The sequence below is a fragment of the Alligator mississippiensis genome, chromosome 3 (assembly GCF_030867095.1).
Source record: "Alligator mississippiensis isolate rAllMis1 chromosome 3, rAllMis1, whole genome shotgun sequence".
Taxonomy (NCBI): Eukaryota; Metazoa; Chordata; order Crocodylia; family Alligatoridae; genus Alligator; species Alligator mississippiensis.
The window spans coordinates 148326123-148397814 of NC_081826.1; the positions used below are offsets into that span (position 1 = coordinate 148326123).

Here is a 71692-nt window from a genome sequence, read left to right on the forward strand (position 1 = left end):
ACCAAAAGTCAGTTAAGACTCCCGGAGAGTTGGGTTTTGCACATTTTTAGTTTCGCAATTAGCTCCTTCAAAAATAATCGTCTATGTTGAACTCTTAGTATTATAGATCGTACATCCCACAAGGGCTGGAATTGTCCTACAGATACGATAATTACGGTGCCCCTTGCAACACCAGACCTGTGCTTGCGTGCCCCCGGGGGGTCACCTACGCCAGCCAGGCTCAAGCCGCCTTCCCTACACCCGACCCCCAGACCGGACCAGACCGCCCCACCCGGGACCACAAAGCTCAACGGCTGCGAACGCGCGGCCACTTTCCACTTGTTTTGGACAGGCACGGCCAATCAGCGGCCGACGTATTGATAAACCCTAGTGGCACCGCGGAGTTATCAGTAAGCGGCCGCGTGACTGGCTAGGCGAGTCCCCCCGGGCTCCAAGGGCCGCGAATCGCGGCCTGTGATTGGCCGGGACGCCCGTCTCCCGGGTGGGCTCGGACGCTTCCCTCCCCCCACCCCGCCTCGCTCTCCCTGGAGTGGCCGGGACACGATGGCGTCATTTCCGGCTGCCGGCGAGGCCGCCGCAGAGTAGGAGCTGGAGGGGGAGGGGGGAGGAGAGCGGCGCGCGCCGGAGACGGAGCTGCCCGGGCGGGCCCACAACAACGGCCGCCGCCGGCCGCCGCCAGCCCCTGGCCTAGGCCCCTCCCGCCGGGAGAGCGCGAGCCGCGGGGGGAGGGGCTGCGCTGCGCAGGTGAGGCGAGGCGAGGCGAGGCGACGCGGGGGGCGGGGGAGCGCGCGTGTAGGACAAGGAGGCGGCGGCGGCGGGCGGCGAGCAAGCCCCGCGGCGTCCGGGCGGCGCGAGTGCGCGTGCGCGCGGCGCGAGGCAGACGGCGGGCGAGTCCCCTTGCTGCGGTTGTCTGCGTGAGGCGGGCTCGTGCGCATGCGCCGGGAGCGCGGCGGGTGCGAGGCCGCGGGGCGTGCTGGTGACAGGCGCGAGACGGGGTGGGGTCGTGGTCCCCCTCCCCCACTCCCGCCGGCGGCGCGCGGCATGGGCCGGTGAGTGACGGGGCCTTGGGCCCTCCGTGACAGGCGCCCCCGGGGCCTTGGGCAGGCCCCGTCCTGTGGCCCCCCCCACAGCCTCCGCAGCGGCTCCTTGTGCCCCCTCCCCTCCTGTATGCCCCCGGGCCTTTGTAACTTGAAATTGAGTGAAAACGGGGAGGGGGTGGACTTATTGCTCCTGCAGGCTGGCTTTCCTGCTCCAAGCACTTGTTAGTTTGCTTGGAGTCCTGCTCTCCACTTGTCCCCCACCAACAACTGTTGATGCCCGGTTCCTGACTGCCCTCCCCCAACGTCGTTGGGAACCATCCCTGCAAAAAAAACTTTTCCAGGCTTTAGTTTGGCTTTTCAAGTGGTGCATCTGGAAGCAACATCAAAAAATAGTTAACAGGGTAGATCTTGTGGCACTAAGGTGAAAGGTCCTGGTAAAGGGTGGTGGTTGCTTGTGTGAGGACGGGGCACTCAGGGTCTAGTCTTTGAATGCTCCTGGGTGAGTGGTGGTCACATGCAGTAGCTGTTGTCAAGAATACAAAACTGTAGTGAGCTCATATTTAAAACCATTGCTAAATAATAGTGTCATTCCCACCCAAGCAGGAAGAGTTTTATTATACTCATCTGAGCCTTTGTGCTCACATTTCAAAGATTTCTGTCTTGCCAGATTGAAGTTTTTGTCAGCTCAGACAAATCTGTCACTTTCAAAGCATCAGTCTTGCCATAGACTTCAAAGCTAGCTCATAATGAAATATCTCAAGACAGTATTTGACATGTTGCAGACTGCTGAAATTGATGGTGGAGTTTCGTCTCTGCTGTAGGACTCCGAGACACTTTTAAAAAAAATATGTGATGCTAAGCAAGTCAAGCGTTAAAAGCATGTAGCAAAATAATGTGAGACATTGCATTCAAAACAATCTACTGCAAGATAGTTGCTTTCTTTTGGGAGGCTGTCAGATAGATAGGATTAGTAAAATGTAATGCTGAATATTGAGAGAGAGTTTCAGGTACTACTTACAATTTTATGGAGTCAGGATAGTCTTTACCCTGGTAATGAACTGTTCGAGGCAGTGCAAAGCAAATCTTGTGTTCTGCCTGATACTACTAGTTAGCCTGTCTCTGTGCAACTCTGAGCACAGTAGGAAACAACTGTTTTCTTCTCTCCCCTCAAATTCTGCTTTGATTATTTGGGATTTCAGTGAGCATAAAAAATAACTTTGGGTGACTTTTCTAGAAAGGTTACTAGCTAATATTTATAATGTATATTGAATTGTTCATAATGTGATAGAAGATAATACTTCACAAATGCAGTGCAGTACATTACAGAACAAGCTGTCATTGCACAAACGTTCTGTAGGCAGTCTGCTAACTGTATAAAGTTGGTTTGTTAACTGCATGTGGCATTTACCTCACTGACATAATTAGACTTAGCCTTTCTTATACATTTGTATTAACAAGGACAAGCTTTGCAAAGGTCATTACCCATGTAGCTTCCCTATTCCATACTGCTGGTTTTCTGATTTTTTTTCAAGTTAGATCATCTATTAGTAGCCACTTTTTTTCCTCCACTGGTAGTTTTAATTTATCAGTTAAATCCCTTTTTCAGAGATTATAACAGAGTTTGTTTCTAACTTTTTCCTATAAATAAAAATAATGTAGACAAAAGTTGATTGCTTGCACTTTTGATGTTTTGAACTTTTTTCCCTTAAAACTGATGCATGAGATCTTGCAAGAGTCAAGAGGTGCAGTGTTAGGGTAGTTCAACAAAAATGTCATTCAGTACATGCTACAATGTCTAAATGTGCTGTAGATTTATATACAATTTTATAATGTACACACTTTGCTAGGAGTGGTGGTTCAAATGACACTCCCATCAGCAGATACTTTCTTGAAATATTTTTTAATACAAATGGTTTTGGGGTGAACAGAAGCTGACACATGACAAATCTCATTTAAAGTTCAGCATTGATCCATTGGATCAATTTGTGGATAAAATGATGTGCTTTGGAAGTTAAAATAATGTAAAAAGGCTGTATCATGTATAGTGAAGGTGGCATAATTGTTATCTGACGCTTTGATATGGGCTCTCTTTTCAATTATAAGTGTACTTCATACAGAGTTGAACTAAATAATCACTGGTTGGATAAGACTAGGATTAAGAAACAGCAGGCAAAGGCTGCTTCAAAATCAGCAAGGGATGAGAGAAGAGTCATTAGAGTTCTTGAACTTCCATTAAGTAGGAAATATAGAGGTTGAAGGTATTGTGCTGAGAGGTATCTGTGGCTGGTCTTTTTCCTTGGATGCCGATGTGTAGCTCTTTGGCTCCCCATGGTATGTATGATTGGATTCATGGATAGGGAGTTTTTTGAGTTGGATTCCTTTCTCCTTTGGGCAGATGGTCAGCAGCAGAGATGCCATCCTAGGCCATGAACAGGTGTTCATTTCTACCAGTAGCAGTTTCTTAGACATTTTCACTAGTAGAAATCTTTCTGGGAGAGGGAGCATAAAGGCGTTCACTATACAGCTGCCCCTTCTCCTGTGCTTTCACCAAATTGGGGTGATCCTGGTCTGGGGAAGGCATGGGGAGTAGTGGCTACTCATCGGCTTAACTTTACTCCCCACCCAGACCAGTCAGGGAGGGGACTGTAGCAGCCACTGAAGCCCTGCTCCTTCACCCTCCTCCTGTTCCAGACAAGAAGAGGAACATGTTCTTTGTTGCCAGAGATTCTCTTGCAAGGGAGATCTTCCAGGTTGATACCCAAAAGATCTTTCTCCTTCTGGGTGCGTGTTTTCCCCCAGGAGAAATTGAATGAATGCTGGTATGCTACTCTCCTAGTAGAAACTAAGAGCAACTCTGCTGGTAGAAACATAACAACTAGGAGCAACTCTGTAAATCTGTTTGCTTTTCAGATCGATATGAAAACTGAACATATGGTTATGTTAAAGTGTAGCAGTACTGATATTATAGTTAAAGTTTTGATGGGATTGTTATTAAGTCTTAATTTTAAAAAAGGGATGTGAAAGTGACAAAATATAAGAATTAAAAACTGATAAATCATTGGAAGTTTCCTTGTTTGGTGTAGATCAAACTGATACACTTGACATAATATCTTGGAATGAGAAGACAATAATGACCATTTAATACTTGTGAATAAGATATCCTACCATTTATCCTTTTTTTGTTAAAATATATGTTCCTTGGACAATATTTTTACATAACATTACCTTACATCTGCTAAATAGGACAATACCACTCAGAATCATAGAAGTAGGGTCAGAAGGGACCTTGTAGATCTTCAAGTCTGACCCCCTGCCTGAGGAGGAGGAAAACTGGGCTCAAATGACCCCAGCCAGGGAGGCATCAAGTCTCTTCTTAAAGACCCCCAGGGTAGGAGCCAGCACCACTTCTCTTGGAAGTTGGTTCCAGGTCCTAGCTGCCCTAACTGTGAAGTAGTTCTTACGGATGTCTAATCTAAATCTACTCTCCAACAACTTGTGGCCATTATTCCTTGTTATCCCGGGGGGCGCTAGGGGAAACAAGGTCTCCCCCAAACCTTTCTGGTCCCACCTAGTGAATTTATAGACGGTCACCAGGTCCCCCCTCAGCCTTCTCTTGTGATGGCTGAACAGGCTCTGGTCCCGTAGCCTCTGCTCGTAGGGCCTGCCTTGCTGCCCCCTGATCATGCAGGTGGCCCTCCTCTGGACCCTCTCAATGTTGTCCACATCCCTCTTGAAGTGGGGTGCCCAGAACTGGACACAGTACTCCAGCTGCGGCCTGACCAGTGTTGCGTAGAGGGGGAGGATCACCTCCTTGGCCCTACTTGAGATGCACCTGTGGATGCACGATAAGGTCCAGTTAGTCCTGCCGACTGTGACCTCGCATTGTCGGCCCATGTTCATCTTGGAGTCACTGATGACTCCAAGATCCCTTTCTGCCTCCGTGCTTTCAAGAAGGGTGTTTCCCATCTTATAAGTATGCTGCTGCACCCTGCACTTGTCCGTATTGAAACGCATCCTGTTTTTGTTAGCCCACCCCTGTAACCTATCCAGGTCTTGCTGCAGTCTTTCCCTCCCTCCCAGCGTGCCCACCTCCCCCCAAATTTTGGTATCATCAGCAAATTTAAACAGGTTGCTTTTCACCCCATCATCCAAATCGCTGATAAAGAAATTGAATGGTGTGGGCCCAAGGACCAAGCCCTGGGGGACTCCGCTGCCCACTTCCCCCCAAGTCGAATATGACCCGTCCACCACCACCCTCTGAGTACGACCCTTCAGCCAATTTGTAATCCACCTGACTGTGTAGGCATCAATGCCACAGTCGCCTAGTTTTTTAATGAGGCTGGGGTAGGAGACAGTGTTAAAGGCCTTGCTGAAATCCAAAAAGACTACATCCACGGTGACGCCTGCATCCAATGCTTTTGTGACCTGATCGTAAAAGGCAATCAGGTTGATCTGACATGACCTGCCCCTAATGAAACCGTGCTGGTTGCCCTTGAGCATCATCCCTGATGCCGGCCCATCACAGATGTGCTCTTTGATCTTCTCAAAGAGTTTCCCCAGGATTGAGGTAAAACTGACAGGCTTATAGTTGCCTGGGTCCTTCCTCCTCCTTTTTTTTAAGGTGGGGACCACATTGGCTATCTTCCAATCTTCTGGCACCTGGCCCGAGCACCACGAGCGCTTGTAAAGCCGTGCCAAGGGCCCTGCAATAACCACTATTAGCTCCCTCACCCTGGGATGGAGAGCATCTGGACCTGCTGACTTGAACACGTCCGGACCCTCCAGAAGCGCTCTAACCTGGTCCTCCTCAACCTTAGGTCTGGAGGCATTCCCCTCAAGTCTGTCTTGAATCATGGTGGAGGAGTCCCGGTCCCTTCACAAGAAAACGGAGGTGAAGAATTTGTCAAAGAGGTCTGCTTTCTCTTCTGGCGCAACCACCAGATTGCCCAGCGTATCTTGCAGGGGCCCCACGTTTCCCGGTGCCGCCTTCATCCTCCCTATGTATTTGAAAAAGGATTTTTTATTATCTTAGAGCTAGGACTAGCGTCCAAGATCAATGTCCGCCTTAGCTTTCCTAACAGCCCCCCTACAGACCCGAGCAGTGGAGGTATACTCCTCTTTGGAGATAGCCGCCCCTTTCGACCGGATGTACACCACCTTTTGGCAACCAGGCATTCCTGGATGTCGTTGGTGAGCCAGGGGGGCTTTTGGGCACTCTTGTCCCCCTTGCTTCTTGTTGGGATCATCACCCCTTGGGCCCTGAGTATCATCTCCTTGAGGAACGACCACTCATCTTGGGCAATGAGTTCCCCTGCCCTCGAACCCCAGCACCTCTCCCACCAATCTCCTCAACTCCTTGAAGTTGGCCCTCTTGAAGTCTAGGGCTACCGCCTTGCTGCAGGCCCTTGATACCCTGCGCTGGATGATGAATTCCAGCAAGTGATGATCACTATCACCCAGGTGGTCAAGGATCTGGAGCTCCCTTACCAGATCATCGCCTGTGGCCAGGACTAGGTCCAACAGGGCATTTCCTCTGGTGGGACCGTGCGCCTCCTGGGTTAAGTGGAGGTCCTGTATCTCGGCCAGGAACCTCCTGGAACGGTCCAACCTGGCTGACTCTCCTCCCAGCAGATGTCAGGGTCGTTTTAGATCACCCATGACAACTACATCCCTTGCCTTAAGTGCCTCTGCAAGCTGGCCCGAAAATTCCCGGTCCAGATCCTCCCCTTGGTTGCGGGGGGGGGCTGTAGTAGACCCCCACCGTTAAATCCCTCTCCCCACAACCCCCTTGTATCTTGACCCAGAGCGCTTCAGCTTACTCCTCCTCTGACCCCATTTTGCTGGCAGAGGATGTGTATTGCTCTTTGACATAGAGCGCCACACCCCCTCCCTTCCTTCCTTCTCTATGCTGCCTGTAGAGCCTATAGCCCCCAGTGCTAACTGCCCAGTCATGCCCTACCATGTCTGGGTTTGAACTGGCTATTCTGAGGGCGAGTTCCTCCTGTTTGTTCCCCATACTACAAGCATTGGTATATAGGCATTTAAGGCCTTGCATAGCTGCGTGTACCACCCCCCGATTAGGAAGACTATCTGGACCCCTGTTTCTTACCTGGGCATGTCACCTGTCTTGCTCGGGTGGTGTCTCCTACTGTCTCAGCAGGAGGTATTTCATTTTAGTTTCCTTTTTTATGCCAATTTGATTGCTTACTGGTTCTTTTGTACTGCAGAAAGTAGGATAGATTTGCACTTTGCATCTCTGGTTTAGTTGGATAACATCCTGAGGTCCCTCCCAACCCTAATTTTCTATGATTCTACAATTATGTAGACTAGTCTGACCAAAGCAGGACCATTCCCAAATAGATCATCCCAGCCAAGACTCTGTCTACCCAGGTCTTAAAAAAACCTCTAAGGATGGAGATTCCTCAACTTCTCTGGGTAGCCTGTTTGAGTGCTTTACTACCCTCCTAGTGAGAGAGTTTTTCCTAATATCTAATCTAAACTTCCCTTGCTGCATCTTGAGACCATTTCCACGTGTGCTGTTATTTGCCACCACTGAGAACAGTTTAGCTCTGTTTTCTTGTTAACTCGCCTTCATGTAGTTGAAGGCTGTAATTTTAAATCCCCCCTCAGCCTTCTCTTCCCCTTCTCCAGACTAAGTAAGCCCAGTTCCCTCAGCCTCTCCTCATAAGTCATGTTCTCCAGCTTTCTAACCATTTTTGTTGCCCTCTGCTGGACTCTCTCCAATTTGTCCACATCATTTCTGGACCTCCCACTACAGAACTATACTCCAGATGTGACCTCACCAGTACCGAATAGAGGGGAAGAATTACTTCCCTCAATCTGATGGCAACAATCCTACTAATGCAGCCCAATATGCTGTTAGCCTTCTTCTCAACAAAGAAATGCTGTTCACTCATGTCCAGCTTATTACCCACTATAACACCCAGGTCCGTTTCTTGAAAGCTGCTGCTTAGCCAGTCAGTCACCAGTTTGTGTTCAGGATTGTTCCATCTTAAGTGTAGGGCTTTACACTTGTCCTTATTGAACTTCATAAGATTTCATTTGGCCCAAACCTCCAATTTGTCAAGGTCTCTGTGAATCCTAGACCTACTCTCCAGCATATCATCTACTCCACCCAGCTTGGTGTCATCTGCAGACTTGCTAATGGTGCACTCCATCCTATCTTCCAGATAATTGATGAAGATATTGAACAAAAACTGACCCCTGGGTTACTCCGCTTGATACTGGCTGCCAGCTAGACAGAGTCATTGATTACTACCCTTTGAAGCTGAAGATCCAGCCAGTTTTTCTCCCTATCCACCTTACAGTCCATTCATCCAACCCATATTTCCATAGCTTGATTGTGAGCATGTGGTGGGAGACTATATTAAAAATCTTGCTGAATTCACAGTATATTGTGTCCACTGCTCTCCCCACATGCACAGAGCCAGTTATCTCATCACAGAAGGCAAACAGATTAGTCAGACATGACTTGCCCATGGTGAATCCATGCTGACTGTTCCTAATCACCTGCTTCTTCAATGCTTAAAAATGGATTCCTAGAGGACCTGCTCCCTGGTTTATAACTGAGATGAGGCTGACTGGCCTGTAGTTCTCTGGATCCTCCTTCTTCCCTTTTTTAAAGATGGGCTCTATATTTGAATTTTTCCAATCATCCAAGACCTCTCCCAATTGCCACAAGTTTTCAAGGATAATTGTTGGTGGCTCTGCAGCCACATCAGCCAATTCCCTCAGGCACCGTAGGGTGCATCATGTCCAGGCCCATGGCCTTTTATATATCCAGCTTTTCTAAATAGGCCCTGACCTGTTCTGTCACCACTGTCTGCTGCTCACCTCCTCCCCAAACTGTGCTGTCAGGTGCAGTAGTCTGGAAGCTGACCTTGCCTGTGAAGTCTGAGGTAAAAAAAGGCATTGAGTACTTCAGCCTTTTCTGCGTCCTCTGATACTAGGTTGCCTCCCTCATTCAGTAAGGAACCCACACTTTCCTAACCTTCCTCTTGTTGCCGACATGCTTATAGAAACCCTTCTGGTTACCCTTCATGTCCCTTGCCAGGTGCAACTCCAATAGTGCTTTGGCCTTCCCAGTTTCATACTTGCATCCCTGAACAATACTCTTATACTTAAGGTAACCATATGTCCTGGTTTGGCTGGGATGCTCCCTTGTTCTGTAGGCCGGTCCCAGCCAGTTGGTCAAAAGTCCCAGGCTGGAGTCTGGTGGGGATGCGAAGCAGGATGGTGCATCAGGCAGGCAGCTGGGCAGATGCCTGTGCTGCTGTGCAGGAGCAAGGACGTGTCACATGCAGGTGGGGTGGTGCCTGCTCCAGTCAGCTTGCCTTCTTCCCACATAGTAACAGCAGTGCCTGCCTGGCACGGCACACCACGCCACTTTATCCCTCTGCCAGACTTTGGCACACAACTTTTGAACAACCGGCCAGGACTGGCTTATGGAATCTGGGGGTGTCCCAGCCAAGATGGGTATATGGTCACCCTACTTGTACTCCTCCCCAGTCGTTTGTCCAAGTTTCCACTTCTTATAAGCTTCCTTTTTGTGCTTCAGCTCATTGAAGAGTTCCCTGCTAAGTTAAGCTGGTCCTCTGCTGTACTTGCTAGCCTTCCTGCACCCTTAGTAAGGTTTCTTTGAAGTAAAAGCTTTTGTAAGCATCAGCTCACTTCATTAGGGCAATACCAGTTAGCAGTAGGTATTTCTTTTCAGCCTCCTTTCTTTATGCCGATATGATTGTATACTGGTTCGTTTATACTTCAGAAGGTGGGGTAAATTACACCTTGTAGACTACCCTGCATTCTGCCTGGCTAGAAACAACTACCACTCTTGTTACTAGTAAAGACCAGGATTAAGTCTATAAGGCAATCCAGCATGAACTGCCACCCTGACTGCTCCCATTATAAATAAAAGTAATTAAACAAGGTTATGTCAGCCATATTACTGGAGATCCAGGTCCCCCTCATGTAGCCCATATCATATCTTCTGGACCATTGGTTCTCAACTGGGGGCTCCACGAGCAGGTTTCAGGGGATCTGCTTGGCCCAGCCTGATGGGGGAGAAGCCACCGTGGCCCCCCAGGGCTGAGGTGAGTCCTGAGGAGGGGATGAGGGCAGGCCTGCCCCACCTGGTGCACAGCTTCCATTTTGCAGGTGGTGCTGCAGGTGTGGGGGTGAAGCTCTGTGGTGCTGCTGCTGCTCATGTGAGTGGACCTCTGGGCCTCCTCGTTGCTGAGTTTTGCCTACTGCACCCAGGGCCATTGTGGGGTGGTGAGGAGGCTGGGGATCCAGACCAGTCCTCAGGAAGAAAAAGGTTGTGAACCCCTGCTATGGACTATGCTGCCTTTCATATTTGTCTGTTCTTTATGTGGGGGTTGTTTATTTTCTCTCTAACAAATGTGAAACTGCCTCATTTTTGGATTCAGAATTCAGTAAACTGATAGAAACTGGTACGTACTTTCTTAGCAAAAAATAACAGTTTTAGCAGATTTATATACTTTGCCATGATGCACTAAAATATGGGTGTTTTACATTTTAGTTGTATGCTGGAGACATGGTCAGTAGCTAGAGCATCGCAGTAGGATTTGATATAATATCGATGAGCAGTAACATGGGAAAGTCAAGGCCACGGGTATTGCACTAGACCAGATGTAGATAGTTGCTTTCTTCGGAAGTACTAATAGTAATTAAAGGTAAAAGTTGCAGTAACTCAATGCTTTTATCTTCTGATGAGAAGAATTGAAACATGTAGCTAGTTAGAATCCTATTAAAATGAGAATGTGTTCTTGTTAAATGAATATAGAATGGCAGCAATATATAATCACTTTTTGCATCTAATTATATGAGCTTAGGCTCACAAAAGCTAATGCTATGAATCTCTGATTTAGTTGGTCTATAACGTGCAAATCTACCCTGCCTTCTAATGACTTTTATGCCAGCCTTGGCCATTTTAAGGAGGCTATGTTAGGCTATAGAAGTGTGGTTGAAGCAGAAAGCCCCAAAAGCCTGTTTCTGAGTGACCTCGGAGTAAACCTTTGTGGACATGATCTTTGGTAAGAACGGGAAAGCAAGCAGTTATTGGGCACTTTTACATTTGCTCCGGGGTGGGAGGAGCCGCTCTAATTTAAAATGCCACCACATCTCCTGTATCAGCATCCCACGTTCGAGTGAGCTTTAGTTCAAGCATCCCCCACTGCCGCTTTGAAGCACAGGAATGCTGATACACAAGACGCAGGAGGCTGCTGGAGCGCAGGAATTCCAGTGCGTTGGGGCAGACTCTGCACTCGTGTGTAGGTGCCCAATGCGTCCAGCTAAGCCAGCTCAAATTAAGCAGACCAAAAGTCCTGAAAGACATAAAAAGGCCTTAAAATAGTTAATCCAAATACACTGCATCAGAACTTTAGTTTGAAACTGTTAGTACTAGCCATTGATTTAAGCGAATTTATCAGATGTAGTTTTGCTATAATAGAGATTCTGTGTTAAGTTTCTTAGACAAGTTATAAAAACAAAGCAGCCCTAGCAGTGAAGACTATAAACGGTGAAAAAAAACAACAAATGGGAAGTTGGGGAAACAGTATTCCATGAGAAGGAAGGAGAGAAGAATTCTTCCCTTCAGAATTGTAACTTTCATAAGGACATAAATCGTAGCTGCTTGATATTAACTGGGAAGGTAAGAAAACTGGTTGAGTCCAGTTCCCAAAGTGACAGTGAAGTAAAGGGGTTTAATTAACCAATTGGATAATGTTTATTAGAATATTATAACAAGCCATCTATAAATATAGGGTACGGTTGTCCAACTTCTTAGCATCCAGGGGCCTTGTGTTGTGCAGGGGCTGTACCAGCATGCAGGTGGACAACCCCCCGTCCTCCCAGCCAATGCATGTGTATATAGGCAGTTCCCCACCTCTTTGAGTGTGGACTGTCCTGCTGCACTGTGCTACTGTCTTCCCCAGCACTACAGGATGTGCTGAACCATGCTGATCTGACCTGCCCTGCCCCCTGGGGCAGGGGCAGAAAATGAAGGTCAGACAGGTGGAGAAGCCTGGAGACCCTGGCTAGAGCAGTGAGGCCAGTGGCAGCCAGGTGAGCCTGGGGGCCTTAGATTAACCCTTTTTCAGGTGTTCAGTAGGACAGCACTAATATAAGCTATAGACTGAAAGGGAAATGAGAGAACTGCACACATTCAAAAAGACCTGGTGATAGTGTGTTACCTACTTCTCTCCTGATTCTCCCCAAGTGATATATGTGTGAACCTATGTTGTACTGTCCTGGGTAGCTAGAAGAGCATTGAAATAAGTGGGTTTTTTGTATGTTTGTGGGCCTTGGCCCACACTTGTGGGGTTGAATAATAAAAAGGTCAGGCTGCAGATCTGTTCTTTTTTCTGATCAGGAGGATGATAATTTAAGGAATTGTAACTATTTTAAGTTTTTGTTTAAAGGAGGATTAAGGGAACTTTAGCTGTATCTCAGTTCTGTACCTTATGTTGTCAAAAGATCCTGATCATAGATGGACTATAGTTTTTTTTCTCCCTAAAGGACAAACAATCCAGAGGGGTTTTTTGGTAAGTCATGTGATATATTTTACATTTTAGGTATTGTATTTTGACATTTATCAGGGGTAGAGATTGGGATGGAAGCTTGTAATCTGTGGTGACAGATGCCTTTTGTTGATTCAGATCTCCAGAAGTGGGCAAGGAATATTGCATATTTTGGAAGCAAGTGTTACTAGACTCCTTCACAGTATTTCACAGTGGTTGATAGACCTTGCCATTTTTGCTAGTTAGTTGGTTGTTCTTTCTTATAGTGGGTTGGAACATTTGCTTTGAGTAATGTTTAGATGGTGGTGAAGTGTTGTAAACAAAAACTCTGATTCAGGTGGCAGCCGTCTTTGCTCTCTTGAAGGTTTGATGCAAACAGAAGTTTGGGCATGTAAGTTTATCCCTTTGATTTCCAAGCTAAACGCAGCTCACCTTCCTTATCCTAGGGAAGCTGATTTGAGGTATACCAAGAGATGGGGGGGTGAGAGAGAGATGGGTAAAATGCATGCCTTCATGGAGTGTATAGTCATATTATAGGCAATATGATAGTGTCAAAGAATACAAAGACTTTCCATGTTTTTAAGGTTTGGGCATGGGTTATGGGCTTTTTTTAGTAACTGCTATGCTAAAAGTAAGTTCAGTAAGAGTGAATTCTGATGTATTTTGTAAAATACAATTTATTAGCTTAAGTTCTTGAATGTAATTTTGGCACTTTTTCAGGTAGTAGTTAATCTGCCAAAGATTCCTACAGACTTGGCATCCAGAATATCAAGTATGTTTTAAAAGTGGGTGGATGTGGAGACAGAAATCCAAGTAGTAAACTCCACTACCAGCTTACTGGGAGGCTAGAAGTGAACAAATAGTAATACTCGTTCCAACTTATGGGTTAAATTTAGCTGTATGCTTAGTTCCATTTTATAGCTTTCCACTTAACAGTGGCATATTTGAGATGGTTGAGAACATTTTCCCCTTCCCCTTTCATGCAGACACATTGTATTGTACATGTTAGTAACCTAAGTGAAAGTATGTTTGTTTGTTTTTGTTGTTGATGTTTATTTTCCGGGGATTCCAGGTTCTCTTTGTAACTTGTTTTGGAATAAGGCATTGTGATCCCTACAGTTTGATCAGATAGCTGTTTTATAGGAGCTTGGAGTGTTTTAATTTTTGCATTGGCTTCATACAGTTTGTAATTGTAGTCTGTTCTTTTTGCCCCACAATTTGGTCCTAATAGGTCTTGACAGCATAAATTCCTAATCCAAAATTACTTTTTTCTGCTGTTAAAATTGTGATCTTAGACACTGATCCTGCAGTGACTTACTGGTGTGGGCATACATACCATTACATGTGAATTTAGTTTCTGCTCCTGCATGACTTGAGGCTGTTATGACTGAAATGTATATTTCCCTGGTGGTGTTGATATACATTGTTTAGTGAATATTTAAATCATTCTTTAGAAAAGTGTAAATATTAACATTTCTAGTATAATAGTTTCAAGGAGTTTTTAAAACTTTATTATGACTCGAAGCATATAAGCAACTTGAATTAGAGCATGTTATTTTCAATCTTGTAAGAAACAACAATAAAGTCTAATCCTCTCCCCACCTCCCCCCCCCCCACCTGCCCCCAAAAAATCCAAGCCCTCCCACTTGTAGTTGTTATAGTTGCAAAGAACGGATTTTTTTTTTTTTTTAATGAAAGCTTAACATCTCTGAAATTGATGGCTTATCTTGATTGATTTTTTTTTTTTTTTTTTTTTAACTGGGTAAAAAATCTTACCACTTGCCTCTGGCGGGTAGGTGCATTAATCTTTCAAACCCTTGCTAAACATATCGTATAGAAAAGTTCTGATTTAATATTATGAATATAATCAAAATAAGTAGAAAGGGAAATTTTGATAGACTTACTAGATGGCTTGAGAGTTTCAAGAGCGAATTAACTGGATAATTTTCTTTAGAAAAGAACTGGGTTTATGAGTCTCCTTTGAAGATTATAACTGACTGTAAAAGTGAGTGTTAGAATTAATATATCTGTGACTAAAAGAACTGCACTAAGGAATAAGTGACATACACAAAAATAAACATGCAAATTATTTGGCTGACAAATACTTTCGCTGTATAATTGCACAGATTGCTATGTTAAATCATTTCCATTTCTTATGCTTGTCAACAGACTGTTGAACTCCTTTGTTTGTATTATGATCAGCTTGCTGAACACCCCCCCCCCCCCCGATGAAATCATTGAGAGAGTGAATGCACAAAAATTAGATAATGCTGAATTTAACAGTTTGTATACCAGCATTGACTTGGCCACCTTGGAGATGTAAAATAGTTAAATGTGGAGTAATATATGGGATACAATACGTAGAAGAGGGATGGAGGTGGCATATGGGTGTCCCAAACAAACCCGCTGAATTTTTAACCATTTCATGTGTTGAGATTTCAAACTTTTATCTAAGATAGCTTTGCATCACACTAGGACTCACTTGCCTGTTTTGCTGACCACCCCTTGCTGCTCAGGGATCATGATGAGGTGGCATCACCATCCCCTTGTTACTGCTGACATGCATCTAGGATTCATAGTTGTAGGGTCGGAAGGGACCTTGACAGATCAGCAAGTCCGACCCCCTGCCATGGCAGGAAAGTGTACTGGGTCAAACGACCCCAGCAAGGTGTTCATCTAGCCTCCTCTTAAAGACCCCCAGGGTAGGAGCCAGCACCACTTCTCTTGGAAGTTGGTTCCAGATCCTAGCTGCCCTGACAGTGAAATAGCGCCTCCTGATATCTAGTCTAAATCTACCCTCTGCCAGCTTGTAAGAGTTATTTCTTGTCACTCCTGGGAGTGCTCGGGGGAATAGGGACTCCCCCAGTGCCTGCTGGTCCCTTCTGACTAGTTTGTAAATGGCCACTAGGTCCCCTCTCAGTCTTCTCTTGCAGAGGCTGAACAGGTTCATGTCCCTTAGCCTCTCCTCGTAGGGCCTGCCCTGCTGCCCCCTGATCATGTGAGTGGGCCCTCCTCTGGACCCTCTCCATGTTGTCCACATCCCTCCTGAAGTGTGGCGCCCAGAACTGGATGCAGTACTCGAACTGCAGCCTGACCAGTGTCACACAGAGGGGAAGGCTCACCTTGGACCTGCTTGAGATGCATCTGTGGATGCATGACAAGGTGCAGTTGGCCTTCCTAACCGTGTCCCCACACTGTCAGCCCATGTTCATTTTGGCATCAATAATGACTCCTAGATCCTTTTTCTGCCTCTGCACTGACAAGAAGGGAGTTCCTCAGACTGTAGGTATGCTGCTGGTTCTTTGTCCCCAGGTGCAGTACCTTGCACTTGTTCGTATTGAAACCCATCCTGTTCTCATCTGCCCACCCCTGTAACCTGTCTAGGTCTGATTGCAGCCTATTCCTCCCTTCTAGCGTGCCCACTTCCCCCCACATCTTGGTGTCATCTGCGAATTTGAACAGGGTGCTTTTTACCCCCTCGTCCAAGTCACTGATGAAGACGTTGAACAGCACGGGTACAAGGACCGAGCCCTGGGGGACCGCACTGCCCACATCCCTCCAGGTCGAAAATGGCCCATCCACCACCACTCTCTGGGTGCAGCCCTCCAGGCAGTTAGTGACCCATTTGACTGTGTAGGTGTCGATGCCACAGTCCCCTAGTTTTTTAATGAGAATGGGGTGAGAGACCGTGTTGAAGGCCTTCCTAAAGTCCAGAAAGACTATGTCCACTGCTACACCTGCGTCTGAGGATTTTTGTGACCTGGTCATAGAAGGCCACCAGGTTGGTCTGACAGGACCTGTCTCTAATGAACCCGTGTTGGTTGCCCCTAAGCATAATCTCCCCTGCTGGCCCCTCATGGACATGTGCGATGATAATTCTCTCAAAAAGCTTACCCAGGATCGAGGTAAGACTAACTGACCTATGGTTTCCTGGGTCCTCCTTCCTCATTTTTTTGAAAATGGGAACCACGTTGGCCCTTTTCCAGTCCTCCGGCACCACACCAGAGCACCACGAGTACTCGTAAAGCCGTGCCAGGGGTCCCGCAGTGACCTCTGCTAATTCCTTCAGCACTCTGGGGTGGAGATCATCAGGACCAGCCGATTTTAAATATGTTCAGTCCCTCCAGAAATTCCCGGACTAGATTCTCACTGACCCTAGGTCTGGGTGCGCCTCCCCTGGGGCCTACGGAGGTCCCGGTGCAAGGGGTGACCTGGTCCCTGCTCAGGAAAATGGAGGCAAAGAAATTGTTAAATAGGTTAGCCTTGTCATCTGGTGTGACGACCAGCTTTCCTAGCGTGTCTTGCAGAGGCCCCACATTACCCGGTACCTTCTTTTTACCCCCTATGTATTTAAAGGTTCATTTGCAGTTTCATGCTCCTGGATTTGGATACCTCAGCATTATGTCACTGTTGTTACATCAGCCCTACCTTTTGCAGCAATATAGAGGTTCTGGATTGCCTTTCCATTTGGAAAGAGGTGATGGTGTGGGCCTGCTTCAAGAGCCACTACAAGAAGCAGATAAATGATGACCTACCCTAGTAAATGGCCGAGAGCAGTGGTGCTCAACCTCCAGCCCGTGGGCCAGATCTGGCCTGTGAGGCTCCCCACTGATCTAGGAATTTGGTGTCAGGGCAGCAGTGGCAATTAACAGTGCAAACAGTTCCTCCCCACCCACCCAACGGATTTCCAAGCCCTGTGTACCAAATGACATGATCCTATGTATGGGGCTGGGGCTGTGGGTATGATTTAGTGTGGGGCTGAAGCTGGGCTCATGGACTGGGGCCAGCCTAGTGTGCCAGATCAGACCCATGGGCTTGACCGGTTGGGCACACTGGCCAAGAGGGATTGTTCCTAGGATGCTGCAGTAAGGACAAGCAGTTCAGACAGGCATGTAAGAAAGCAAAGAACAAAAAAGGGGTTTCTTGTGTTCTAGCTACCTGCTCTTACAATGAGGAACCGGTACTTTTTCTGGGAAGTGATACCAAACCTCAGTTTGTGGCACATAACAGTGAAGGTGCTGATGAGGCTGCCAACTAGGGCGGGGGGTGGATGAAATACAATTTGCGGGCTGGATCTGGCTTACTAGCAGATCTAGCCTGCCCTGTGGGTGGATGGCCACAGAGTCATTGGATCTGGCTGATAGCTTCAGGTGGTTGGCAGCTCTGGCTACTACATGGTTCCAGGCAAGCAGGTGGGACTGCTTCTGCCCAGTAGCACCAGGCATCAATTGTGGGCATGGGCAGTGGCATCAGCTCTGGACATCACACACAGGTTTAGGAGCCTAGATGCAAAACCTGCTGCCCTCCTGGCTCTGAAAGCTCTGACCAAGAACCTGACCCTTTAACAAAAGATCTCCCTCTGGCTCTAGTTCGATAGACCAGAGAATTAGTCTATGCAAGACCAGAAATAGAAACTAACGGAAACCAAAGAGGTATGGTTTTCGGGAGGGTACTTCAGCTAGTAAATTTTGTGGAAAGCTTTATAAAAATGCACATTTCTATAAACAAACAACAGTGCCTTTTTCTAAGAAATCTTTGACAAAGTGTTTCCAAATCACCTGCAAATTGATGCACAAATTAATGAGACCCTGCCAGAAAACAACAAAATCTCATTACAGTATTACCAGCCGATTGCTACAAGGTATCTCAGTCCCTGTTGCCATTATAATTATCAGTTTGGAGAAAGCCTCTCAATATTTTGATGTCCTGAAACTGCACCTTTGTCTCTTCCCTGAGAGTCTCTTTTTCTGTTGCATCCGGTGCAAACTACAGAGAACAGTTATAAAGAGACATGTATTGCTTGTTCAGTAGCCTCTGCCCTTATTAATAGTTGTCTGTACTCTGCTTTGTCTTCCAAGAACATTCTTTATTGTTAGTGAGTAGTTACTTAGGGCATAACTGAGCAGGTCCTTTATCCTATCCATGAGTTCTGTAAAAGGATTTAGAAGCCAAGGATGCAGAGCATATTTTGAGTCTCCCAGAATGACAGGACAGCCTTCATGCTACTATTCCCCATGACCATCCTGAGAGCCAAAGTTCCTTTTTTCAGTAAAGAAAAGGTGAAGAGTTTCTAAAGATCATAGCACCGTGGACGTTTCCACACTCCCCATGCATTAATGGTGATCTGCGGTACCTGGAGGTGCTACAGGAAACGAATGACAACACTTTTTCCCTGAAGCTTTGTGTGGAAGGCAAAGGCTACTATTGATGGTTCCTCCAGTACAGTTTGTGAAGTTTGAGTGTGCAGACCTACGATTAACCTTCTATCTATTGCAAAGCCTTATAAAGTGTGCCTTTAACATCTTTTCCACAGCTGCATGCACCTCTCTGATAGTCATCCCAAGCAGTTGATCTGCCACTGTCAAATGGATTACCTGCTGACACGTAGCAATGGGAAGTTGCAGGCTTATAGGTGATCATGGTCCTATGATTCCCTGTGCTGGGGGGGACTTTCACTGGTGTGTTGCTGCTGCTACATCTATGTTGTAAGGTCTGTACAGATGCCTAAGAAGGTAGCTTTTATTGTCCTGAAAAGCCCACATGTTGATTTAACAAATTCTGTACTTAATGCAAAATTACTGTCTTCCCAATGTTCATTTCAATGCCCACTGTAGTATGAGAGTATCTTATTGTTAACACAGTTCTCTTCACAACACGTCTAGTGAATTAAGGACCAATATTTTATCAAGTGTCCATTAGTTCTGATTGGCTGACTTGTGATCCTAACTTTTTCAAAGATATTTGTATTTGTACAGCAGTCTAGGTTCAAAGCACAATTCCCATTTACTTAAGCTGTAGTTGGGAATGCACAGCATTTTTTCAAATCCGACCACAGGAATCTTAGATTGGGCCCTCATAAAATGAGGAGCATACAATCAGTGATTGAGTTGGGAACATTTGGATTTATGCAAAATATCTAGCATCACAACAGAATTCTGTGGCAGAGACGGATAGAATTCAGGGTGGCATTTCACATCCTGAACCCTAAGATAATTGTTTCTCTTCCTGTATTTTGCATTTGTAGTTTTGCAGTGTGAAGTAGTGCTCTTGAAGAAATTAGCTTTGTTTACTATACAGCTCTTTATTCTCAGAGCACTATTCATTCTGCACACTGAAAGAGCTGGTGGTCCTGTGATTAAAAGATATTATATGCCCATTGTAATTGAAAACTGTACAAAACTATATAACACACAAGGAGGCAGAATTAAGTTATAGGCAGCCTACCTTCTGGCATTTCCTAAACTTTTACATTCTTGACTTTTTTCAGTCTTTATGTTGATTACTTTGGCAATAAGTAATATCCTATCTTTAAAAATTATTCTCTTCCCTCACCCCCAATTTGTCACATAGAGTTATTACCAGTAGTAGGTTTTGGACATCCAGATTCACAGTACAGTCCTCAACTCCTTGAGCTATGGAGAAACTGGAAATACTAATATGCAGTTATCCCTGCTGAAAGAAATAACTAAATATTAGTTTCGATCCCAGGTTTTGTATGGAAATATTACTAGTCAATCCTTCCTGTGGCTAGGATCCACCTCTGTTCCTGTCTCCCCTACCATGCTTGCTTTTCTCTCTTCTTCCACCTCCTTGCTTTCTGCAGTCCCCTCTCCTCCTCCTCCTCACTATTATAGCTTCCCTCTTCTTCCTTCATACTTCCTGACTGCAGGAGAAGGGCCTTTGAAAACACAGGTGAGAGAGATTGCCTGTTCTCTTGCTCAGTCCAAGACTAGTCAACTATAGGGGGAGTAGCTTCAGGGATAACCATTCTCAATCAAAATGAATAGTTAGTTTGTCAAAGTTTATTTTCATAATGGGAAGGGAACCTTAATGATGAGTATCTCTGCCAGATCTGTCTATAACATATTTAATTCTGGGCTGGGAACTTTTAGATCCAGTGGCAAATAAAATAAATCCAGCCAGTCTAGTTTTCTGCATTATACTGGCAAAGGTGTGATATCAGTGTAGTACTGATTAATTAAATCAGTTGCTGTTATTAGTTTATCTTTTAACCACCTTCCTTCAAATATTAACCAGTGACTCACTGCAATCTCAATACATCTTTAAGTATTTATTTTTGTCTTTTTTTATTTTGTAGGATCATGGATTTCCCAGGACACTTTGAACAGATCTTTCAGCAGCTAAACTACCAGCGTCTTCATGGCCAACTTTGTGACTGTGTCATTGTGGTGGGGAACAGGCATTTCAAAGCCCATCGCTCAGTTTTGGCAGCATGCAGCACTCATTTCCGAGCTCTCTTTACTGTAGCAGAAGGAGATCAGACCATGAACATGATCCAGCTGGACAGTGAGGTGGTGACAGCAGAGGCTTTTGCTGCTCTGATTGACATGATGTATACTTCCACACTCATGCTTGGGGAGAGCAATGTTATGGATGTCTTGCTAGCAGCCTCCCATTTGCATTTGAACTCTGTTGTGAAAGCCTGTAAACACTATCTTACTACAAGGACACTACCAATGTCTCCGCCTAGTGAGAGAGTTCAAGAGCAGAATGCTCGCATGCAACGCTCCTTTATGCTCCAACAACTTGGGCTGAGTATAGTGAGCTCTGCATTGAATTCTACCCAGAACACAGAAGAACAGCAAAATACTATGAGCTCATCAATCAGAAGTAACATAGAGCAGCGCACTACTTTTCCGATGCGGCGTCTCCACAAGCGGAAACAGTCTTCTGAAGACCGAGCCAGACAACGAATCAGGCCTACCTTAGATGAATCCATTTCAGATGTAACTCCAGAGAGTGCGCAGTCAGTAGTTCATTCGCGAGAAGAATTCTTTTCACCAGATTCGCTAAAGATTGTGGACAATTCTAAAGCTGATGCTGTTACTGATAACCAAGAAGATAATGCAATCATCTTTGATCAGTCTTTCAGTGCCCAAGAAGATGCTCAAGTGCCCAGTCAATCTGACAACAGTGGAGGGAACATTTCACAAACATCCATGGCATCTCAGGCAACACAAGTAGAAACCAGCTTTGACCAAGAGGCTACTTCTGAGAAGAATAGCTTTCAGTGTGAAAATCCAGATGTTAGTCTAAATGAGAAAGAACACATGAGGGTAGTAGTGAAATCTGAGCCCTTGAGTTCTCCAGAGCCTCAAGATGAAGTGAGTGATGTCACTTCTCAAGCAGAAGGCAGTGAGTCTGTTGAAGTGGAAGGAGGAGTGGTGACTGCAGAAAAGATAGAACTGAGTCCTGAAAGTAGTGACCGTAGCTTTTCTGATCCCCAGTCTAGTACTGATAGGGTGGGAGACATCCATATTATGGAGGTGTCAAATAATCTGGAACACAAGTCCACTTTCAGCATCTCAAATTTTCTGAATAAGAGCAGAGGGGGCAATTTTGTTGCTAATCAGAACAATGATGATAACATTCCAAATACCACTAGTGACTGCAGAATGGAGGGAGATGCCTCTTATTTAATGAGCCCAGAGTCTGGGCCCAGTAATGGTCATTCCTCTGCTACTGTCTCTCATATAGAGAATCCATTCAGTGAACCTGCAGATTCCCATTTTGTTAGGCCTATGCAAGATGTAATGGGTCTTCCATGCGTACAGACTTCTGGTTACCGAGCTGCTGAACAGTTTGGGATGGATTTCCCAAGGTCTGGTTTGGGGCTACACTCTTTATCAAGGGCAGTGATAGGCTCTGCCAGAGGTGGAGCTAGTAGTTTTCCTGGCTATCGTCGCATAGCCCCCAAAATGCCTATTGTGACCTCTGTCAGGAGTTCCCAGATGCAAGATAGTGCATCAAATTCCCAGTTGATAATGAATGGGACCACTTCCTCTTTTGAAAATGGGCATCCTTCACAGCCTGGTCCACCCCAGTTGACCCGGGCATCTGCTGACGTTCTTTCAAAATGCAAGAAGGCCTTATCTGAGCACAATGTCTTGGTTGTGGAAGGTGCTCGCAAATATGCTTGTAAAATCTGCTGCAAGACTTTCTTGACCTTAACAGACTGCAAGAAGCACATCCGTGTGCACACGGGGGAGAAGCCTTATGCCTGTTTAAAATGTGGCAAGCGGTTTAGCCAGTCCAGCCACTTGTACAAACATTCCAAAACCACATGTCTGCGGTGGCAGAGCAGCAACCTACCCAGCACTTTGCTTTAGCCCTTCCCCATCACCCCTCCAAACGCACCAGGGTGGACTGTAGGAACCAGAACCGAAACGCTTCTGGCATACTAACGTTATTTTGTTCTAGGCTTCAGGTTAGGAAGCTGTTCTTGAAGACTAGTGAATACTTAAGTGTGATTGTGCCACACACACAAAAGTCTTGGCTCTGTAAAATGGGGGTAATACCTTAACCTACCTCACAGGGGTGTTGTGAGGCTTAAATAAGAGTTTGTGAAGCGCTTTGAGATCCTCAGAAGGAGTGACTGTAACAATATTCAGCATTATTATTATGTAAATGCAGGCCTTGGGCTTACAGGGATACAATCCCTAAAATTGAGTAGTTCCTTTGTTGGGGGCGGGAGTGGGGAAGAAGGGGTGTGAGCTTGAACATAGTTAGCTCCTGAGGATGTTAAAGTAGCACGTTTTGAGAATGAGAAACTGAAGTGCAAATTTTTTTAGGATTTTTTTTTTTAATTGTAACAGCATTTAATTAAATTACCTAGAAAAGAAATTGATATCATGCATATGAACCGTAATGCAAAAAGCTCTTTAGTGCAGATTATGTATCTTCAGAAGAAAAAATGACTTTGGATGCACCCATCTGCCATAAAATGCTTTAAAGTATGTTAATTATGAAAATAGTTTTAGGGGTTCTGAATGTATTTTTGGCTGTTTTGCAGTAACGGACACTGTGTAATGAAGGTGCTTACACTGAGTCCAAGATGAGTAACTTTTGGACTGTTAGATGTATATATACTTTGAATACAGCAAAATCTTCTAGGTGTTTCACCAAGTTTTTTCTGTAAAAACTTGTATTGCGTGATAAGTGAAGTACTGTTTCTGTATGTGCTACTCTTAGCGGTATTTTAACCAACTTGTATTTCATATGTTAAGATTCCATATACATAGAAGTCTGAAAAGAGTTTGTCTTTGTCTGCTCTGTTATTTTAAATGGGAGATATGATTTTGTGGTGGCTTCTTTTACTGTGTACCCTTTCCAGATTCTGACAGTCATTCTGATCCAAATTCATTGTATAAGCAGACTATCCTTTTCTGATGCACTTATCTTCAGGCTTTAATTTCCCTCTCCATATACTTAGTGTTCTTCCAACCATGAAGCTTTCCTGAGATCACAGTAGTCAGGAATGAGCTCATCTTGCCATATTCTTATGCATCTCTGTGTAAAATGTAGCAAGCAATTTTAATTCTCCAGTTTAGAGGAATATCATAAATATACTTTACCGAGTAAGTAACACTCCAGGCCAAATCTAACTGAAAAAACAGTATTGTAAACTTTGTAAAACGGAGTTCAGTAATCTTTATTCTTCAAGTGAGTCGCATAGATCTTGTTTTAATTTCCTCCTTTTTGATACCACGGTAACTAATACTGTTTGAAGACCTTTAAGATGTACATGAACTTAACTACTTGGTTTCAACATTGGTTTAAAAAAAAACTTTTTAAAAACCTTTTTGGAACACTTCTACTGATGGATCAGTGTTTCAGCATCTCTGTCAAACTCAGAAGAAAATGGATCATTAGCATCTTTAGCTAACTCACAGAAACTTGGGGTTTTTTAATATAAAAAATCATTTTGCAGACGTTCGAACCTTCCACTTTGTGTGGTGTTAGTAGTATCTGATTTATTTTCTTCTGCTATTTAACAGGGGTGTTGGCCTTAAATTTAGGTGACCTGAAAATAAAATCCTTATTCCACAGTTCAGCCTTGATGAGTGATCAAGATAGCAGGAGTGTGGGAACTTAGACTGTGATTGTCAGACAAAAAGAAACATGGAATCCTACTTGTGGTCTATGTGAAACAGTAGTCGGTTAATAAGGAAATGCAGCTTACTTTCTTCTCCCACTAAAGCTTGTAATGAAGAGAAAATCCTGCCTCTTTTTCTCTTAACACTTGCTTTCCTACTTGAGCATCCAAAGTTAATGGGAGAATGGACCTATGGCAAATAACACAAAATAATTTTTAAAAAATGTGGAAGCTCAATGAGAGTTATTTTGATGGTCATATTTCTGACTGTTGGCTTTCAAGGCCCTAAAGAAATAGGTCATATATAAATAACAGTAGAAAATACTGTGTTTGATTTGGAAATCATATTGATTTTAAGCAACTAACAAGGTTGAATATTATTAAGCATTCTTACTAGAACACCAATATAGTTCTGCGCACCCTCCCCTAAGTCACCATCTGGGGCTGCTGCCTCTGTTGCCCCACCGTAGTTATGCTACTGATGGTGAGTTGCCTTATTAGTAAAGTTTTGCCTATTTTTTTTTTTTTTTTTTCATCTTCCTTTCCTGTTCAGGATTCTGTTCAAAAGCTAAATTCTTTTTCTATTCTTAGCTGTTTCTTGTATCAAGTATGTGCATCTGAAACTACCATTCAGAGGAAGAAAAGTTGAGATGGGGCAGGAAGATGGAATTGCAATTAAAATTAAGAAGAATATGATTGTGGAAATATTTAACTGTACTTTGGCATGAGCTTTTAAAATAAAAACTTCATGGCTTTGGAAAAGGCCAGAGAGTAATGGAGGAATATTCCCTAAACCAAATAAAATATAATAAACTTAAAGTTTGGTTATCTTTTGGATGCAGTAAACTTTATTTTCATAATTCATTAAATTCTGGTATTTATAGGGGAACACACTACTCATTCAGTAAGTCTCATCGGATTGCTGTTGCTTTCTTGGCCTTTTATGAAGTAATATCAATGATATTACTACCTAGTTGACCAACGTCATGCAATGACTAACATGTAATTTCCAAGCCTGATAATTATCATAAAAATGTCTCATCCCACTTCTGTTCAAGACTTACTAGCTGAGCCTGATGGTTAGATCTCATGTGAAGATGTCAATATGTTTAGTGTTATGAAAAAAGTCTGAAAAATAAATACTACATTTTTGTGCTGGTGTGTCTGATTTGATTTACTTTTTGATTTAATTCTGATTTTTATGTTAGAGTCCACCAGTCAGTGTATTGGGATCTGCATTAGCTGCCTCTGTTCTTGGAGTGGAGTTGAAGGTGTTAAGCATAACCTAAAACATCCCAAATGATGTAGCTGGCCCACCTGAAATTGTCTCTGTGCTGGACTACAGCCATAACTGGTGCCTGAGCTTAGCTCTTCCTCATAACAAAGCAGGATGACTTTAGAGTGTTTCCTCTCAGGGCAGCATGTTTCTAGAAGTTCCTTCCCTCCTTGGCCCAATATATTTCAAATGTGGTGACCTGGGTATGCTGCAAAAGAGAAGTTTTAAAATGTTTTTGGAGAAGACTAAGGGTGTCTTAAAAATGAAAGGGCAGAAAATTGTAGATGGGCTGTATTCCCCTTATTTTAATACTGCCGTGATTGAATAGCATGGTTAGTGGTACATTACTGTATCTCAGGCCTTTTTAGTTGCCTCTAAAAATAAAGCAAAGTACCATAGTAGTACCTACCCACTTATAATTTAAATTATCTTGCTTTTCTTGGAAGGCAGACCCCGAATGGCCAACTCCCTTGTTTAAGGAAGTATGCTGTATCAGAAAAGAAACAAGGTTGAAGTATTGGAATAAGAATTAGTCATAGAAGAAAATGACTCTGAATTTAAAATGTCACTGGGTGGAAGTTGTATGAACATTCCACATATGCAAAGTTCAAATTTTGCAGGGAAGTTTGCTTCATTAAGCATTTGAGCTTCCTTATGTCAATTTTAATTGTTTCCAAAACTAGCTATCTTCAAAAGATTGCTACTGAAAATTGGGAAATATTTACAAGTTAGAACATTTGCTTCTGTTCCCTTCCGGTCGGCATTTAACACATACACCACTGCATGTTGCTTTGGTTTAACTGCCTGTACTTTGTCTAAAGCAGGGGTCAGCAAGGTTTTTCTGGTGTGACAGAGGAGGAGTTGGAGGGATCCGTAAAGACCAAATTGTACCGCTGCTGCTTCCTGCTGTGAAAGGCCCCATTTGCTAAAGCCCTGCCCCCAACTGCAGCGTAGCATAGGCAGAGCTACCCTCTGCTGGAGCCCCCAATGGCTGACTGTGGGGTACACAGGAAGAACGCCCCTGTGACTGAAAACATGGGTCCGTGGGCTAGATCCAAAGGCTCTGTGAGCTGTGTAGGTTTCCAACACCTAGTTTAAAGCAAAATCGGGAAAGTTTTATTGAGATGTCTCTAGTCACTAGAGTCCAGTGGCATTACTAACTCCTGATGTCACCTTGGCGTAGAAGGCAACAGAGGTTTCCTCTTGTTGCTTTTATCTATGAAGTCCCAGCCAAGATGTTAAGTGTAAGCAATGAGCATTCAAATACCTATATATCTTTTGGTGTAGTTTAAGAGCTATGTAGCCACAATGGTCCAGAAATGATAGAATAATAGAAAATGAGGGTTGGAAGGGTCCTCAACCCTCTGCTCAAAGTAGGACCCTCCCCAACTAGATCATCCCAGCCAAGACTGTCTACTGGAGTCTTAAAAATTTCTTAGGATGGAGAGTCTACCACCTCTCTGGGTAACCTATTCCAGTGCTTTACTACCTTTCTTGTGACAGATTTTCCTAGTATCCAACCTAAACTTCCCTTGCTGTAGCTTGAAACCATTGTTCCTTGTTCTGTCATCTTCCACCACTGATAAGTCCAGCTCCATACTCTTTAAAACTACCTTTCAGGTAGTTGAAGGCTGCTATTAAATCTTGTTTTCTCTTTTCCAGACTAAATAAGATCAGTTCCCTCAGCCTTTCCTCATAAGTCATGTGTCCCAGCCCCCTCACCATTTTTGTTGCCCTCTGCTGGACTCTCTCCAACTTGTCCACATCCTTTTCATAGTTGGGGGCCCAAAACTGAACACAGTACTCCAGAAGTGGCCTTACAAGTGCCAGATAGAAGGGAGGAATCACTTCCTCAATCTGCTGGCAATGCTTCTGCTAAGTGTTAATGCAGCCCAGTATGCCATTAGCCTTCTTTGCAACAAAAGCATCTTGTTGGCTCATATTCAGCTTGTCCACCGTAACCCCCAGGTCCTTTTTTTGCAGAAAATGGTATTAAATGGGAGTCCAAGTCCTGAAAGTTCTTGGATTGTCAAAGAATGTCTTGCATTTGAGCACTTGTCTAATTTAATTCCAACTATATAGTTGGTCTAATAAAAAATATCACCCTAAGAAATCTTTGCTTCTTGCAAAGATAGCTTTTAAATATTTGCCTGCTATGGATGTGATACTACCACTTACTGGTCAACTACCCCCTGATGGCCATCTGTCTATCATCTCATGAAACACTGGGATTAACCAGCCATTGGGGTTTTTTTCAGTCAGGAGCTGAAGTGAGCACAGTATAAATATAAATTTTGCTTGGGCCAATGGAACTAAGAGCTTTGCTTATTGCTAAACAACACTGATTTCTTTTGTGCATACCTGGCTGTGTGGCAAGGTAACTGTGCTGTATCCCAAACTCTGTTAAGATGTTTCAAATAGGTATTTCTGAAGTATGTAGCTATATATTATTGTGCAAAAATAGTTCTGCTTGAATCATCCATTGGCTGTGATCTAAAAGTCATTGTAAAATAGATCTGTTCCTTTTATACATCAGGAGATGGATCTGTTCATGTAAGGTTTCTTTTGTGTGCTTATTTCTACTATGATCCGACTACCTCTGAAAAAGAAGTTGAAGATGAAAGCATAGTGCTTTGTAAATTGATTTAGGATCAACAGATGAAAAAGGACCATGGATGAGCTAAATAGTTATAATTATGTAGCTAATGAGAAAATTATCAGTAAAGAAAATTATACCATGGTAGCAAAAGCAAAGAACCAACTCCTACACATTCAGATTAACAGAACTAGTGAAACTATCTGCTGAGTTTCAATAATGTCTTTTTTGTGCTAGCTTTGCTTTACACAGATGAGAGTGCCAAAGATACTGTGCTACCTTGTGCATTAACAAAATGGTCATGAGATCAGCTACACTTCTATTGCTATTCTGGCAGCAGTGGTATTAAACAAGTATGGCTCAGGGCATTATGTGGCAAGAGAGGTAGCTGAGTTGTGTGTCAGCATAATATGGCCTCTTCTCTTTGTGGGGGACAGTGTATGTCTGCAGCAGAGAAAGAGGTAAAGTGCCTGGGCGGTATTTGTTTCTTTGATGTGAGAGTCTGGGCTGTATTTGTTGGACTGGCACTTTTGAAGCAAGTCTTTTTACTTATAGCTGTTCCAAACACTGCTTGAACATAATAGAGAAGCAAAATCTTCACACTGGCAGACAGTGGCTAGCACATTTTTTGTATTCTATCATCATGTGTGCTCTGGCCAGGATTTTCCTATGTAGTATAACTATATGTTTTGAATCCTAATTTGGGGTCTCTGTATAATAATTTTTAAAAGAGGCGTTTGGAGTGTTGGTGCTCTACACTTTCTGAGCGTTAAGCTCTTCTTAGGGAGTTAATGTCAGAAACCCAAATTACCAGATATTCCTGATAACAGACTTAGGATAAGCCATGGTTTCTGGTGTAGATGTCAGCCCTCCTGTGTATGCTTAGCAACCCCTTTCAGCTCACTGCTTTAACCATACACTGCAGCATGACATCTTGGGTCAGGAACCACTTTAAAATCATCAACATCTTCCTTGCTATCAAGGACCTTATTATGACTAGGCTGAATAATTAGTCACATTTCATTAGCACCATCACCATCCTGGGCTGTCACCCAGACTTTCTGCTGATTTAGAACATGCTGGGTGACTACAGGGTGATTCTTTTTTTTTTCTGCTGTGCCTTAATGGTTAGTTTGTGTGTAGTATTTAAGTTTACACCACGGAAGGATGGTATTTCTTTTGGTATCAAAGTTGATTCTCCTCTCTGCAGAGAGATATCTCTCACATTTTTGTTGGAAGTGATTCACACTGGAATTTAAATTTATGAGGGTGCAATTAGACTTATTTGCACTCTGGGAAGGAATCCCACAGCAGTTCATTTCCTGCATGAATAAGGGGTCTGTATCCCTCAATGTGGCTCTTTGTTGCACATTCTGTTCCACATTTGGATCTTGGCAGGTTTGACTTTGTCTCTTTCGGATTTCCAAGGAAGTGGCTGAGAGCTGTGGAATGATAATTGCTGCCCCGAGGAACCAAACACAAAGTGGGAGGTGGCTGTTGTGAAAACTACATGGGGAGGTGGGAGTGGAAATTAGCTTGTTGGTTTGGACTGAAAAGTTTCTTCCTATATTGTGGGGGGAGCATTTTTTTTTAAAGAAGAAAATGCCTTTTAAATCGAACTGAAGGCTGTCAGGATTTCTGAGTGCTCTTTCTGCTGGAGTTTGAAGGGTCCTGCCTGTTTCATTGGGACCAAAAGTACTGGGAAACCCTTTGGAGCTTGCAATGAATGTAACTTGCACCTCTTTGCAGCTGCTGCCCTCTGTGGCCCCCCCCCCGGTAAATAGGCATTTATCGTAGAACATGGCATGTAGTTCAGTTTCTCAGGCAGAGTTGGGAGATCAACTGTGAGGAAGGCAGAGAAAGAAAGGAAGGGGGTAGCTGAGGAATTGATCTCAGAAGTACTTGAATCCTCAGGGAGCAACTGGGTTGTGGGGAGAATCTTTCTCCATTTTTCAAATGCTTTTCCCAGGCCAAGCAATTGTGTCTAAAGTGATCTTAAATTCTGCATGATGGGGTTAGATAAACAAACAGAGCTCAGGCACCTAAATCCAAATCTAGATCCTCAAAATCCCTGACAAACCCTGCTGACTCCTAAATGTCTGTCTTGCACCCATGTTCTGACAGTGAGCTGAGCAGCTTTGCATGCATCTTCTGGCTAAGCTTAAGCAGGATTCATAAAGTGGGCATAACTTTCTCTATCTGCCACGGCCAAATCTGGTGGATATCTTGTGAGTATACCTAACCTCACAGAACGTTACAGATAACCTATCCTTGTGGGTAGAGGTGAGGGTTATAGCTTCAAGAAAGCTTCAAGCTTTCTCTCCCTCAGATAGAAAAGCGTTTTCACCCTTGACTGGGGGATGATGTCCCGTGAAGGAGGAATGATGGAAAGAGGCTGCTTCACTCTCACTAGAAAAGGGGAAGAGCAAAGCTATGTCTTAAGTGGCGTCATAGAGACTCAGTAGGACAAGTCACAGGCCTGGAGTATTGGAAGAAGAAGGTACAAAGTTTTGGGAAGGACAGTCAGGGAAATAGAGGTGTTGCCTCATATTTCAAGTATTGTAGGATCATAGGAAAGCAGGGATGGAAGGGACCTCATGAAGTCATCTAGTTCAAGCCAGGATTGTTCCTTACCAAACCACCCCAACCACGTGTCTGTCCAATTTTTTCTTGGAAACTGCCAAGGATGGAGATTCCACAGAATTGCTGGTAGCCTGTTCTAATGCTCAATCGCCCTGGTAGTCAGAAAGATCCTCTTGATCCTAATATCCGACCTAAATTCTCTCTGATGCAGCTTGTTCTGAGGCGTGCAGAATGTTTTCTCGGTCGTATCGGGTTGCTGTTACTTTTGATATACAGGTTTTTGAAGCCTGTATGTTCTGAAAAGCCAACACTAGCAAGCCATCTTCCAGATCCTGAAGGCAATGAGAAAATGCAACTCGAATATATGTTTGGTGGCAAAAGCTCAGAAAGGTTTATTTTTGTTGTATAGCCCACCAGTTGATTTGATTAACAATTGGTCCAACTTAGTGAAGCTTGCTCTGGACAGGTAGAGACGCCATACTTTATCCACACTCCTCTGGGTTTCTGTGAAAGACATCTGTCAGCTTCTGTATTTATACTTGCATACCCCCATGTCTTGTGCCCACTCTTATCTCCCTCTCTGTCGAGATGTTCATATTTATTTGTTTCGTTTGCCAAGTTCACGCACTTGTACTCTCATTAGAAAGTTCTAACCTTTACTTTTGTAGCTGCTGTTTTCATATTCTCTTTAATGTCTTTCTGCTCATGAATGTGTTTTTATGTTTTTTAATATTTTACTGGGTCATCCAGCAGTCAGGAGGCCCCTTTCTCCCATACTGCTTTCCGGCATTGTAGCTTAGCATAGCTTAGCACAGGCATGTCCAACATGCGGCCTGCCAAGCCATTTTATCTGGCCCACGGTGGCGACGTGGCAGCGGGGCAGCGGTGAGGTGGGCAGAGCCAGCCCGCAGGCCCCAGCCAGCAGTGAGGGAAGGGGAGCTGCTTACCCCCACAGGGCCCGGCTCATCAGTGAGCTGGGTCCTGCCGCAGCTGCTCCTGCCACGCCCGATTGGATGAGCCGGGGATGAGCTCCACCCCTGGCCCCCAGCACATGGCCAGGGGAGCTGCAGCATAGCCCATGCCCTGCCCACATGCATGGTGGACGGAGGCATGAGGTAAGTTCCCATGCAAAGCTGGGGGCGCCTCAGGGGCAGACGGAGGCACAGGGTAAGTTCCTGTGCAGAGCTGGGGGCGCCTTGGGGCCAGGCCGGGGTGGACGGAGGCACAGGGTAAGTTCCCGTGCAGAGCTGGGGGTGCCTCGGGGCCGGGTTGGGGCTGTGTGTGTGTGCGTGCATGCATGCATGTGCATGTGTGTGTGCTTCCTAGCACATCCCAATAGCTGCTTTGGCTCTGTCTGCTGCAACACACGTGTGCTTGGAAGCACACACACATGCACATTCATGCACGTACGTGCACGCGCACACACACACACACACACACACACACAGCCCCAAACCCCCAGCTCCCAGATTCCCACCAATTTGGTACTTCTGCTTAAATTTTCTCCAGTGGCTGGGACACTGAGACAGCCTATAAAATCTGGGACTGTCTCAGCCAATCCAGGATATATGGTCACCCTACGTATAAATAGTATAGATTATTTTTGTTGATTTTTTTTTTTTTAAATGATACACTAATTCAGGCTTGTCTAACATACGGCCTGCGGGCTGCCATGCAGCCTGCCAAGCCATTTTATCTGGCTGATATCTTTTCCACATTTGACTTGCATTATGCTCCTTTCATTCATTGAGAAGTGAGTAGAAGCGAAAGTGTTTATTTTTGTCAAGTGTTTGGTATTATTTCATTCTTGCTTTTACATTGTTTTTGTTTTGGATTTTAAACCACATTTCCAGACCCATTTCATTGTCACTTCCTGCAACTTCATTGGTGTCAAAGGTCATGTGACATCACTTCTTGATGTGATGTCACTTCCTGTGAGGTCTTTGACTATGGCTTGCCGGCCCACTGGGTGATAAGAAGTTTGTGATCCAGCCCCACAGTCAAAAAGGTTGGACACCCCTGGCTTAGCATGACTGGAATTCTTAGCTTGAGGCCGTTTCTCTAGTCCTGTCTCTCATAGCCACAGAAAAGTCAATCTTCTTCTCTCTATAATCACCCTTTGGGTATTTGAAGACTTATCAAATCCCTCCTCAGTCTTCTCTGCTTCAGACTAAATGACCTTAGTTCTTCCAGCCTCTCCTCATAAATCTTGATTCCCAGGCTCCTAATCATTCTTGTCACTTCACATTGGGCTTTGGACAATCTGTCCACATCTTTCTTAAAGTTTGCGGCCCAAAACTGGACACAGTACTCTAGGCAAGGCCTTACTAGTGCTGAATAGAGTGGCTTTTTTTGCAACAAGAGCTTACCATTAGCTCATGTTCAGTTTCTGGTCTATTGTAACCCCAAGGTCATCCAACTCATGCTACACCCTAGCCAGTCATTCTTTTGTCTGTATTTGTGCCTGCAATTATTTTGTTCCAAATGCAGAACTTCACACGTGTCCTTGTTGAATTCTACCTGGTTGATTGTGGACCAGTTCTCCAGTCCATCCAGGGGACAGATCCTAGCCCAGAGCAGCTGTAACCCCACTCGACTTCTTGTCATCTACAAATTTGCTAAGCATGCATTCAATCCCATCTTCCAATTCATTAATGAAGATGTTGAACAATACCAGACCTAGGACAGACTGCTAGGGAACTTCACTTGTTACCACCTCACAACTAAACATTCAGCCATTGATGGCTACTAGTTGAGTGCAATGATCCAACAGCCAGTTAGGTACCCACCTTATTATACTTTCATTTAGTATGCATTTTCTTAACATGTTAATGACAATGCTATGGGAGATGGTGTCAAAAGCCTTGCTAAAATCACAGTATATCACATTCACTGCACCCTACCCTGCCCCCCACAATCCACAGAGCCTGTCATCTGATCATAGAAGGCAATCAGGTTGGTGAGACATGACTTGCTTTTGATAAATCCATGCCGACTGTTCCTCATCACCTTGTTCTCCTCTAGGCACTTGACGGCAGATTCTTTGAGGATCTGCTCCATGATCTTTCCAGGTATTGAGGTCAGGCCGATTGGTCTATAATTCCCTAGATTGTTCTTCTTTTTCTTAAAGATGGTCACTATACTTGCCCTTCCGCAATTATCTGTGACCTCACCACACTTTCATGAGATCTCAAAGAGGATAACTAATGGTTCTGTAATTACCTCACCCTATTCCTCATACCTTGAGAGAAGTATTCCCAGCCCCTGTGCTTGCTGGCCAGGGCTGGGGCCAGTGCTGGGCTGTAGGTGGGAGTGCAGTGCGGCTTGCTCCAGGCAGGAGCAGGTGGGGCTCAGCTCCATGCTGAGCACCATGGGGACTGCCACAGGCCAGATACAATCAATTGGCAGAACATATTTTACCCACCCCTGGCTTAAATTGTTTCCTTATCTCCACTGCTACTGCAACCAGCACACCCTCCACAACAAAACCTTCAGAATCCATAGATCCTACGTATGCCTTTCCCAAAATGTAATATATCTGATCCAATGTACCAAAGAACTGGATGGCATAAAGTGACAGACTGAAAAATGTTTGCAAAGGAAAACAGATGAGAAAATCTTCTGACTAGAGGACCTTGGGTGGAGAAAGGAAAAGGATGTTGTAAGTCTTTTTTGGCAAAACTGAGGAAAAGAAGGAAGGATCTGAAAGCTGTTAGAGCCAAAAATGAATCTGAATAGAAGAGAGGGGAGAGGGTGAAGGTGTTGGAAGTGGCGGTGGGGTTTTATAAAGAGGTGTACAAAAGAAGAGGAGTGGATGAAAGAAAAATGAAGGTGTTCTTGAAGGGATAAAGATAGGAAAAGAAGATGGAAAGGAACAAAAATTTGGAGGAGAAGTTAAGTATGAGATGGGTGGAGGACTGCTTAACAGCTTGCAAGAGAGGGAAAGCACTGGGAAGGGAGAGACTTCCAGTGGAATTCTATGAAAAATGTTGGCAACGGCTGGGGACAGATATAATAAAGTCATACCAGGAAATAGTGGAGGGTGGGGAAATAGGGGAGAATTTTGCAGAGGGTGTGGTCATTTTGATACTCAAGAAGGGAAAGAAAGACAAGTTAGGCAACTGGAGGCCAATAACCTTTTTAAATGTAGACTGCAAATTGATAGCAAACATACTGGCCAAAAGAATCTTTAACAGATGTAATATAAGAAGAACAAACATGTGCCATTCCTGAGAGGAAGATATACCAGACCCTAGGGTCAATGAGAAATGACATATTGGATGTGCAGGAGAGAGAAAGAAATATGGTAATAATTAATTTAGACCTAGAAAAAGCTTATGATAGGGTTGAACATGATTTCATGTTTGAAATATTGTGGAGGATGGGGTTTCTGGCGAAGATGATCGGATGATCAAAGTGCTATACAGTAAAGCAGGGGTGTAGGTTGTAGCTGTGTTTGTCTAAGGACATAGTCAGACAAGATTCCTTGGGTGAATTTGATATCTTTTATTAGACCAACCCAAATAGTTGGATAATAGTTATTAAGCAAGCTTTCGGGTTCAAAAACAACTGCTGAAACTTCCTTAGCCTGACGAAGGGTTTTTGGACTCGAAAGCTTGCTTAATAACTATTCTCCAACTATTTGGGTTGGTCTAATAAAAGATATCAAATTCACCCAAGGAACCTTGTCTGCATACAGTAAAGCAGGAAGTCGAGTACTGGTAAATGGTTATTTGAGCAAAGCATTCCCCATACAAATAGGGATGCCAGCTGTCCCCCCTATCTCTTTGTGTGTATGATGGAGCCATTGGCACAGAGAATGTGTGATGATAAGCTGATAAGTGGTGTGAAGAAACCAGAAGGAGAAGTTAAATGTACGTTATACATGGATGATGTGAACATAGTGGCTCAGGACAACATATCAATCAAGAGGGTATTGAAGCATATTGAGGACTACAGCGAAGTGTCAGGGGTAAAATTAAGTAAGATTAAAAGTACATTAATGGATGTAAGGAATTGGGAAAATGTACATAAGTTCAGGCTGTGGGTGGTAGAGGGGGTAATCAAGATCTTGGGAATCCCAATGGACACCAAAGAGAAAGGAACAAAGGTGTGGGAGAAATTAGAGATAAGAGTGAGACAGATCTTGGCATTGTGAAGCGGTAGTACGTTATCTTTCAAGGGTAAAGTGGCTGCAGTGAAAACAGTACTCTTGCTGATCATCCTTTACATGGGAGTGGTGTATCCACCATCATGGCAAGACATAAGAAGGGTACAGAGGCAGATACTCATTTTGGGGGGAGAAGTAAAAGAGAAAGTGTAGAGAGAATGGAGCTATACAAAACCAGGGAATTAGGAGGATAGGGAATGCCAGATTTGGAAAACTTTGTGTATACTTACTTTGTTACTATGTTCTGTAAAGAGATAACAGAAGGGGTGGGAAAGACTGTATGTATCTGCCATTACCTGGCAGGAAAAACATTAAGAAGATGGGGCATGTATGGGAGAGAATGGACGAAGCTGCGAGTGTGGCACCCACTGACCCATTATCCAAAGATAGAGAGCTTTGCGTGGGTAAATAAACTTGAGGAAGTGTGATTAGAGTTTTTTTACCTTCCTGCTGGCCGTCTGACACCTCCAGGGAAGGAGTTCTACCTGATCAACACATCAAAGAGCTACTCAACACAGCTCACAAAGACACTCTCATGGACCCAGAGGGACAGCCTTCCATCTTCAGCTCCCTCTGTGCAAAAATGAAGTTTATTTCCTAACTATGGGGACTTTTTACCATCTTGTACCATCTATACTTTTCCCAGAACCTGATGAAGGGACTTTGATCCCTAAAGCTTGCAGAAAAGGACAATTTTCTTGCCATTTTCTAGTTGGTCTAATAAAAGGTATAATTTTTGAACCAAGAGTTCTAGTTTTTTGTATGAAAGACCATAAGAAGGTGATTAATATAATAAGAAAAAAAGATAAGATAACAGTAGTTGGGGATCTGATGGTCTGAGCAAGGAGCCTGAGGCCAGAAGCCCAAAGGGCAGCTCCTGGAACCAAGTAGGGGCGTGAACTCGCTCCCAGCCATGGTGGCGACTTATTGTGCCTAAGGCTTCCTGGCATCACCGAGATCTCCACCCAGACAGAGCCCATGGCTCTGGCACCAACCCAGACAGAGCCCCTGGTCTCAGGCTGTGGGGGGCTGCTTGGCATGGCTGCTGGCAGCTGGGCTTGCAGGGACCCCCATTGTGGGGTGTGCTCCCTAGTGGAGTCTCTGGAGGGCCGCCGGGTGCGGGAGCTTGAGGAGGAGGTACTCCAGCTACGCACCATCAGGGCCCACAAAGACTTCATCGATGGCTACTGCCAGGCCCTTCTCCAGAAGAAGGAAGAAGAGAAGGAGACAGAGATGATGGCCAACAAGAAGGCTAACCAAAAAGACCCACACGGAGCTACCTGGACAACAGTCACCTCATGCTCCAGGAAACACAGGACCAGGGCTGCCCCTCTCTTGGCATTGCACAGCAGGTATGCTCCCCTCCCCACACATGAGTAGGCTCCAGTGGTGACACCAGAGGAGAAGGAAGATAAGCAGCATGCTGCCACCCCCAAGAGGAGATGCAAGGTGGTGGTGGTGGTGGGGGGACTCCCTCCTGCAGGGCACTGAGGGACCCCCTAGCCCATGAGATCTGCTGCCTCCCTTGGGCTTGCATCTGAGATGTTACAGGGAGGATCCCTAGGCTCGTCTGGCCCTCTGACTACTACCCCGTGCTCTTTATCTATGTGGGAACAAATGGCATGGCCAGGAGTAATCCGGATTGGGTCATGAGCGACTACAGGTCTCTGGGGGCTGGTCTTAAGAAGCCGGGGGCTCAGGTAGTCTTTTCTTTTGTGCTCCCAATTGCATGCTTTGGTTCTAGGAGGGAAGGATGTATTGAGGAAGTCATCCGACAACTCCAATGGTGGAGGGAAGACGACTTACTGGTGAGTTTAAGGTGGTTGAGGAGTCCAATCTGTGCTATGCAAGTTTTTCCACAGATACGACAAGTGGTGCTTTGTGGCGGGGGGGAGGAAGGGCACAACTGTTGGCCAGGATACTGTGTGCTTTCCTTCCTTCTCTGCCATTTCTTTGGCTTCCTGAGCAAGATGGTTCTCTTTGAAGTAGGCTGTAGCTTGATGTATAGTACAGTGCCATTGAGACCTGTTACCAGCCATCACTTTCCAATTTTAAGAGTTAGTGCCACCCTTCTTAACGTATGCTTTCAGGGTGTCCTTGTAGTGCTTCCTATGTCCTCTGTGGGTCCTCCTCTTACCATGACTAAGTTGAGGGAAGAGTACTTGCTTCAGGAGACAAGTGTCAGCCAACTGCACACAGTGACCAGCCCAGCAGAGTTGATGTTTCATGATCTTTGCTTCAATGCTGCTTATGATAGGTGCAGAGAGGATGATGGCATTGGTGCAGTGGTCTTCCCATCTAATGCAAAGGATCTTCCTGAGGCAACGCTGATGGAACCATGCTAGGTATTTAAGATGGCTTTGATTTATCACCCACATCTCACACCCGTAGAGGAGCATGGGGATAACCACTGCATTGTAGACCAGGATCTTAATTTCCATCTTCAGATCTCAGTCAGCAAAGACATGGTGAAGCAACTTTCCAAAGGATACACTGGCACAGCAAATTCTATGTTCGGTTTCTATATCTAGACTGACTGACTGGGAGAGGTGACTGCCAAGGCATGGGAAATGCTCAGTGCTTTCCAGGGGTTCTCCACCAAAGGTAATTTGTGAGGGGAGGGGGGCAGCTTGTTTTGGGGCAGGCTGATGGAGTACCTTCATCTTCCCAATGTTAAAGGATTTCATAGATTTCTAGGGTTGGAAGGGACCTATTAGATCACTGAGTCTGACCCCCTGCTCTGGGCAGGAAACAGCGCTAGGATCAAGTAACCCCAGGTGTTTGTCTAATCTCCTTTTGAGCACTTCCAAGATAGGGGAAAGCACCACCGCCTTTGGAAGCCCATTCCATATTTTGGCAACCCTCACCCATAAAGAATTTCTTCCCGATGTCCAATCTAAATCTACTCTCCTTCAGTTTATGGCCAGTATTTCTAGTAACCCCAAGGGGTGCCCTGGTAAACAGAGTATCCCCTATTCCCTGCTGACCCCCACCAATGGGTTTGTAGACACCCACAGGATCACCTCTCACTCTTCCCTTGTGGAGGCTAAAGAGATTCAGGTCCCTCAGTCTGTCTTCATAGGATCTTACCTGCAGGCCCTCAACCATATGAGTAGCCCTCCTCCAAACCCTTTTCAGTTTATCCAAATCCTTCTTGAAGTGCAGCACCCAAAACTGGACACAGTACTCTAGTTGTGGCCTCATCAATGCCGCATAGACAGGAAGTATCACCTCCCTGGACCTGCTTGTGTTGCACCTGCTAATGAAAGACAGTTTTAGACAGCTCATTCAAACTGTTAACAAATAGAATAAAATAAGAGTCGCTAAGAGATGTGTGAGAAGGGGATAAAGTTTTCACTAGAACAGAACCCAGTGGAAAGAAACCATCAATAATTGACTTTGTGTTTGTATTGAAATATAGATAAGGAAGAAAGAAAACATACATGTGATTTTTAGTGATCACTGAATGCTGAAGGTAGAAATGAGTCTTAGTAAGAGCCTCATGAAAGGGAAGGGACTGTGGAAGTAAACTGTATGGTTGTTACAAGATGAAGAGATGTGTCAAGCATACATGAGAGAGTATGAGCAGTGGTGAAAACTGTTAGAAAAAATATTTCAGGAGCATTGGAGAATGGTAGGTTATGAATGCCGCATGCCCCTGGCAGCTGGGGGTGGCATGATGAGCTCCGGCAGGCAGCGGTGGTGCTGGCAGCGGTGGGAGCATGGCAGCGGTAAGTATGGAGCTCCCACAGGCAGCCACGGTGCTGGCAGCAGTTGGGGGGGTGGGAATGGCGAGTGCCGACCAGTGGTTGGCAATCACCTGCAGACACCGATGGCAGCAGTGGCGGTGGCCAGCAGTGATCGCAGACCACCCACAGACGCCGCCAGCAGTGTCAGCAGTGCCTTTTCATAGGGGGTGCACCGCCACACTCAGGGGGTGCACATGTACCTACATGCACCCCCTACGCATTGCCAATGTGGTAGATGATGGTGTAGAAGAGGATGGGGGAATTCTTTAGGAAGGATGTTCAAAGAACCATAGGGAAAGGAATGAAAGAGCTAAGAGAGCTGCATAGAAAGATGCAGGGGCTGCTGACGGAAGAAAGGTATGAGAAGAGCTAGAATGAACAAGGCAAGAGTTAGAAACCTGGTTTAAAAGAAAGATGAGAGAGCAAATGTTCTTAGCACAAACACCCTGGGTGGGAGAAAACAAAGAGTGCTCCCAATACTTTTTGGCCAGAGTGAAGGAGACGAAAGGGAGCTTAAAGCAGTGCGGGAAGAAGGTGGTTACGAGACGGAAAAACAGAAGGAGGTGTTGGAGGTGACGAGAAGATTTTATGAAGAGGAAGAAGGAAACAGACAGGAAGAAGATGAAGGATCAGCAAACTGAAGAGACTGAAGAGAAAGTAGAGGAGGAGGAAACAAAGAGGATGGAAGAAAAGATCAGTTTAAAGGAAGTGGAGGAATGTTTAAAAACCTTTAGAAGGGAAATCACAGGAGCAGACAGATTGCCTATGGAATTTTAAAAGAAGTTTTGGGCATGCATAGGGAGGGATATAGTGGAAGTGTTTGAGGAAATAGTAGAACCAGGAGAGGCAGGGAAATATTTTACAAGAGGTGTGATCTTACCCTTCAAGAAAGGGGAGACAGAACTCCTGAAAGAATAGAGACCAGTTACATTCCTTAATATGGACTATAACTTAATGGGCAAGACTGCTGGCTTTGAGGATGAGAAAAAAGTTCCAGAAGATAATACATGAAGAGCAAGTGTGTGCAGTACCAGGTAGAAGGGTCTCTGTGGGCCCATCTACACAAGACCCGGACTGTGCAGTAGCCGAAGTTACTGTGCAGTAGCACCAGCAAATGCCTGTTAAGTGACGCTACTTCACAGCAGCATATTAGCACTGTCCATGCTGTGATGCACTGTTGCGCAGAATTATTAGGTTACTGGACAGTCAATGTTTTGTGTAGATGCGCCCTGTTTCAGGTAATGATAACAGATGGGTGTGTAATCGTCAGCCTTCCCACAGAATCATGCATTGTACATAAAAAACTGTGGTTTATAAATATACCATACAGACTATCAGCAACATTAATCATACAAAAAGAGATTTTCCATGGAACTTCCATGACTCCACAGCGGTAGCCACAATAGACCAGAGGGATGCTTGGGTTTAGAGGGCTGATCCCTGGACCCTCTCCGAGCCCCTCATGTGTCCCTGTACCAGCTCCAGGAACTGGCAGTCCTGAACCACAGGAGTCTGCTAGAGTTCTCAGCAGCTCCCTAATCAGTCCTTCTGGTGTCCATGGGCAGAAAGCCAGCTCTCAGTGGTGGTGGCTCAGCATACAGTAGACTCAATGAGGTCCTCCAGCATTTGACTGCAGAGGTTCTGCCATTTGCAGCTATGTGACATCCTCTGAGTGGGAGTGTTGTGTTGTGGTTATAGGGGTCTTTGAGCTTGCAGGTGATGTCCCTGAAAGATATGCCCTCCTGCTTCTGTGAGCTTTCATGTCTGCCCAGGTTTTGGAGTCATGGAAGGGAACTACTTATGATGGCTCTCCACTAAGGCTGGCAATTCTATGGAACACATGTGAGGCTCTGGAAAGCTTCTTTCACCTGCATTACAGCTTCCTAGCTCTGCCAGACTTCCTAGCAGTAAAAGCAATGATTAACCATGCTCTGCACTAAAATTGCCCAACTCTCCTCCATGCAGCAAGCATCTTCCCCTCCTGCAAGCTCTCCCCTGAAGAATGATGCCCCATCCTGTGCCCTGCCTGAATGCTCTGAGCCTGCAGTTGTTGTGAGCCCAAGCTGAGAGGGGCACCTGGGATCCTAAAAGGCAACACCTTTAAATACCAGTGGTGAGGGTTTCTGCATCCCTGTGCTGAGGGAGGTGGTTCTTGTCCCAAAAGATCACACTCTGAAAGATGACAGCATCTCCTGGCATGTGTCCAGGTGAGGACAGATCCCAAAACAGTAGTGTATGGAACTGCCACTGGCCATACCAACAGTGCTTTTGCAGGGGTGGGAATCTGGGGTCTCAGATGTGAGTACATAAAATCAAATACCTTTGATTGCAAATGTTTATATTTTTGTATGTTTACATCCCAAAAAGGTGTTCCATGGGTTGGACCCAGCCAGGCAGGTGGGAGCTCTACTGAATCAGCTCCTAGGCACTGGCATGTGCAATTCACCTGGCAGTAAACTGGGGACAGTGGCCCCCTGAAACCCACTGATGCACCCAACATGCATGGGACATCCACAGAGGAAGGGGCTGGGAAGGGCAGGCTAAGAGCGGCTACTGCTAGGAAGGCCATTTGGCAGATGGGGCATGAGGCAGGCCATGAGTGGCCATTGCTACATGGGGTGGTCGGGGGATGGGCAAGCGGATGGGATTTCCACCTTGCACTTTACAGGAACTAATCAATCCACTAATCAACCTTTGAATAAGCCATTGAACACCCTGTCCCAACCATTGAGTACCTTAACTGGCCTGTCACCTATAAGTGAGCCATTGAATCATGTACAATTGCCATGGCCCAGGCATAGGTATGCTGCCAATTAACACCTCCTCTGTATGGTGCAGAACCCAGTGTCTCCACCCTTCTTATTAATTGCAGGGATTGGTGGGGAGGGTGGCACAATCTGCAGCTGGACCACAACCAGAGCCTTGAGTCACCCCCAAGCCATGAGCCACCCTCAGAGCCCCAGACCCCTGAACACACCACCGTCAGTCACCCTTCTTCCCCCTGCCCCATCCCGAGTTGCTACAACTTACCAGCAGTTGGTGCTGGGTTGTCTGGTTTTACTTGTTTAATGTGAGTCTTGTCCGAGCTGTCCCTACTTCATACATCTGGTGCCTAGATTTGGGACAGGGTCAGGGCCAGGCTGGGGAACAGGTCCATGGAACAGGCATCTGTGTGTTCCTCCATGACCATTTCAATAGCAGGTGGCAGAGAGGTGAGTCCATCATTGTTTTCAACATAACTGTCATCGTCGCTGCCATCATCATTATCATTGTGCTGCACTGGGCCCATAAGTGTGCTGGGAGTGATGGCTTGGTTTGACTTGAAGATCCTCAACAGCTCCTTGCAGTAGGAGCCCAGTCCTCACAGTGCCCAAGACCTTGTTGGCATCCCTGCCCTGAACATACTGTGACTTCAGGCACTTGATTTTAGTGCAGATCTGTAACCAGTTTCATTAGTTGTCCCAAGCCACCACCTAGGTGCAAAGTGTTTATAGACTTCTTGATTTTGTTTGTTACCCTGTATGCCCTTGGCAGTGGTGACAATGGTTCTGTCTTTTCCCCAGATTGGGATGAGGCCCAGCATCTCACCATGAGTCCATGTCGAGGCCTACCTGATGGAGCTGTTGGAGGATATGCTCTTGTTTGTTTGGGTTCACAAAGCTAGGTGATTACTGTTTGTTTACACTGGAGAGCTCGAGCAGAAGTGGTGAACCATGAACATGCTTGGGGTGGTGCAATATGGACCAAGGTCACACCCAACCTGAAAGGGGATTTGATAATAGTCTTCAAATATAAATAGGATTGTTATTAGGAGGATGGTGATCTCTAGTCTATGGCAGATATTCCATTCTCCCTTGATTAATGTGTTAATTATGTGATAAATTGTAACATGCCACCCATTCAAGCAATTTATCACCCAATAATGTGCTGCAAAAATGGCTGTCTAGTATCAAAGATGTTATTTATAAAATGTAGAATATCTTTGCAGTGCATTTGTAACATGCTTTCATTTGAAATGTGACTTGTTAATTAGGGTGATAGTGCTTGGGCCTGGCAGCATCCCAAGTGGACTGTTCCTTCCCCCTCTTTCTGCAAGAGGATGGCCTGTGACTTGTGATGACCTTTGCTGCTCCATGGCACAACAGCAAGAGATGTCCTGACTCTCCACCCCCTCCTCTCTTTTTCCTACCAGCCTTCAAGGCTGTCTCTTTAAGAAGGCATTTAGCACCTCTCTGTATCTGCAAGCAGGACAACCTCTGCACCCCTCCATTTATACAAGGTGCAGACAGAATTGCAGCTCCCTGATCTAACTCATGGCACTTCACAGAAAGTACCATGCGTTAGACTGATCCTCCTGACCCAACAGACATTTAGCTGTTGGGTTGGGAGGGTGGAGGATTGAGCTTCCATTTGGAGGCAATCCAGAGAGAGAGCCTGCTTCTTTACAGCCTCTTTTCCTAGCCCTACCCCACTTTCCTGGCTCTCTGTGCTGTCTTAGGATGGGAGGGGAAGGAGGCAGAGGAGAGAGGTCCATTCTGGGGTTTCCCCAACCTATGCTGGGGGGTGTGGGGGGGGGGAGCTCCAATCCACCTGCTCCACCCTCCAACAGTGGCTTGGTATCCCCCAGAATGAGCTCGCTCTCCTCCTTTCCCTGCCTCCTATTCTGAAGACAGTACCAGGAGCAGGGCTCGGCTGTCAGCTCAGCCCTGCTCCCGGCACACGCAGATGCAAGTTAATGAAGGCACTGCACTTAGGAGTGCCTTTATCAGAACCTTCAAGTAACAAGGGTTCACATTGTTGTGGGACTGGGGCTTTTTAAAGCACTCTGTGGCTGCGCACTTGTGTTTGGTCACTGCTGTAGAGCACTTTCGGGGGCCAGATAGAAGTGACAATTTTCACCCTATCTGCACCTACATGGATAGAGGGAGCAGCTCCTTCACCAAGGGGGAGCCAGATGACTTCCTAGCACCACTGAATGCAGGGATGACAGTCCCTGCCAGCAGCTCTCCAGCTCCCCTTGCTAGCAACGACTGGCAAAGCGAATTCCCAAGGTGCTTTTCCCCCCTCTGGACAGCCTGCCCTGTGAATGGGAAGTAGGTCACATGGCATGATATTTCCATCAAGTGATATTACCTGTTGGTTAGTGGAAATGTCTGCCAGGGACCTCAATGTCCACAGGAAACAGGTCAAGGAGTGATGATCTACAATTACAATCAAAGAGATTTAGATTGGGTATTAGGAAGGCATATAAGGATGCCTAAGCACAGGAACAGGTACCTTGGGGACATTGTGAAACTTCCACCGTTGGAAGTTCTTGAATGGTTTACACAGGGTTGATCCTACCTTGAGCAAGGGCTGGATTAGATGCAACTTCCTGAGGTCCCTTCTCACCCTGTTTTTTAATGATTTCATTATTGTTCAACTAAACCAAAGACTGTGAACTCAAAGCAGAAGCCACTGGGTGAAATGTTGTGAGCCTGTGCTATGCAGGAGGTCAGATTCAATGATCCAGTGAAAATGCTATGTAATACAAGCAACTATGATAGGAGAGGTGGCAGCTTCTTGCCACAAAAGAGGTACAAAGCTATCGCATCTTGGTCTTCCAGTGATTATTTTTCTGCTGGAAAAATTAAATGAGAAACTAACACATTCTACAAGCTCAGCTCAGCAAGTCTGGCACCAATTTTCATCCAAGTTATCAAAAAAAAAGAAATCCCCAGGTTTTATTAAGAAAAAAAAATAACTTGGCACAAAACTGAAATTCTTCTAAGTTCACTGAAAAGGAGCCAAATGCAAAATTCAAAAAAGACACATTAAATGAGCCAATCAGAAACCATTCTTTTACTCAATTTATCTTTATTAGAAAGGAAAGGATTTCTTAGGGTGGTATCTTTTATTGGACCAGCTGTGTAGTTGGGATAGAGTTAGACTAGCTTTCAAATGCAAAACATTCTTCTTCTTGAGTTCAGTCTTATTAGAATTTCGTTTTAGACTAATTAGGTTTTTCTTTTTCTCAAAAACTCAGTTTGTAGTTCTTCTTTTTCAATTTAAAAGAAGAACTATCTTCTGTTTAACAAATGTTCTGTAATTAGGCCAGTCCCTGAAGGTCTAAAAGGTCTGTCTTTCTTTTTATCCACCTATAGGTTTGCAGGCAGTATGAAAAACAACAAAACTTTTCAACATTTCTGTGGAATCACTTTCAAATTTGGGAGCTGTAGAAGATTCATCTGCAAATGAGCTCAACTTTCTAAGGCTTGTAGGAGGAGTTTATGATGTTAGCAGGTGGGTCAAAGTCACAAGTGTGTACATGTTGTGCAACTGGTATTGTTGTTCACTAGTGAGTGGCTACAGTGTCCAACTGATAAATAAGGATGATGGCTAAAGGCTTTTTGAGTTTCTCAAAGGTTTGAGGTTTTTTTCTCCATTTTGCTGATAGGACACTAAAACAGAGAGGTTAAACAACATGCACAAGATCACACAGAAAGCCACCATTGGAGCAGAGGGAACACAGGATGACCTTAATTCCAGGCTTCTAGGTTTTTTTATTACAGTGGTACCTAAAGACCCTTGCAAATGGCAAGAAAGTAGCAGAGATGGCTGTTGGGAAAGTTTTACACACAGCAGGCCAGGGAACTGCTCTCTCAGCTTGGAGAAGCTAAACTCTGACAAACTTCTCTGAGCAAAGCAGATTTGCAGTTCCCAGGGTCTCCCCCTATTGCAGTGGTCATCAACCAGTGGATCTTGATTCACCAGTAGATCTCGAAGCCTTTTGGAGTCGATCCGAGGCTGCGGTGGGGGGCTGAGTGCCCGTGTGCATGCTCCAGCCCAGATCAGTCTGTGGGGGAGGGAAGTGGCAGGGGCTAGATTGAGGCCCCCTGGTGAGGGACAGTACGGCAGAGGCAGTAGCAGGGGTAAGATGAGTAAGGCCCCAGCCGGGTAGGACTTACCTGCTGGGGAGGCACACCCCCAAATAATTTTTTCTCCATCTGCCTCCCCACAGACTTACCTGCTGGGCGGGGATTGCGGGGGGGAAGGGGGTTGGGGGGGGGGGAACCGAGCAGCAGTGCACGGTTAAATGTCAAAGGTGATCTCTTACTTAAAAAGGTTGGAAACCACTGCCTTATTGGAACCAGCTATGAAACAACCAGAACCACCAGGGAAGGGCAGGAGTTGTTGCCAGCCTTGGCCATTTTCAAGGGGCCTAGGCCAAGTTGCAAAAGCGTGGCTAAGCCCCAAACCTATTTCTGAGTGACCTTAGAGTAGACCTTTGCAGACATGACAACTAACCTGGTCAGCAAAGTAAAGGAAGCCATCCACATGTCTAACTAAGCCAGTAATGAGAGAGAATTCAACAGAGCACCAAGCCAGAAAGCACACATTATAAGGGAAAACCATACATTAAATAATCCAAATATACTATACCATAGCTTCAGCTTCTAACAATTGATGTGACCAAATGTATTAAATGCTGTTTTGTTATAATAGATATATTTCTGTTAAGTTTCTAGATATGTTGTAAAAAAGAAAAGAAAAGAAAAAACAAAGCAGCTTTGTTTATGAAAGACCATACATTTTGAAGAAGAGAAAAACAGGAGGAGGGCAAACAGGATCCATAATGGTGAAGGAAAGAGGTAATAATCCTTCTCAAGAATTTTAATTTCCACAGAAACATAAATCCAGGCTAACTGACACTCTTCGCATCCACAGGAAAACTAGTTTAGTCCTGTTCCAAAGGTTTCAGTGAAACAAAGAAATTGAAATAAAACCAGCCAGAGGTCAGTTATTAAAATATTAGAACCAGCCATCTATAAACACGGGGTATAAACCGAAGGGAAGTTTGGAGAACTTGGCAAATTCAAGACAACCTGCTGCCAATCTGCATGCCACCCTCCTCTCACCTCTTGAGTCTTCCCACCCAGGATAGATGAGAATCAATATTGTGCTGTCAGGGCAGCCAGATAAACATTTATCCCAAAGTCTGCTTTTGTGTTTTGAAGTATGTGTTTGGTTTTGTGTTTTTGTGGTCCTTGCTTCTGGTCTGCATCTAGCAACTTCAGGAAAGACTCCACCTGGTTGCCTGTACAGAGTAACAAACTCATCACAGCTGGCTGTTTAGACTATCCTGTAGTCCAGGGGAAATCCATAGGAGAACTTTCTCTTCCCTGGCACTTATCTAGTCAAAGTACCTTGTTGCAGCTTCCTTGAGTGCCCCATGGCTGTTTCACAGAAGTGAAGAGGCAAAAACCCCCCCTATGCTTGGGGCACTCTACCCACTTTAGCATACAGCCAAGGACCTTTGTGTGCTCTATAGGGTCTGCAGAGACCAGCTTTCTGCTCCAGTCCTGCTGACTCTGACTGTCATGCTGGGCAAGGTAGGTACTATCCCTTCCCCCCTGGAACCCCACCAAATATGATACAGGCCCAACAGGTGGCTGCAAGAATGATCAGATGACAGGAAAACTGAACCTAGGCTCAATAACAACAGGCAGGCACTAAAGCACCCACGGTTGATGACCCCAGCTCATGCCAAGCTCATTTTCAACTCAAGCTCCCTCAACAGCCATTAAATGGCCAAAGAATTCATCCAAGGGAGGAGAGGACACTTTTGGAGAGTTCTTGTCTTCTAGTCTCTCTCTTCCATCCCTGACTCCCCCGAGGAAGATATTTAGCAAGTATCTTCCAAAACCACAGGACTTTGTACCAGGAATTTCAAATTTTTCTGTAGAAGAAGCATTTTTTTGATGATTTGGCCACACAGTCCATTTGCTTAAAACATAATCATGTCTACTTTAGGCACCAAAACCAGTAAAGGATTCTCATCTCTAATGCATGTAAGAGAGTATCTCCTCAGACATCACAAATACCTTTAGATTTTATTAGTGTTGCAAATTTCTTGGGCAAATACAAGAGGGCACTGGGTGTGCACACTGCTAACGGGCAAGTGCTTTACACACAATTCACTTCTATCCTCAAAAGAGAGCTGGTGGCTCATACACCAATCCAGCTAATTAAATTAGCAAGTACATGCTTTATTTTAAAAGATGTGGGTCAGCCCACTGAAGTGGCTCCTTAAGCCAGCAGTGATGGTTTAAGACTAGGCAGCACGTATGTGGCCCGCACACGGTGGCCGCCAATGCACTGCCACTGCTGCACATTGCGCTGCTTACTCGCAAAGCTGTGCAGGTGGCTGTGGGATGGTAGTGCAGGGTGCAGTGGCAGAGTTGCAGCGGCAGCCTCTGTGCACAAACCCCCCCCCATTAAGCCAGCCGGCACGTGTGGCCCGCAGAGTGGCACCCCTGCCCTCACTCCCTGGCCCTGCTCCTGGGAGTGGGTACAGGGACATGCTCCCCACCTTCTTGATCTGCCCCCCCAGCACCTTTCCTTTCCCCTGCCCTGGCCTGCCCTTTTCCCCTACACACTTACCTGCTGGGGTGGGTGTCAGTGTCTATGTGTGCATGTGTGTCTGCATGTCTGCATCTGGGGGGCTGTTGTGGGGGAGTAAGGGGCATCAGGAGGGCTGAGGAGGCTGTAGGGGGGAGTGCGGGACACCAGCAGTGCTGGGGGGGGCTGTGGGGGGCCTTTAATTTTTATTATGGATTTTGGGTTTTTATCAGAGAATTTGCAATTTTTAAGCAGAGAAAACCAGGATCCCTGATCATAACAGCCACTCTTGAAGTTATGAAAATTTTAAGTGTTTTGCTGAATTAAAACCAGAAGTCATCCACTAATCATGCTCAGTGTGTTTTTTGGGGATGGGCCCACTGCACCCAAAAAAGGGAGCATTTTTCCTGGATGCTTCATTTCTATTTACCTGGAGCTCTTCCATTCAACAGCTATGGACTGCACAATAACCATCATGCTTCCACATAACCACCACAAGAGTTTCTTGTTATTCAAGCCTTGTTTATTATTTTCTTATTTGCAGGATGACACAGACACATAGATCTTTAGGGTTAAACAGGTCAGGATCTGCTAAGTTTCTCCAGGTTACTTTGAAGTTATGACCTTGCTCAGCAGGCGATGTTGTTTGGCTTTCCTTCATAAATGGAGTTCACTTGGCATGCTTTCCCCTTTCAAACCAGCCAGGAGGTTGTTGACAGCCAACACAGACATGGTGCTCCTAGTAGCATAGGTGGCACTTCCAATGTGAGGCAAAATCACTGTGCAGGGGAAAAGACAACAAATGAGACGATTCCACTTGTTACACTATCAGGTACTTTTGTTTTATGGTACTGTCATGCTACCTCTATGTAACTCTGTGTGGGTGCGGTCTGGGAAGTACTAGTGGCTAACCAACAGTTTCCCTTGTACTGGTTTCAAAGTTTGAGAAATGCAGAAGAGGCTAGGGACCTCACCCCAGTCAATGTTGATGAAAACTGAGTTAAACCGTGTACACACCAGGGAATTACGCAATTATGCATGCGTGTAATTTTGCACATAAAACGTATAACTGCACATAATCATGTAATACCGTGTAATTTCCCAGGGTGTAGCTGGTGAGTGGGAAGGGGAGCTTCTCCCTGCAGGAGGCGGGGGGAGGGGAAGGGGAGGAATGGGCATGGGGTTTGTGGGTTGGTGTGGCCCCTGCTGCCACATGCCCCCCACCTGCACAAACTCCCATACCCACAGCTACCCAGAAACCACACAACACCCGCACACCCCTTCAGAACCCCCCCCCACACCACATCCCACCCCACCACACCACACCACACAAGTACCTGCATACATTTCTAAAGAAAGTTAAAATATTGTTATATTTAATTTGTTAAATAATGTAATTAATTTTGCGTAATTTTGAATTTTTCAGTACATAATTCCCTGGGGCGTAAACTGGAGTCAATGACTGTTTTGCTGTTGACTTCAACATGGCCAGGATTTCACCCTATGTTTTCAGATTGACAGTCTCCACACCGTGTGGTCTCCTGATTATTTCCACTCTAGCTACCTATGAAGTGAAGTGCAAGCTGTCTCATAACAAGAGAATGAAAGACAACTTTCAAAACATCATTGTTCTGACAGCCACATAGCTACTTGCATGATAGGTCTGTCAGCAAAGTTGGTAATACATTGAAAGCTGAATGCTGCTTTTAAAAGGGAGATAGAGGGCGGAAAGTCATCAAACCCTTCTATGTGGTATAAAAGCCACCTCTTCAAAAAAACTGAAATGATAAATAGTAGGAACAAATCCTAATTTCATGTAAAGGACTAAATGTATACAATATAATCATAAACAATAATGTTAATATTTGAAGACTGAGAAGCAGGAGAGCTAGGTTCTAGTTCCTGCTCCAGTGACTGCTTACATTAATTATAACGCTATCAATTGGAGACCAACAGCTCCTGCTGCCCCAGGATGTCCTACAATCTGGTAGTTAGGTACTCCCCCAAGAGGATGGGGTGTGGGTTCAAATCCCTTCAAGCAGAGGGGGGAGCTAAATATAGATTTCCCACATCCTGCCAAAATGCTCTAGCCACAGAGCTATTGTGAAGAAGGGAAAACAATGACCTCTTCCTCCTCTTCTGTCATGATTTGGCCTCATTTTTTCCCCCCAACTGAAGCTTTTCTGTGAATTAGGAGTTGAATTTGTAAGTGATTTCAATAGGACTGAAACTACACTTTTTTGGCCAATTTGCTTTGCACTGAAAACGTTTCACTCAGCTCTATTCAGAGGCAGCAAACACTCTGAAGTCCCTGAAGTCTTTTTGAAAAGCCTACCCATTGTGATCATTTAAGAACTTTACTAAAAATGAGACACGTCTTGATTTGATAAAAAAAAACCCCAAGAAAAAGATGGTTAAAAAGAGGATTTATAATAATGCTAACATTGCATTTTTATATCACAGAGATACAATAATGTGCAGAGAATTTTCATCTTGCAGTTCTAAGAGGTATTTTTGTTATACAGATTTTTCTTCTAAGGAAATGTACTTTTTTTAAAGGGGACAGGCAGATTTTGGACAACTTGTTTATACTGACAATAGTTGGGGGAGACAAGGATTTTGGCAAAAGAAATGGGGCATACAGTACAAGCAAATCAAAATACATTTGTAAAATTTCAAAACAGCAAAATATACTGGTGTTTGAGAATGGAAAGTACTAAAGTTGCCAGTTCAAATGTATCATTTCAAGTGCTAGAAAGAATACTCAGGTAGATCAAAAATAGTATTCAGGGGAGGAAAATACAGTTTCACATTTTAATGATTAACAAGGATTGGAGTAATAAATAATCACACCAAGTTACCTTTTAACTAGGAGCCAACATTTCATTACCTCCTTTTATATAGGACAGGTTTCTCTCTGTTTTTTCTCTCTTTCTCTGATACTATATTATCTATAATAGCTCTCATCACCATCGTATCTAGGCACATTACTATCATTAGTGGATTTTACGCCATAAGGGAGGGCAGAGCTATTATTCCCTTTTACAGATGTAGAACTGAGATATAGAACTGTTTAAGTGACTTGTCTGAAGTCACACAGTAAGTCACAGTAGTGTGAGAACACTAACTGAACCTGACCCACCTGGTTCAGCAAGGACAAGGGTAACTTTTCCAGCTCTGGGATGGAATGACCCACTCCAGGTCAGAGGCAGGTAGAAGCACAGGCACTAAGACCCAACCACCACTAGTGCTTGTCCCCACAGCAGCCTGGGGAGAACACCTGCAGCTCAAGCGCCCCAACACCAAATGCTGCCAAAGCATAGGCTGTGAACATGGCTAGTGACTGATTGATTGCACTGATTAGTGCAAATGATGGACCTAGGAAAAGCATGACTTATAAACAATACATGCTTAAGCTGGTATACAATCAATAATCAATAAGGTTGCATTTAAATCTTAAGTGGTAGCCTGGGAAAGTATAATAAGAATCTGTTTATCAAACCACTAACATTAGACTAGGCCAAGAATGAATGGCTGCTTTTTGGAGAAGTGTGTAACAACAACTAAAAGTAACAACTGATGTTTTGATAACAACTGAGTTGTACATAGTCAGCTAGAATTCAATACAATAATAATGTGTCTTTGTTAACCTGTCATCAGCCTTGGGCACTTTCAAGAAACTTATGCTAAATTGCAGACATGTGGCTAAAAAGCAGGCCACAAAGCCTGTTTCAGATTGAACCTTTGCAGATGTTACAAATGGCCGAGTCAACAAAGTAAAAGAAACAGTACATGGCAAGTAGTATTCCCTGATAGTGAGGGAAAGAGAAGTCCTCTCTCCCAGAATTGTACTTTTCCCAAGGACACAGGCCACAGCTGACTAGCATGTTCCAAGTCCTACGAAAAACTGGTTCAGTCCAGTTCCCAAAGTCTCAGTGAAATAAGAAATGTGAATGACACCAATCAGTATATTTATTAAAATAAGCTACATATAACTATTGGCTGCAAAAAAAGGGAAATTTTGGGAAGGCCTCAGCAAATTCAAGACAAGCTTCTGTAAGCCTGCACACCAACTTCCTCCTCCCTCCTATGTCTCCCCCAGCTGGTATAGGGTGGGAATCTGTATTGCTCTGTTGTAGACAGCTAGATAGGCATAGAGACAAAGTCTTATTCTTACGCTTTGGGGTGTACTCAATACAAGGTTAGAGTACAGACCTGTCTCTTGCCTCTTTATCAGATGTAGATAGTAGTAATACCTTACCTGCTTAAGAGGGAATGGATAATCACTGGGAAATGCGATTGCATCTTGATTTGGCGTACAAAAGGATAGTCAGTAAAGGAGTTGAAACTGTCCCTGAATTCTGCGTCTGAGTTTGCAAAGAAGTCCTGATCAAAGATAGGCTGTAGTCTTGTATCTTGCACAGCACCGAGCTTTTGGTAACAAAACCCCATGTCTGCGGGCCATATCCAATGGCTCTGTGGGTTGTTGCGCATCCTTGCCCACAGCATATGAATAAAGCTTCTAGTTTCTTTTTAATTAGAGAGAAATAGGCCTTATATTATGGAATGATGCACCACACAGCCTGCACCCCCTTTTTAAAAGCAAAAGTTTATGTACTGGGGGATTTTGGCACTCAAAGTGTTGGGCAGTAGCTGAGCAGGGATTTGAGGGTCTCAATTTCAGACTGCAATGCTTATGGGCATGCAAGCTCCTTTGTGGATCTCGCTGCAAGTTCTCAACTGATCAAACACAGAGACTGATCATGGAGATGTTTCAAAATGAGCCACTAAAATCCAAATCACATAAATTCAGTGCAGAGGTTGATTCTCACTGATGACAAGGCTTCCCCTCCTCATTGTTCTTTGTAGCACATGATGGCTCAGAGCACTCCCTTCAGCACAGATGGTTTTCTCTTCCCTTTCCTGTAACTTTTACCCCTCATCTGAAACAATTGCTAGCCACCACCCTGCATATCCAGAGGCACATAGATCCCTGGCCCTAACCACTGAAAGCCCACAGGAAGTGAGATGTGTGGGAAGGTGAAAAGTATCACCTGCTCTCCTAAGATAAACAGTTGCCTGTAAACAAAGGAGGTCTCTGTGGATCAAAAAAGCTCTTGCAACCCTATATTCCTAAGGCAGCAGCTTACCACAGTTCTTCAGGGAAAGAAGAGGGTGTTCTGTAGGCAGCGGCTCCGGGGTTGTGACATCCAGACCAGCAGCTGCAATCTGGCCACTGACCAAGGCTTGGTACAAGTCATCCTGATTCACCACAGCTCCCCTGAAAAAGCATGGGTTACAAACACCAGTTTCCAGCCTGCAGACACTGGCAAACATCCTTAAATTTGAAGATGTGCAGTCCCTTTGGATTCAATGGAACTAAACTGGCAGGGAAAGGCCCTTAGGGATCTAAGCACTGTATGTGACTTTATTAGTCTTGTTTAAGAATCAACACAATCTGGCTGTTTTGAGGTTTTTTGAAACAGCTGCAACATATTAGTGAAACATTTCCTGTAAGCAGGTATGAACTCAGATATCACTGTCTTCTTGGTTGGCAATAGCATTTGAATTCTATTTGGACACAAGTGAATTTTAACAGTGGTTAATGACCAGTTAACACATCTGTAGCCTCAAGAGAGCTATGACGTAGTCTCTGGCCAATGCCCACACTGTTCGGGGTGGCTCTTGCAATGATGGGGACATGCTCACCATATGAGGGGCTGGGGGCAACCCCTCAGAGAGGAGACTGTGGTTCCACGGCTGGGTAGCACTGCCTTGTGGCTCAGCTGTGCCCACCACCCCGACCACAGCTTGCTCCCTGCCACTGACCTGGCATGCCACTCATGCTGGAGGTCACTAAACTATGTACAGCCTATTGGCTAACTGTTTCACTACTGTAACTGGAAGAGGTTAAAAGGTAGTGCTTCAAACAATATTTACATCCCTGGCTGTGGCAGGCCGGGGGGGTGGGTGGGGGGGAGGGCGGCTTAGGAGTGAGGGGCACCAGCATATCAGGGCTGCTCAGCACCACAAAGCAGCGTTGGGAGGGCATGGGGGGGGAAGGAGGAGGACGACAGCTGCAGCTGCAGCCATACAGCAAAGGGAGCAGTGGGAGTGCTTATTTTCCATGATCAAAAAACCAAAATCAAATGTCAAAATATATAGGTATTTAGAATTTATTTCATTATTATGATTGAGGCACCAGTACGCTTCCAAATTGTTTTAAAAGTGTAAATATATCTGTGACAAACTGGTACCACGGACTTCCTAGTAGCACACTTCTTGAACTCTCTACGTTTCCTGAAGGACTTACTATATGTCGCAGTCAGCCAAGACTCTGGAACAATCTTTTTTTCTACATTTTTCTACATTCTGACTACCAAAAAAAAGGCGTGTGTTTTACTCAGGGGTGTATGTGAAAAAATACAGTGATATGAATGTCATTTGGGCTTCTTTTAGAATAAGCTTCTAATTGAGGAGAGAATCCCAAAGGGCAGCCACTCTTCAACTTTCAAAACTGTCATAACCTGATCACATTAACCTTCCTGCTTCTCACTGAGAAAAAGTGCAATTTTCTTTTTTTAATTCCCATCTAACAATAGAATGGCAGACAGCCATGCTACAAGACCAGAAAACAGCCCCCCCAAGAGCTTCTGCCCTGAGCCAACATATATATTCATGGTCAAGATGATTACAAAAGAAACCCTGGAAATCCATAACACCTGGATGTCTGCATTATCTCTGACTCTTTTCCCTTGCTATTTAGGCTCATTTGAGTGACAGAGTAGCACATTTACCTGCTCGTGTTGATGAACACCGATGTTTTCTTCATTTTGCCAAAGAAATCCTTGTTGCACAATCCTGCTGTATCAGGAGTTAGGGAACAGGTCACAACAACAAAGTCCGACTCCTCTGCTAGCCTAGTGAGCGGAACTGAATGGAAAACACAGGCATCATGAGTTCACTTGGAGGTTCCACTACTCCGAGATCTATCCCACTTACATCAATCATCAGTGAGTTACTATTGCCTAAGAAGATCTCATTAATCTGACCCCAGTAACCAGAAGAAATCAGGTTGACAGCTGAGTGCAAAAACAACATCTGGACAGGGTACTATGTTTGCATGGGCACCACTTCTTTGCTTTTAAACAATTTAATTGATAAAGTTTCCTCAATTAAGAAAAGAAATTTACCAATTCTTGCCAGTTTACCAATTCTTGCCATCCCAGAAGTGGCTACAGTATATATTTCAGGAATAGCATATGTAGCAAAACATCACCTTTATATTTTAAATGAACAGTTAAAAGTTTTGTAAGCACTGAAGATGGATTTAATAGATTTTACAACTTTCACCAAAGGATGGGACAAGAGGAATATGCAGATTACACTGGATTTGCAAAGAAAAGAACTAACCCCAACAGTAACTGATATTTTTGTAATTGTTTATTTTTCACAGAGGTATATCAGAGCCAGGCAACACTGCAGGATGATGAAAGGAAAAGTCTGTCCAAAAAGTCTGTGCATTATACTGAGTGCATGCATTACTGCTGATCAGAAAACAAAGACCCGATATCAAAATTAAGTGATCTGGGGTTAAATCTTGGCCCTGTTTGAAATCAACAAGGCCAAGATTATACTCTTGTCATTGTCACCACTTTTGGCCAATGACTGTGCTTTGCTCAATGCCTCTAGTTTCTCATCCTTACAGCCTGGACAATGTCATCCCTGCATCACCTCATTTATTTTGGTTGCTATTCTGCAGGCATGAAGGTCTGGAAAGAGATTATTTGCTCTTCCAACTCGATTGGCGTTTCTTACCAAATTCAGCTTCAAACTCCGCAGCACCTTCTGGTTTCGGATGGCGTCCAGCATATAGAAATCTCTTGACCCCAAACGGCTTTAGACGGCGTGCCACTGCCTGTCCTAGAAACAGGAGGTCATCTTTCTATAAGCTTGGGATAGCCCCAGCAGAACCCACCTTCCCTTGCACATGGGGAGTCAAACACTTCAGCAGCATTTCAAAGCAACCCATCTCTTTAGCTCTCTATCAGATCTCTATTGCTCCAGCATCTTTGGACAAGACCACAGGATGCATTCCACTGTTCGCTCAAGTACAACGAAACTAATCACTCCTTGAGAGATTACTCTAAGTGCCCCAGCTGGAGGCTGCTGTACCTTTCCTGCCAAGGTTTCACATTTGTTAAGGAGATAAAGCGCTCTCATTGGTTCCAGGGGAAAGTGAACGTGTTTGTAGCAAAGGGAATCATGGGCCATTAAATCTGAAGTTACATTAGAGAGCAAATTTTAGGGAAGAGAAAGATTCCATGACCAACTCCACAAGCTAATGAACAAACCAGTCCTCCTCTCTACCATGGACTTTGGGATATTTGCTTAACTGAAACATAGTTCTGTGGTCTTGTCCAATGGGAAAAGTCCAGTCTGTCTGGTTTCTGATAAAATGAAATACACAGAGCTCCTGGAGTTTAAGATCTAAACTTGAGTGTAGTCACACCACTGCTGGTAAGACGGAGAGAGACTTTTTAAAATCTCCTCTTACTCACCCTCTGCATGCTAGGGCAGAGGCAAGTGGGAGCAATCCATCAGTTTTGGGGTTAAATGTCTTTCACTAGCAGTTCCTGTCCAACACACCCCTATTTTTTATTTACTTTGTTGTTTCTACAAATGCCCTAGTATTGCTACCACAAAGTTAAATACAAAAGTATTAGAATAACAAGACATGAACTCCTAAACTAATGGGTTAAAGCATAGATATCCTCAGAGCAAAACTCAGAGCAACCATATGGGTTCAAGATTAAAACTAAAAACTGTCAGAATAATAAGAAAGAGAACTCTACAAGCAAGGATTCTTCCTTCAGAGCAAGAAGCAGCAGACAAAAAAACCCTCAATGACAGAAGAAAGTTTTAACAGGGATAAAGAACTGAGTAGACTATTAAGACTACAGACAGATTTATTGCGGACTTATTTTTACTGATCACCAAATTAGGTATTTTAATCAAACACCAAACTGAACCCACCTCCATCACTGAGACAGACATACTAAGACACAGTTACCTATTCTTCCCAGCCCTATGATCCCAACAGTGCTATCAGATAGCCCATATCCACACATCCAGAAGGGCTTCCATGTTGTCCAGCCACCACTATGACAGGAAATAACATAAGAGCAGATGTGAGACAAGAGCAGAAGATTCCACCTTATATACTGGCTTGGGGTCTAGATATGAACAACATGACAAACTGTGAATGGCACAAATGCAGTAGGGGTGGTAACCTGTGTGTCATAAGCATGCAAATGGAGATGTTTTAGGGGCTTAGAAACACGAAAATGAATAAATTTAAGTGACACTAATCAGCAGAGACACAAATGCCCACATGGTTCCTGCTTCAAGCTACCTTTGCACTCCCTTTCAGGGGCCTTGGTGTAAATTAGATACACTTCAGGCCTGATCTAACTTGTGCACTGTTACTGAAGGCTTCTGTGAGCAGCTGCACTGCAGTGACCTCTGGCCATAGGCTCAATGCACTTCCTACAGTAGGGACTAGGAACAGGGCTGCTTGTTTTCTTCTGACCAGGGAGACAACCTACATAATACAAGGGGACTCTTAGGGAGGCAAGTCCAACCACCTTTAAGGCTTCTTTGCAGTGCTAGATACTTTCTATCTGCATTCCTGCATTAGCATAGAAATTTAGGCCTTACAGTTTGTGCTTAGACATAAACATGCCTAACTCACTGGGATCACAAGATTTCAACTACTGTAGTGTCAATCCAAAGCGAGTGTAACATGCATGGCCTCTTCTGTATCTATTTGACCTCATTCATGCACAGAGTACTTTTTCAGGGGTATACTGCTCAGCACTACACTCATAACTCATTCCAGGGGGTTGTTCCAGATTCACAGTGAACTTCACAGGGCTCAAGAGCCCAGTGCTAGACTGTAAATACTCACTTCTTCACTTCCTCCACTGATTCTGGCAGCCTGCGACACGTGGCTAAGAGCAAAGCTACTGTAAGCTCAGCAGTAGCATCTGTCAGTATGTCCGGGATGTATCCCACACGGATCCCACTGCAATCCAAAGACAGCACTGTGTTCTGCAAGGGATAACTGATAGCAATCCAATTGCCTAGCTTATTTACATCTTGATCAAAACCTGTTTGTGCTGTATCTAACTCTTTCAGGTATTTCTTCTACAAAGGTGCTTACATGCATTACACCCTATCGCTACATTATTGCAGCATCTCACAAACAACAATGAATTTATCTTCACAAGACCTTTGAGAGGGAGGGAAATTTATCATGCCCATTTTACAGATGGAAAACTGCCACACTGCAAAATTAAGGTCGGATCCTAAAGGTATTTAGGTTCCTAACTCCCACTGAAATAGTCTTTCAGGATCTGAACCTAAGTGACTTGTCCAAAATTTGTGCAGAACCAGGGAATAGAACCAAAATCTTCTGGAGTTCCAACTCAAGACAAACTAAAAACCAGTCTTCCTCCTTTCGAGTTTGGTTTCACTGAACTCATGACTGCTTAATTCATCAAATGACAGAGCAGACACAGAACACATCAGAAAAAAGTAAATTCCATATTTAACAGCTGCTACAAGAAAAGTGAACTTTACCGTTTCTTAATTTCTTCCAGAGCAAGATGGTCAAATCCTGCAGACATTGTGCTGATGACTTTTAGGTTGGACCCTGCAAAATACAAAGACAGCCCTCTCAAAATTGACAGCTCATAAACAAAGAAGTCTGTTTAAAGAATACCAAAACAATGAAAGCATAGACCTAAGTAACAGGTGGGGTAACCTGTGGATTCCAGTTTGCACATTTTTAACATTCTATAGTTACCAGCAATATCTAGGAGGGCTGAACTGAAATAAGTTAATCAACAGGAAAGATACCTCTGTGTCAGGTAGTTTACCATGCATACTTGGTGGCATTTTGTGCACAATCAGTTTAATTCTCCCCTGTATAGTCAACCTGTTTTCTCGTGTGCCAAGATTCAGTCTTATGATAATCTACTCTGTTAAACAGGCAAGAGAATCATGTGAGGCTCAAGACTCCTGTCCAAGCCAGAAAAGATTTTTGGGAGAGATAACTTGAGACTTAAAAAAAAATCTGAGAGAATTTAATACAAAATCAAACTCTTCTACCTGGAGTCAGAGGGTGAGCCTGGACATCTTCTGGAAGCACTAATATGTTCTTATTTGAGCAGGCATTTACTTCAGGTGTTGTTTTATATCTCATTTAATACTCTACCTGCATTTGTAAATTAATCTTCCTCCTATCAGAAGCTGCCTTGAACTTTTGCTTGGAAAGGAATTATATATATCTAATAAATAAATAACTAATGCATTTAAAAATACTTATAGGACTTTTACCAAAAAATTGATATTTTTGAAGAGTAATGAGAATTGACAGCACCCTTAACTCGGGAAGATCCAGGGCTGGTCCTTTATTAAGAGATTTCATCTCCATTCCTAACTCTGCTTACATATTTGAACACTATAATCTTATTTGAGCAGAATGGGGAAAAGTGGTTATTTAGTGGCAATTCTTCTGGGGAAATCGCACAGGGAAGGTATTAACATAAAAGGAAAAGGACAGAGAATCTGGAGGATGCTGGGATAGTGCCCAAGGCCAACTGAGATCCTCACATCTTACCATCCTCACATTTGTTACGTCTCAGCTGTGTGTTCTTGGGCAACCCTAGCACAGGATGCAGTCTGTTTGACTCACAAAGGACTCACCCCCCCCCCTCCCTCCCCCTCCTCTACATAAACGAAACTGATTAAGATGCAGTGAGAGACACACCTAAGACCCTCCAGATAAGGGTGACAAGAGTGAACCAACTGCCCTCGGTCTCATTTGCATCCGAGATGGAACCAGATGACCATTCATTTACACGAGAGAGAGAGAACAGAAAGCCTGAAGCAGAAACTGCAGTGAATTCTGGGACCAGAGAAGCAGGGGAGCACTGCATGATGGGGAATCTGTGCTCCAAATGTTAATCAACCCATGTTCACACACACCCAGTTCAGCATTTATCAGACCAGTTCTAATCTGGATTTACTAAGGACTACCCCCCCCGACACACACACACCACTAAGTTTAATAGGTATCTTGGGCAGTACATTCCCCGGTCCCACTATGGGAGGCTTATTTAAACTTGATTGACTAAAACTCGGTTGCCGGGTTAGGGAATGCTGAGGCAAGAGACCGAGTCAGAGGGGGTATGGGCAACATTTGAACAATGGTTAAGGGTTCATCACAACGTCCAGCCCGTTGGAACCCTAATCACAGGTGTTGTCATACTTTTCCCGAGACGACTGGTGGGAGTCCTCTCCACAAAAGGTTATGAGCACCCCAATAATTGTCTTAAGTCTGTTAAAAGACTATAGTAAGATCTGGAAAAGTCATGCTAAGCTGAGGCTTGTGCACAACAAGTAAAAATCCAAAATCCTGATGCTGCAAGCTATCTATTGTTTCTGAAGAAACCATGAGATATCCCATCAGTATATCTGCCATCCATAGGAATTTCAAGCTGGCTCCCAAGTATTTGGTTACTCCCTAATCTTATGTGTTTCCTGACTATCAATCAGTTTCCTGAGATGTTCCAAACCAGATAACCCCTTGTCAATAGAAAAGACAATGATTTACACAATTAAGGATGCTTCGAAGCAGCTGAACTGAGGGTATAAAAATCTGTAAAAAGTGTGTGCGCTTCAAGAAGAAGAAGAAGAAGAAGAGAAAGAAAGAAGAAGGAAGAAGAAGAAAACTCCTGTGCTGACTCCATCCCCTGTCGTTCTTGGGACGCTGGAAGAACAGATCGTTTCTCTCTTCAAGAATTGTGCTATGGACTGTGCCTGTCAGCTCCGCAGCCTGAGTACCTTGGATTGGTGAGATCCCAGCGCGCTCTCTCTCTCTTTTCTTTCTAGGCATAAATTTCTGAACCTGAACTGTATTAGTTAAGCTTGAGCTAAGTTTCCCCAAATACTTAGTGAAACCAGGGTAGTACAGTAATTGTTTGTGTTAGTTTTTCTTTTGCATATCTATTACTACTAGTACCATTATATATTTCATATGCTTACCAATAAATAACTTTTATAGTCAAACTGGTAGTAACTGGGTATATTTTTCCTTCTCTGCTTCTCTTTCCTCCCGTGCTCTGCAGCAACACTTCTTTTACCTAAGCTAAAGATCCCTGTGAAGCCCAAAAATATTGTGGGGTCTGCTCATCAAGAGGCCAAAGATTGGGACGTGCTGAGTTTGAAACACATAAGGGGATCAGCTTGTACAGGCTGATTGACCCAGTTTGACTCAGACGTGCCCTTATGAACTGAATGCTGGCCCATGAGGGTGTCAGCTGGACACCCAGCCAGATTCAGAGGGATTCTGTTCACCTGTGTGTTTGTGTCTGACTGCATTTTATTGTTGCTCTTATGAACTGATTCTTGGCATATGAGGGTGTCAACCTGTCCATGCTGATCACCCCGGCCAGGTCAGGCGTGTCACGTTAATTTGTTTGTGTTTGTGTGTGTATGACTGATTTGGTGACTGGAGGAACCCAGTCCCATTGAAACTGAGTCTTGCAAGATAGCTCCAGTGGGGGTGAGGGCTTGCAGAAGGGAGAGATACAACTCCGTATAGTAACACAAGCAGCACATTGACAGAATCGCCAAGACCCTAGAAACTATCCCTAATAAATGAGCACACCCCAAAGTAATGGGCAAATTTGGTAACACGTATGTGATGGAGGGACAGGGTAAGATCAATAATACTGAGCTTAATGAGTTGTATCAAAGCATGGTAGCAATGGGGAACACAGCCAGCCAGCAGCAGGCTGAGACCTGGGTGTCATGGATACCCTTCAGTACCTCAGTATATTCTCAACTAACAAAGCCATTGGAGCCTCTCTTTTTGAGCATCGCCATACCCACCTGCTGCATCAAGGACTTCTTTGTCTATCCTGTCAGACAGAAGACAGAGCAGCCCATGTTTTCCAGCTACCCTGGCCAGCAGTTCTGACTGTGGGATAGGTTCATCTGAGTCCCATTGTTCGATGCTGCAGCTACAAAGGATACAGAAAAGTCACAATCATGTTAACACAAAAGAAAAAGGTTTCCTGCCATTACAGTGCCCTGTTCCAGGTGGTTTTACTGCATTTGGCAAAGGGTGGGATGGCAAGCAGAAAAACAGAGTGAAAAACACTATTTTAAGGCAAGAACACCAGGGTCCTTCCTTTCTTGCTCTGCTGATTTCTCTTTCCCAGCTTGGTACTAGGGCTTAATTACAAAAACATACCTAGTAGGGCTGTGCAAAATGGCTATGTTTCGTTTCTGTTTTGGATTTGGCCGTTTTGGAGGACAGTGATTTGTTTTGGTGTTTTGGATCACTGTTCTGTTTTGATTCGGCCAGCTGCTGCGTGGGTGCCAGGTGGGGCGGGGATCCCCACTGCCCCACACTGCACAGGGGGTGGGGGCGGGGGGCGGGCTCTGCCACAGGCCCTCAGAGGCCCTGATCACCACTGCTACAGCTGGTGAGTGCGGGGCTTTTTTTCCTTTTTCTTTTTTAAGTGCTGGGAGGCTGGGGCCGGGCAGGGCAGCTGTAGGGGCTTCTCCTGTGGCTCCTCCAGCTGTGCCTGCCTCTGCCCTGGCAGGAGGAGCTGCGGGAAAAGCCCCCATGGCTGCCCTGCCCAATTCCATTCCCTACCTAGCCCCAGCCTCCCAGCACTTTAAAAGGAGGGCTGCAGGACTGTGCCAGACTCTTCCCGGGAGGCATGAGCCCCGAGATCCGTGTGCAGAATGACAGCAGGCTGCTGTCCCTCCCCCAGACCACTGGGATTGGAAGGGACCTCAGGGACAGTTCACAGACACTGGCCAGCTACAGGTGTCAGTATAAGAGTAGTCCTTCCCCCACACTTCTGAATTTCTGTTTCCCTCCAAGCCCGCCTCTGAAACATTTCAGATGGTTTCGTTTTGTTTCAGAGATGTTTCAGAGCCTTCTGTTTCATTTTGGATTTCATGTTTCAAGTGCCAAAACACACCTCTGAAACAAAATGGCTACTGAAATGTCGCACAGCCCTAATACCTAGGGTACAAAGGGGCTCTCTCTAATATATACACACCAACTGCGACCTGATATAAAAACGAATTGACAAGTTCTTTTAGGGCCGACTAAAGTTAAAGTTTTAAAAAAGAAAAGGAAAAAACCTTAGATTTTTATTTAAGTTGTTTTTCTGTTGTTTCTTTAAAAAATGAAATCTGAATTTAATCAAATTGCATTAAGGCCTATACTTATTATAACCTCCCAAAACATTTAAATAAAAAATGTTTTATTTAAAGCCTCTGTCAAATCCTTTGCACTGTAAGTTGTGTGCTTTTCTCCATGAAGGAAGAATCAAGAGAAAAACATCTAGTTTTTATAGACTATTTCTTGTCTTCGATTAAATTTCAGCTAACATCCCAATGCAGGTGCTTGACCCAAATTGTAAGCAAATCTAATAAAAAAGCAACACATGGTTTTCTAACTTAGTAACATAAAATTATTAAGAACCTGAAAATATTAAGCTATATATTTGCTTAAAATGTATATAATTATAGTGTAGCTTCCTAAGGCAGCAAAAAGATGCACCAAATCTAGTATAAAGGTTCTATTTTGTCATAAATCTACATGCTTTGATGGTTGTCAGCCACTGCAAATTAACCTTTCTTTAGGGAAAAAAACTGAAATACAGATGGAAAAGGCAGTTAACATTGATGATTTAAACTGAGTCTTTCCATTTCACAATTTAAATCATGATTTACGCCAGAGATTTAAGCCAGTCCACCCTGCCTTCTTTCAATGACCACAGCAAGTCAGCTGAAGGATTAAGATGGATAGTGGGATTTCTTAATGCTTACAGCTAAGAACATTTATCCTGTGACATCCTGGCAGCACATGCTCATGTGAGCACTAAATTAACCCCTGGAACATGCTCTGAGCTAAGCCTCCAGCACCTGGCTGCTGCTTCACTTTCAGCTCATTCATATCTCTGCAGCAAGGCTGGAGTGACTGTGACCATATGACATTTGTCCTGCATCCTTTTCATTGGCTATCTATAAATCAGGAGAGCAATGCTGGAAATAGCAAGTTGCAGTGTGCCTGAAATTAAGTATGCATCCAGAGCTTTGCTGGGGTCTCACAGAAAAAACATTCTTGTCAGTTTTGCTTATGCCACTAGGATGTCAATAGTACAGAGTAGCTACAGGGGCTCCCAGGATTTCTGACTCTCCAGCATCACAGACTCCAGGAACACATTCTAGGACTTCCAAGCTGCTTATCCCAGCTGCATGGCAGTCTGCAAGTTTTGAGAGCTGGCGTTGCAGCTGGGGTGCTCAGAGCTTTCCAAAACCCTGCTGCAGAGGCAGGAGCTAAACCCAGGTTAGAGCTGGGGCCTGGGATACCCCACAGAGAGCCTGCAAGCTCTGGCTGCACGTCCTGGAATCCCAAAATCCCCAGACCTGGGACAGTCCATGTGCTGGGCTTGCCCCTGAGCTGTGGTTCTTTGTACTTTCAGAGTTTCTGGCCCAGGCCCTGGTGGATATACCCTGGCATGAAGACTGAGGAAATGCTATGTCCTTGGCCATGGATCAGTCTGCTAGGAATCTAGGCTACAACACAAGAGAACTTTGCTTTGGACTTGGCAACCATTCGCTGAACCAGAGCTATTTCACAGCCCCAATGTGTCAGCATTTATCAAAGCAACTTTCTTTCTTACCAGCGGTTACTTCCTAAGCCTCAACCTGAAAGGTGTTCTGACATGACCCACTTTCTGGGTTCTCACCATCAAGACTGAGTCAACAGCCCCTTGCTGCAGAGGGCTCTTGGGTGTGGAACTGGTCCTCCCTTAGTAGTGATCCAATCCATTCTTCTGTTCTTTTAAGTAGCATCTTACGCTTTCTTTTGGTAGCCTGCTGGGCATGTGGGAGCAACCTTCCTTAGTTCTTACATTCCCCCTATCCACTGCTGGCACCACTTAATGGTAAATTTATCTTTGTGACCCACACCTCTCTCCACCCTGTGTTAGGGAAATCCTATCTTTCCCACTCTTCGAGAGGAATAAGAGAACCAAGTGGTGTGGCCAATGTCGCATAGAGATGGGAACAGAACGCAAATCTTACGCATCCCTGCCCAGTGTCTTCATCCACAAAGCATACATTCTCCATTCACAAGCACACGAGAATCTCATTCTGGACCCTGCCCAATTTGCAGTTTTCAACAGGGTGGGATATGCTGCTAGCGGGAAGAATTCTGAGTCCGTCTGCTGTTCAGAACAGTGTCGACACAACACAGGACAGGCAGGGGACTGCTGCACCACCAAGTCCAGTGCCCTCATACACAGGCAACCATTTATCCAAAGAATCCCACATACAGTAGTCTAGGGATACAAAGGTGCAATTATTGTGACCTACTCTAGAAGCCTGAAACTTCTGCAAAAGATCTATAAGGCTACACGCAATTCAAAGAAAGAGACTGTATAACTAGTGGAGCCCGCTAGTTTTGCAACACTTCATAGTACTTTGTTTCATTAAAGGAGAAGCACATGCAATGAAACAATAAAAATAATTTGATATTAAATGTCTATTGCACAGCTTGAAAGCAGTCCAGGTTTTGACACTGAACTATCAGCATTTGTACCACTGAAGAATGCTACTCAACAGCAACAACACAGTGATGAGTATAGACATCTTTAAAACTATGGGTTTTTCCTTGTTTGCAAACATAACATTATGGAGGGGGAACCCCCTCCCCAAGAGCTGTATTTAGGAAAGCTGAGAAGTCAGGCTTCTGATAAAAGTTTGTGTTTTGCTCCTGAAAGGTTTTGCTTGGAAAGCACTAGATAGGAGGAGGCAGTCAAAATGCTGCACATCTCAGGTTCCTCTCTAAGGGCCCTGCTACTTGCTCAAATTAAAGCTGGGTAGAAACCAGCTGTAACACTCACTTTGTAGCTGGTTGGCTCTTTTTATAGCTGGATAGTCGTTTTTATGGTGTGATCATTACTGTGTGTGTGTGGCTGGTCTACATTTATTGGAGTTAATTGTGTACTATATGTAACCTGTAGCAAGGGCCTAAGTGTCAAAGCAAAGTTAACAAAAAAACCCAAATCAATCAAGTAACCCCTGGCCAAGGAGAGGAAGAAAAATGCCCGCTGGTAGCTGCTTTCTGCCTGTAACTGAAATGAATGGTCAAACTCTTATTGATTTCAACTGTATGAAATGTGGACTCTGATCCTAAGCGCATGCTAAGGGGGGAATCTAGTGACAGTTACACAATCATACGGCACTTTTACACGTGCTCCAGGGGGGCAGGGGTAGGTGGCACTTCAAGTAGAGTGGCTGTAAATTAAAGCGCCTCCCCGTCTCCTGCATCAGCATCCCCACGCTTATGAATGGCAGCAGAGGCGCTTGAATTACAAGGAGCTTTAGTTCAAGCACCCCCACTGGTATTTTTAAGCACGGGGGGCGCTGATATGCAAGGTGAATCGAGGACTAACCGAGTGTGCTCCAACGCACTGGAGCAGCCTTGGTGCTGGTGTACAGGCGCCCAGAGGGCTGGGCCGGGCGGCTAGTCGGGGTCTAGTCCTGCATTTCTCCACCTGTGTGTGCATCGCGGCCCAAAAGTGGGTCACAAGGACTACTGCAAGAATGGCGAGCAAGCTTTAAAAAGGGATTCTCCTTTAAAAGGAGAGAAGCGTGGGAAAGCCCGGCTCTTCCCTTGCAGGCCGGCGGAGCTCCAGGCTGCGAGTGGTGCTTGGGGGCCGCCACACGTCCCCGCCCCCACGCGCTTGGCGCGGCCTCCCCGCAGGCTGCCTCGCCTCCCCTCTCCTCCCCTCCACAGCACCGCCCGGCCCGCACAGCACCCAGGGGACGCCCGGCCCGGGCCCGCCCGCGCCCGCCCGCGCCCCCTTACGCGCCAGCGCGGGCCAGGGCCGCGAGCCCCCCCGGCGGGAGCCGCCGCGTCACGAGCGCCTGCATCACCCCGCGCCGCCGCCGCCAACTCTGACCCGCGGCCCGGCCGGGCCCGCCCCGGGGGAGGGGCGGCGGGTTGGCCCCGGGCCTGCCCTGCCCTGCCCGTGGAAGGAGCCTCCCTTCCAAGTGGAAGCAAAAAGAAGTGGCTTGTAGCACAGATGTGCTCGATCCCGGACCAAAGCACACTAAGGGAGGGTCCCTCGCCCGCACTGGGGGAGGAAGAGTTTAGAAGGGATCGGGCAGGTTGCAATGAGCTGCAGTGTCAGTTGACTCCCTCGTTTCTACCCGAATAAAAAATGCTGCTGCTGCTCCCAGGTAGTTGGTTTTAAACTGAGTAGAGCAGGCATCCAAGTGGGACGCCGCTGCATCATTGCACTCCCCATGGGTGACTGGTGCCTCCTGAGAGTCGGTGGGGGCACAGTTTGCGAGTGGCAACCACCCGCAGAAGTCGGTGGCAGTGGAGGCGTGGGGGTGGCAAGTGGCAACCACCTGCAGAAGCTGGCAGCGGTGGCCAATCTCAGGGGGGGCATGTGCCCCACGCCATGCCTCCCCTACCAGTTGCCTATGGCACTCCTAGATCCACCTCTGCATCTTCCTGGTTTCAGACTAACATGGTTAACTACCTCTCCATCTCCCACCTTGTTCCTCTGCTTTAATGCACTTACTAGCAAGCCACGAGTGCAGTCACTAACTGTTTCCTGTACGTTCACTACAAATGGGGTCTGCCCTAGGAAGGCATGGGCACCAGGCAGGCCCTCATTGCAGCACCTGGTCTGGCAAGTTTTGTAAAAAGCCTAAGGTAGGTGTCTGGGGTGTCCAGGCATACAGGTGAAAGGAAGATACCCAGTGGCATATCTGGTGTGGAAATGATCCCACCTTCTTTCAGCTCAGCTCTGCTTGAAACAGTAAAAATAAGACACCCTGAAAATCTGCAGTTTTATTCAGTTGCGGAACTGAGGTGGGGTGACCAGGGTAGTAGCCCTGGAGCTAAGTTATGTGAGAAGAGCAGGAAAATAGCTGCTGCTGCCATGCCAAGAGCACCAGCAACCAGCAAGTCAAAGTTGCTCACTTGTTGATGCTGCCTTGGGCACTCAGCTGCCCTGTTAGGTCTCTGGTATCACGGTGAGTGGATGGTGCTCAGTGACCGAGTACCAGGTGATATCTAAACTGACAGCAGTAGGTAGCTGCAAACCCTAACTGTACAGCCACTGGCCATTGTTTTGCCAGTACCCTACCCACCCCACCCAGCATATAGTTAATGTCATCCTCTATTCAGCAGAGTGACTCAACTCCCACCTTTGCTGTGAACTTTGCAGTCCCAGTTCTCCCTGCCTCTCTGCTTCCTTTGTGGCAACAACTACCTGCCCCCCCCCCCCGTCCCCTCCTCCCCGTCCCCTCCTCCCACTCACCCTAATGAGAACCCTTCTCCGGCCCAACTGTCCCAGCTTGCCTGAGGCTCCTCCGTGTTTCTTTCCCTGGGGGCTCTGCACAGCCTTGGCCTGGCCCAGCAGACTGCTGTTAATCCTCCTCCATGCCTAAGGGTATTAAGTGTTCAGCAGTGATAGCTGGGTGCGTATGGATGAGGGAGGCCTATGCTAATGTTGAAGGTTTGTTTTCATGGCTGTGCTCAAGCCTGAACATCCAAGCCTTCTAGCTTCCAATACTTTGTCCTCAACACAGTCCTAACTCCCCCACACCGGCTTATCACCTTGATGCTATTCCCTCTCCCTACATGGCCTCACCATCTGTTTTTTGTCAGTACCACCATAACCTATTCTAATTAGGGTTTAGGAAATGAATCTGCTCCATGCAGATGCACTAGGATTAGGTTGTGACCCACATCATGTGGTTCTTAACTCTGGGGGCCTCCCAGCTTGGGTTGGAGTGCTTTAAGAAGGAGCGTGCAGTAGGAAGAGGCAAGTTTATTGGATAATATGTTGGCCACTGAGCAATGGGCTACTAGAAGCTCCCACTTGTAGCCTAGTCCCCAGTGTATGGATGCTCAACCTCAAGTCCACAGAGCCATGAGGTCTGGCCCGTGGGGATCCTCATGGGTCGGAAAAAAAAAATTGGCAGCTCAGAAGCAGGGACAACTCCATGCGGCCAGCTCGAGCCCTGCCTGGCCCGTTGTGGCACAGTGGGGTGAGGGCTTTGCCTGCTCCCAGCATGTTTGAATGAGGTCAGGCTGCTCCCGGCCCCCTCCAAGCATCCAGATAGGGGCTGCTCCACCATGCCTAACCCCTCCTCCATCCCCGCCCCCAAGCATTTGGATCAGGGCTGGGCTGTTCCTCACCCGCTTTGCAAATTTGGATTGGGGCTGTTCCCCCGAGCTGGTGAGTATCCTGATCAGGGCCACTCTGCCCCACCCCACCCTACACTGCGCCACCCAATGTGTCTAGATCAGGGCTGGGCTGTTCCCTCTGCAACCCTGGCACATGCAGATTGGGACCAGTCCACTCCTCCCTCTGCGTCCTCCCCAGCACATCCGGATCAGGCCCAAGCTGCTCCCCACAACTCCCCCTGGCATGTCTGCATCACGGTCTACTGACTAGCTATGTTCAAAACTGCACCCTTACCTACAAAAAGGCATCCCACTTGTCTTCACTGTCCAATGCAGCAACGATGGTATATTCAATGGAGACTGTGTGGAAGGGGGTGTGACTTCAGCGAGCATTAAATGGAGATGTTTCATCGTTTCAGGGCCAGTGAAACTGCAAAATGCTCAGAAGGTTCTCAAATTTCCTAAAGCAGCAAGCATTGCCCAGGTGAGATTATCTGAGACAGTCAGGAAGGTTCACTTCAGAATAAAATGACTGTAAATGAGTCTACCAGTCGGTTGGACTGAATAGGCTGAGATCTTCCCTTCAAAAAAACAGGTATATCTGAAATGTAGATTTATGCCACATTAAAATTCTTCCCTTCATCTAAATATATTGACATAATGTAAATGTTCAGTACAGAATATGTCTTTTCCTGATTCCTACCAAAAAACAATCATCAAATGTACACCTGCCTTGAACCATTATTTCAGGTGACAGCATATATTCACAACAGTACTAAACAAATTACTCCCCCCAACTAATTTATTTGGTGGATTCTCTTTCTGTTTGTGGGCTCTATATCTATAAAGGAATTACAGTTTCTGCGGGCATATGTATTATTCAGAATTATTCCACAATTATTTTTTAAATTATTTTGGCTCCATAGATTTTTTTCAGAGTGGTTCTTGACAAACATTGCCATTGCCTACTTGTGAATATGTCAGTTAATTGGGATTGGTCAGATTAGTCACATGGCATTCTTTCTATTCACTGGTTGGTTTTGTACAAACATATCTGTTGCAAATGGTAATGCCCAACTACATTTCCTTTTTGCAAACATTTGTGCATGTAACTTGCACATTCCATTCCT

The 71692-nt window shown here is 45.1% G+C and overlaps 2 protein-coding genes across 3 annotated transcripts; one reads left to right on the forward strand and one right to left on the reverse strand.

The window, feature by feature from the left end:
• Positions 1 to 552: 552 nt before the first annotated feature.
• ZBTB5 (zinc finger and BTB domain containing 5) lies at positions 553 to 25649 on the forward strand. 2 transcript variants are annotated; one of them, XM_006272077.4, is made up of 2 exons: positions 553 to 744; positions 20697 to 25649. In XM_006272077.4, exon 2 carries the CDS (start codon positions 20701 to 20703, stop codon positions 22726 to 22728), a length of 2028 nt encoding a protein of 675 aa, XP_006272139.1. In that variant the 5' UTR covers positions 553 to 744; positions 20697 to 20700; the 3' UTR covers positions 22729 to 25649. The 2 variants fall into 2 exon arrangements, with proteins under 2 accessions (XP_006272139.1, XP_019346300.1); XM_019490755.2 differs by lacking the exon at positions 553 to 744 and adding an exon at positions 950 to 1049.
• Positions 25650 to 49750: 24101 nt separating this feature from the next.
• On the reverse strand, positions 49751 to 68324 carry LOC102562816 (glyoxylate reductase/hydroxypyruvate reductase). Its single transcript, XM_014610340.3, has 9 exons — positions 68223 to 68324; positions 63212 to 63342; positions 59894 to 59966; positions 59220 to 59336; positions 58323 to 58411; positions 57068 to 57172; positions 56047 to 56182; positions 54400 to 54530; positions 49751 to 50028 (listed from the first exon to the last, which is right to left on the reverse strand). The coding sequence occupies exons 1-9, from the start codon at positions 68285 to 68287 to the stop codon at positions 49907 to 49909; spliced, it is 969 nt and encodes a 322-aa protein (XP_014465826.2). The 5' UTR covers positions 68288 to 68324; the 3' UTR covers positions 49751 to 49906.
• Between the last annotated feature and the right edge of the window lie 3368 nt (positions 68325 to 71692).

Bases quoted from the DNA above. Each gene is read 5' to 3' on its own strand.
- LOC102562816 (XM_014610340.3), bottom strand. From the start codon at position 68,287: ATGCAGGCGCTCGTGACGCGGCGGCTCCCGCCGGGGGGGCTCGCGGCC. The intron at 59,337-59,893 runs GTAAAGTTCACT...TTTGGATTGCAG, and splicing joins CTGGAAGAAATTAAGAAACG to TGGGATCCGTGTGGGATACA. The intron at 56,183-57,067 runs GTAAGAAACGCC...TTTTCCATTCAG, and splicing joins GGAGTTTGAAGCTGAATTTG to TTCCGCTCACTAGGCTAGCA.